This window comes from Pteropus medius, unplaced genomic scaffold (genome assembly GCF_902729225.1).
Source record: "Pteropus medius unplaced genomic scaffold, Ma_sr-lr_union100, whole genome shotgun sequence".
In the NCBI taxonomy this organism is placed as follows: Eukaryota; Metazoa; Chordata; class Mammalia; order Chiroptera; family Pteropodidae; genus Pteropus; species Pteropus medius.
The window spans coordinates 11,752,442-11,824,530 of NW_024344240.1; the positions used below are offsets into that span (position 1 = coordinate 11,752,442).

The window sequence follows — 72,089 nt, forward strand, 5'->3', positions numbered from 1 at the left end:
CTGATTATTATTTTGAACATTTCACATGTGTTATTTTCAAGGAAGAATATCTGGAGGCAAGTTGAAAGAATTTTTGAAGTATTTAAAGTGAGTTGGTAGATGGTCTTGTGGAAAGATAAATGGGTTCCAAGATGAAAATACATGGGCTCCAGTCCTGAGACTGTAGTAGACTTTGAATATCTCAACCTCCCTCTGAGGCTTTAGTTTTCTTTTCTATAAAAGGAGAGGATGGAACAAGATAATTTCCAGCTGAAGTTATAGCTTGAGCCTATGGTTAAATCTGAAGCATGTTTGAATATATCTAGTGAAGAGGGTCATACAAGCCCATCAAGAATACAGCTCATGAATCAATGTAATTAAAATGACCTTATTACCTAAAATATGATACAGATTTAATGCATTCTCCATCAAAATCTCATCAGCGTTTTTTAAAGAAATAGAACAAAAATCATCAGATTTGTATGGAAGCACAAAAGACCCTAAATTGCAAAAGTCATCCTGAGAAAAAAGAACAAGGCGGGAGGCATCACTCTGCCTGACTTCAAATTATACTACAAAGCGATAGTAATCAAAACAGCATGGTATTGGCAGCAAAACAGACACACGGACCAGTGGAACAGAATTGAGAGTCCAGAAGTAAACCCATATTTATATGGGCAAATAATTTTCAACAAAAAGCCAAAAACATATAGTGGAGAAAGGAAAGCCTCTTCAATAAATGGTGCTGGGAAAATTGGACGGCCACCCGCAAAAGAATGAAACTAGACTGTTGTCTATCACCACACACCAAAATTAACTCAAAATGGATTAAGGACCTGAATATAAGACTTGAAATAATGAAATGCATAGAAGAAAACATAGGAACTAAACTCAAGGAACTTGGGCTTAAAGAGGATTTTATGAATTTGACTTCAAAGGCAAGGGAAGTAAAAGCAAAAATAAATGAATGGGACTATATCAAACTAAAAAGCTTCTCGGCAAAGGAAACCATCAACAAGGTAAAGAGACAACCATCTGAATGGGAAAATATATTTGCAAGCAACACCTCTGATAAGAGCCTAAAACCCAAAATATATAAAGAATTCATATGACTCAATAACAACAAAAAAACAAACGATCCAATCAAAAATGGGCAGAGGACCTGAACAGACTCTTCTTCCTAGAGAGCATACAAATGGCTTACAAACATGAAAAGATGCCCAATATCGCTAGCTATTAGGGAAACGAAATCAAAACCACAATGAGATACCATCTCACACCTATTAGAATAGCTATAATCAACAAGACAAGTAATAACGAATGGTGGAGAGGATGCAGAGGAAAAGGAATCCTCATACACTGCTGGTGGGACTGCAAATTGGTACAACCACTATGGAAAACAGTATGGAGTTTCCTCAAAAAGCTAAGAATTGATCTACCATATGATCCAGCAATCCCATAACTGGGTATTTACCCCAAAGACTTGAAAACCCATATCCAAAAAAATATTTTCACACCGATGTTCATAGCAGCATTATTCACAGTGGCCAGGACATGGAAGAAATCAGTGTCCTATGATAGATGATTGGCTAAAGAAGCTGTGGTACATATATACAATGGAATATTACTCAGCTATAAGAAGAGATGAAATACTGCCTTTTGTGACAACATGGATGGACCTTGAGATAATCATCATAAGCAAAATAAGTCAGACTAAAAAAGTAGAAAATCACATAATATCACTTATATGGGATATAAACCTATAAGCCACAAATGAACAGAACAAACTGAGACTCAAGGACATGGACAATGGACTAGTGGTTACCAGAGGGTAGGAGGTGGGGGAGGAGGGGAGAGAGATAGATGGGATAAAGGGGGTCAGGATATAGGGGGCTATAGGGAGGGTGAAGTGGGTAAAGGGGATCAAATATATGGTAGCTGAAGGAAACTGGACTTTGGGTGGTAAACATTCATTAGAATATATAGATGTCAAATTATAATGTACACCTGAAAATTATATAATTGTATTAACCAATGTTACCCCAATAAATTTAATTTAAATAAATAAATAAATACAAAGAATATATCTCATGAGCGGATTAAAAGGGATATGGCAGGGTTTTTATGGAGAATGTTAGAATACAGGACCTCAGGGGAAAGACATTTGATGGACAGTGCCTTTCTACTTAGCTCAGTTAAATGAACTGCTTTTTAATTAGCCATGAGAGGTGCAGCAAGCAAAACTTAAAAGTGGTGTTTTCAGAGGGTATTGCAATATTTCCTTTATCCTAAGAAACCATTCTTTATCACACCCACTATCAATAACAAGTTATTACAGAAAGCAACATAAAAGGGTAAACTACATTAAATTTACATATCAATGTAGCATCGATTTTAGAAGCCTTAAAATATGAAGGAAACTTGTGACTCAGATTGAAAGGAATAAAGCATTTGAGATATGGAGTACAGCCTGTGCTTTTATCACTATCTAAAATCATAAATTTGTCAAGTATCATCTCAACTCGCACTTAAATACAAATTTGCTATAACAAGTATCTTTGCTATTTTGTTCATTGTTGCCTTTACTGTGTTGTTCATTATTTGAAGCCCAGTGCCTTGACCAGTGCTTAGCATACAAAAGACATTCAATACATATTTCTTAATTGAATAAATGAATTAATTATGACCATGTCTGTCACATATTTGGAGATAACACAGTACCTATTTTTACATGGAAAATAATATAGCACCTAAACAGTATGGACTAAAGGAAACACAGTACTGCTTTGGCAACTCAAGTCATTGCTTTGGAAAATTATCACCGATACAAGACTGTCATTGTGAATGGTGCCCACAGTATACTAGTGTGCGGTTTCTATCTCAAATAGTTTTATAGAGAAAGCAAGAACAACTTTGTTTATGAGCTCATATAAGTCACCACTATATATAACCACACACCACAATAGGGAACTGAAATTCTTATAATATGCAAGTAAATAGAGCAAGCCAATGACATTGAGTTATGACTGTGAATGCGATCTCTCTGGGGGAAATCTGGGTTAAAATTCTATCATTTCATTTATTCAACAAACATTTATTGAACGCTTATGTAAAATAACTTGCTAAGTACTGAGAAAGCAAAATGAACAAGAAATAATTTTTGTTCATTCTACCCTACCTGCCTCTGCCCAAACTCCCAGTTTTATTGAAGGGAAAATAAAGTTTAAAATAAATATAAATATGTTACAGTGTTTAATAGAACCATAGAAAGATGAAGGCTTTATTTCATATCTTTTGGAACAAAAGGCAAAAAAACTGGCCATTTTGTTTCTCCAAGAATGTGTGCACTGTATTATTTTACAAAGTTAAGCTTCAGTCCATTATCTACAAGAAAACTAACTAGTGAAGCTGACAACCTCCAGGGAAAGCAAAGTATTGATATTACATGTAAATGAAGCTATTTTTTTTTTCTGAAAAGAGAACTACATTGACATGATTACAAAAAAGAGTCTGCAACTGCAGAGGCAAACTCTCTTCAGTAGGGGACCTGTGAGCCAAAGCTTCTGTCTAATCATCTGGAGCACAGAGGAGCATATTGAAATAATATTTGAAGGATTCCATAGGTGTGCAATTACTGAAAACAACCTGATATGTATAAATAAAAGAAAAGTTTGAAAGGACAAGGTATATGCAAGTGTTAATCATTTCCACTAATAATTACCTCATTTTGATAGAAAAAAATTTGATACTTGCTTCAGGGAACTACTAAATTTAAAAACAAAAAATATGGTTTTATTCCTGTTTCTAAATGTGGTAGAAATGGCAATACTCTGTATCCTTTCCTTAGATGAGAGAATTTAAAAGTTGTTCTAGGTTCTAAAAGCATTTATTTCCATCTGCACTGAGTAAAGGAAACAGGTGTCAAAACAAATAAATCAGATTAGGTTAAATGTTGAGCAATGAAAATGTGATGAATGAAGGATGACATGATTGAGTGAACTCTGGGAAATGTCTACATGATGAATGCTTGTTATAGAAAGCCATTAAATGATACACAATCGCTTATAGTAAGTATCCTTACCTGGGCAAACTTGAAACCAGCCAATAGTTATATTGACAAAACAGAGAATTATCTACTGTTTTCTATGTGCCACCTACTCCTATCATTGTATTTCTCCTACGTATTAGAATATAATGTTAAATAGTGGATTTCTTTAGAAAAGTTTAGATTTCAAATAGTATAATTAATCACTCATTTTACTCTCAAAAGTGGGAGTGAGGATTGGGTAGGGAACAGAAAACTACTGCTCTGTAACACACATTTGTTCTCTCTAAATTGGCAACTTTTGGGCACATATGTTAAACTGTGACCTCTTAGGGCTGGCATGCTCTGCTTATTCAGTCATAAATGTAACACAATTACATTGTGACCTTGTGTTCACTTTGAGTCTTGTGGAACTCCCACAAATTCTGTGCCCACCAGAACTCTGTGCTTGCGGAGTATTGCAAATGCTATATGCTAATAGGATGATAAGGAACAGTGATGGACATATTTTGTATGTCCATCTGCTAACATATATGCTCCATGGTCCCATAAGTCTTCACTAGCAAAACATGTTCAAAACTAAAATTATTAGTGATTTGAAGAAGGCAACAACAGAGCATCAAACCAAGCTGGGGTCCTTCAGACAATGTGACGTTATTGCTCAGGTCACACACTATAAAGCTAGCCCTGTGGTTGTGTATATTGTTTTTACTTTGGGAAAATGAGAGATTCTGTATATGTCTTGTACCAGAATCAGCCATACCTTATCTTGTCATTTTTAACATATGTAATCTTAGCATTGTATTATGTGCATCTTTAAGGAAGAGAGGTGACTTACATCCATTGTTCCCCAAACCATATACCATATAATAATATCAAACCTATACCATTAGTACCAGTACATAAATAACTCCAATAACTTACTAAGATATTAACACCAGAATAATGATCACAAGAGACCACAGTGCATATGAGAAATGTACCAGCATATGCCAAAGTTTCCCAACAGGTAAACTCAAGAACACAGAAAGAGCCTAATAGGATCTATTCAATCTTTGACTATTTGAATATAGCCAGCTTTCCTACATATGAGACAGAGATTTTTATATTCATCCAGATTTCTCTCCTGTTGAACTGTGTTTTCTGCAATTTGTTGGTCACGTTGTCCTGGTTCTTCTCTATCACAGTGTTTTATTTGGCTACTGTTATTTGTGTCCATCTTTCCTTATTTTATAATCCAGTTATTTCAGCCCTATGCACTGAGGCTTTATATTTTCTCTTTCCATGTTTTAGCTGATTCTCAAGAGATGTATGGTGAGAATATGATTGAAAGGTATCCATGGTAGAGAGGTTAAAATAATAAAGAGTTTAGGATAACAGAAATAAGTAGAAGGATCAGGGATCATGATGAAGATAATGATCAGATTCCGTACCATTGGAGAATTCGTAAAGGGGAAAGACAAGAAGTTGTGCTTAAAAGGGGAAACCCAGAAATTAATAATGAAGATGAGATGAAGATGTGACAGTGTGGGTGGGTTGACTGACCTAGACTGAAGGGTTGAAGGTGAGTAGGACAAAGAATTTTTATTTTGTTTGATTATGAGAGCATGGAGAATGCTTGTCAGAGGTTTTAATAATCACTGCAGGGTTTTTCAAATCTTAAAATGTTTTCCTTCAAGCATTCAAAAGGTAATTTTGTGCTTAAAAGCTGCCCCATTAACGAAGCTATTAGCTTACCTTTTCAATGCCCTAATCACCCATAAATTGAATTAAAAGCACTGGTTGCCAGATTTTCTTTTTGATTAATCATAATTACCCAGCAAATAGTTTTCAAAAAATTATTAGTTTGCAAAAATAATATTCGCTTGGCACAGTTTGCCTTAATCTCATACACATTTATCATTCAGTTGTATCCCCCTTTGACCCCTTTTTGGAATGAGAGCAACTCTGTATAATTAAACTAAGAGAGCAAGAACATCTTGCAGCATTCACTCTACCCCTATCTTTGTGACATAATAGTGGTTTGGAAGTATAAAAAATTAATCGATCTTCTGTTTAAACTTTAGTATTTTAAAGAATCATTTTTATTGATCTAATCAGTTCTTTAATTATGGTTTACCCTAGAAATTTTCTGCAAAGAAAAATTAGAAAGTAAATATTATAAATGAAGTAGTTAATCTTTCTGGGTTGGGCTGGTGCTATTTTATTGGTAACATGTCCATTTCTTTTGAGGACACAACTTTTTACCCTGAAGGATCAATTCAGGAGAAGAGCTTGCCAGACACCTTTGAAAAGTTAACATATAATTTTCTTCTAGTGAGTCCCATGGAAAATGCATATTCTTATGAGATATATTCATTATATATTGAATACAAAAATATCACTTTGAAAAGTAGCACTATTTGTGTCACTAAAAATTTTACTATTTGGGCATATTTGAGAAGTAACACTAAGGCTGTTTTCTAATTTTTAATCTTATTTGTTAGCACTTTAAAATTAAATAAAGTGTGTTTACTAAGGCAATTTATTTCAACTTTGCAACAACCCTAAAATGTAGATATTGTTTTCAATCTAGGTGGATAAACTACTTAGAGTAGTGAAATAATTTCACTTAAAATAGATTAAAACAAGCTTTAAAAAGTTTATTTAATTAAAAGGATCATGGAGGAGGAATCTGGGACTATATATATAAATTTAGGAATTGGTAGAATACAGATGACATAAAATTATGAGACAGGAAGAGCCCAAAAATTACACTCAGGGTGATTCCAAAATTTAGGATTTGTCAAGATAAGGAGAATCTAGCCGATTTACCTGTTTACATGGGAAAATGTAGTGTAGCAGGCAGGAACATCACAATTCCCTGTAGACTATCTTTACTGTTATAAATAGATCACAGCCATATTCTGGAGTGACATTTTACCACAGATAAGCATGAGGGAGCAGCACTTCCTGGTATACTAAGCATCTATATCTGCAGTACTCTTCCTCCTGGACCTCTCCTGGGTGACACTGAAGCTCAGGAGCCTTTATATGCAAGCATTGTTCTCTGTCTGTGCCAGATCAATGTATAAATTTAGCTAATTCTAAGTTGAAGTAAAACACTTTGCCAAAGGGTTTTCTCAAATTCTTATAATACTCTATATTTTGGGATATACGTTTTTCTTGTTATTTTCTAGCACACAGGATATAGATAAGTAAAATGCCTGAAAAAGATGGCCTTTTTGCTTCATACAAAGCTGCCAGTGAGATTTTTGTCTCATTACTTCAGCCAAGATCTGAAATTCTTTGTCATAGGAGCTTACATAGCCTTGAATTAATGCCCCAGGCCCTAAAGATGACATAGACAAGGAGTTCTATGTCTAGATGTGTGATTTTATGTACATTGAGATCAACTTCATGGAAAAGTAATTTCCAAACCGGAGATTATATGGGATATTAGGGTCAATGGGATGGTGGTATGGGAGGCAGTGGTATCACATTGTGCTTTAGGTCTTGTTTTGTTTTGTCCATAATTTGCCAAGCAGGGTAAGGAATGGGGGATAGAAGAGAAAAACAAGTAGCCGAAATAATACAAATCAGTAATCCCTGATAAGTATAGATCAGTGCCTCACCTCTAATCCTCCTCTTTACATGAAGAATTTAACTGAAGGCAGTTGGTGGTTGAGAAGCTCAAAATAGATAAATATGGAATGAATTATTGATATTATTCTATACTATAATTTATTATACTATAATGAATTATTGATGAATTATTACTAATGGCTTATTAGAAAATGAAAATTGTTATATGTTGGAGCTTCTCCAGAACTCCTAATATTTTATTGAGCCTCAGATGTCTGCATGATCTTAGAGTCCTCAAGTCCACACTTTACCCACATTGAGGTGGAAGAAGATCTAGAGCAGGCAGTCAAGGTCTGCTTGGAGAGCGGTTGTGGAAATGTTTCATCTCAGATACCTATCATCCTTAAGTGTAATGAGATGAGTTTGCTCATTTAACTCCCTAAATTAAAGATATGAGAATTCCTCCCCATCATCTTGCTATTTTACAGGAGTAACTTTGAGGATTACAGTTTCTTTAGAGGTATTGTAGAAAGGCTTGAAAATGACATAAAGGAACAAAAAGTTTCTTACCACGGCACAGCATTTCCCCTGTTGGACAGGCATAGAAAGATCTGTGAGGAAGGGGCTGATTTCCTTCCTCCACAAACACCAAAGGGACTACCTGACCTCAATATAGCTGGTGGCAGAATCTCACTCAAGTAAAGCTAAATTTGTCATCTAAGAACTTTGATGTAGTGTGGTGTCTAGCACTCAAACATTGTTTTGTATGTTGGAGCTTCTCTGGGTCAATGCCTTCATATTTAGGCTCAAACTCCTTTCCTCCATTATAAACACGTTTGCACGCACACGCACACACACACATCCCCCTCTGAATAACACCTCTGAGATTCTTTCTCATTGCTCCTGCATATTTGTAATTTCATCTAGTAATCATCCTGCCTTTCCTCCTACCTCTAATATTTCCTAAATTCCCTTTTATCCCTCTACATGGACTCATAGCCTCAATTTCTCTTTTATTAGAGGTCTTAATGATTCAGGAAGACCAGAATTCAACATGTTAGCAACCAAAAACAAGTTTTTTTTCTTTTTCCTTGAGGAAAGGAAGCAAATCTTCAAATGTTCAAATATTCACTAGAAATGTGGCAAAATATTTTCATGTTATTCTAAGACAAGTTATGTCTTTCTTCCTCTAAGAGTTTAATCATCCTAAGGCAGTCAAACAGAACAGAAAAACACAAAGAGCTAAATTCTATTTATCCAATCAGTCTGAATATTCATACCTTACTCTATTTTAATGTCATCTATCTAGAATAGGAGATTCTAGGTGCTGTTCTGGGTGACTGAGTATTGATTAAGCCAAATGCACCTTGAGGTATCCAAACATATTCAAGATCATCTGAAAAAAAAAAAAACAACATTATTCACCCATTCAGGTCATATAAAAAGGAAGAAAGGGGAAAGAGATAAAAGAAGGAGGGGTAGAGAGCAAGAGTGAGGAAAGAGCAGGAAGAGGAAGAGAGGAGGAAGGGTGGGAGAATGAGGGGAATAATAAGGAAAGGACACAAAGTCAACACAATCACTTGTACTCCAAGAAGCCAGTGGTAAGAAATCAAAGGGAGCACTTTCAGTATACATGTTGAGATTGTGATATCTATGGCAACAGAGAAACTCTCTTTCTTTGTTTAGGTTTTTTTCTTTACAATAAGTATCAAAGCTTCTATGGGGGAAGGTGTGGTGAATCCCTAATGAAAGGTAGTGACGGAGGTTAAATGCCTTAGGTCAGAGAGTAACCTTGCTCAGAAGGAACAAAAGACTCTGCTTACCAGATAGGTAGTTTTCCAGGCTTCTCCATCTGAAAACATTTTAGGCTAGATAGGCTATCAGCCTGTGAGTTCATGTACCTGGGTGTCACATTCAAGTAGGCTTGGCAGGAGGAAAGGGACAGGTTGTACTTAGAGCAGAAACCAGGTGTACAAAACATAAATATTCACTGCTCTAAAACATTAATTTTGTTTCATTTTTGTTTATGAGGAGGATAGAACATGGATCGGCAACCAAGAAAAGTAGAACTCTAGGAAATATGGAGTTAGAGACATTAGGACATGAGGATCAAAAGGCTCAGTGACAGAATGAACATGAATAAGAAAGAAAATATAGTAATGTTGAGAAAGGATGGATAATCAAAGTAATAATACCAGCTCATGTAATGAATGCTTACTATATTCAGGTTCCATGTATTATTGTTAGTGAGGAAGATAGTATGGTCCCTATTGTACAGAGAAGGGAACTGAGGCTGAGAGAGATCAAGTATTTACCTCAAAGTTAAATAGCTGATGATAGAGCTGGGTCAGATGATTTTTTAATTCCAAACCAGTGATCTGAACAGCTGCTTTCAACTTCACAAGCCAGGAAAATAATGATACCATTAACAAAAACAGGAAAATGAAGAACTACTGTTTGTGGGAGGGTGGAAGGATAAATGAGGTGGAGATTTACTGTTTTTGTTGTCACCATAGTGATGCATACACATTTCATAGGTCGTTACTGCCTTCTTATCACCAATAAAATGCTTCGAGTATGTGTTTGCAAGTATCCTTTACGCATACAAAATAGCCAGTGATCCTTCCAAGAAAGTTTAAACATAAAACCTAAAAATTCTCCAACTAAAACTGTTCATTCTTATTTATTTCTCTAAACATAAATTAGTGATTCGCCACAGCTGACTCTGTAGAAAATCACTATGAAGAAATGTCTCTTCTTCAGTGTGATTTAGTATTTGTTACTTTTCATAACACATCGGGGAAATATGTTTTTCCACATGGAATATTTTTATTTTTCTTCTTTGATGCTTATTTTTATAGTAGATTGTTTTGCTCTAAACCTAAACCATTGTTATTTTCTTCAATTTTTCTTTTAAATAAACAGTATTTTTCAAATCCAAAATTAACTTCTCATGCCTCAGGGTACCTTTCAAAAATATACCTTCTTTGAGATATTTTCAGTGGATACTTTGGCCGTCTAGTTCTTTATTTATCTTCTGACTCTGTCAGAAAATGGACAAGAGAACTGTACTAAGTGTAGTCATATGTTTAGTAGACTTAAGAAAAAAACCAAAATGAAAATAACAACAGCATCTGGAAAAGTTAAATGGTGATTAGTATAATAGCCTGGATGAACTACTGTGAGATAAATGTCCATCTTTCCTTAGCAGAGTTTCTATGATACCACATAAAATGAAAAACAAAATATTTCTTTTGAACTTTTGCTTTGAAATATAACAGAGCCACCTGATTTAAAATAATGCAAAATGACTTGAAATCATTCATTTAGTCCTATGTATACATTTTATTTTTGTCGGTACCACAATTATGTTTTGATTGGTATTTTAAGAGCATAGTGAATCTGTTTCAGTGACCACATTTTTTATTGGGCACAAAAGTAATGAGCAATCTTTTCCCTTCCCTTACTGCCCATTAGGACTACACATCACTCCTTGAAGCTTCCTACTATTTTAGGCTTCCTATTATTTTGTGACATGTCATACTTATTAATTTTTCAGTGCTTCCTGAGAGCAGTGAATATTTATGTCTCATTCACTATTGTTTACCTACCTTGGCTAGAACAAGGTCTGAAATGTAGGTAGGTATTCAGAATATGTGTAGAATGAAATAATAAATGTGAGACATTATTTGAGAAGATTACATACATAAACCCAGTGGCTCTGAGTGCAGGTAAATATAAGATGAAAATCCTCTAAGTCATTCAAGCTGTGGGCTTGAAATATGTGGTTATACTTCTCATAGAAGTTTATAGCTTCACAGGAAATGAAGTTTCCACTCTGAATTACCTTATGTTTATTTTATGATACAAAGCCTTACTAAATCTTCTAAAAGACATATTTTAAAAATATGACTCATGGCCAATATTTTATGATAATTTCATATTGAAGATAGTTTATATTTAAATCTGCAATTTCTAATTGCAAAAATTTCTACCTCTAATCTCAATTTTTGTTTTCTAAAATAATTTTAATGCTGCATTTCTGCATGTTACTATTCCATTTATGGAAATTGTATTGTATGTTCTTCTGATTCTTTCTGCACAGGAGAATATAATTTAGGAAAATATCAAATTTTACCTCCATATTCATAGGAAAATATCAAATTTTACCTACATATTCATCTAATTATCCCATGATAGGTTCATTATATTTTATTTCTTGTCTAATATCTATAAACCAGTATGTTTGATGCAATCAGACGTCATATAATGAATTGTTTCTGCCTTCTTCCATTCCTGTAAACTTTTTCCAGTGTACTAATCTTCTCTTCCTTTTTTTTTTTAAATTAAATTTATTGGCGTGACATTGGTTAATACAATTATATAATTTTCAGGTGTACATTATAATTTGACATCTGTATATTCTATTGTATCATTACCACCCAGAGTTCAGTTTCCTTTAGCTACCATTTATTTGATCCCCTTTACTCACTTCACCTTCCCCCAGACCCCCTATATTTGACCCCCTTTACCCTGTCTACCTCTTCCCTCCTCCCCCAACCCCTACCCTCTGGTAATCACTAGTCCATTGTCCATGTCCATGAGTCTCTGTTTATTTGTCCTGTTCATTTGTTGCTTTTAGGTTTATATCCCACATATGTGATATCATGTGATTTCCAACTTTTTCAGACTGGCTTATTTCACTTAGAATGATTATCTCGAGGTCCATCCAGGTTGTTGCAAATGGCAGTATTTCACGTCTTCTAATGGCTGAGTAATATTCCATTGTATATATGTACCACAGCTTCTTTAGCCAATCATGTTCTGGCCACTGTGAATAGTGCTGCTATGAACATTGGTGTGAAAATATCTTTTTGGATATGGGTTTTCAAGTCTTTGGGGTAAATACCCAGTCATGGGATTGCTGGATTATATGGTAGATCAATTCTTAGCTTTTTGAGGAAACTCCACACTGTTTTCCATAGTGACTGAACCAATTTGCAGTCCCACCAGCAGTGTATGAGGGTTCCTTTTTCTCTGCATCCTCTCCATTTGTTATCACTTGTCCTGTTGATTATAGCTATTCTAACAGTTGTGAGATGATATCTCATTATGGTTTTGATTTGCATTTCCCTAATAGCTAGCGATGTTGAGCATCTTTTTATATGTTTGTAGGTCATTTGTATGTCCTCTAAGGAGAAGTGTCTGTTCAGGTCCTCTGCCCATTTTTTTGATTGAATTGTTTTTTTTTTGTTGTTATTGAGTCATATGAGTTCTTTGTATATTTTAGATATTAGGCCCTTATCGGAGGTGTTGCTTACAATATATTTTCCCATTCAGATGGTTGTCTCTTTACCTGTTGATGATTCTTCTTTTTCTTTTGATGAAAACTTTATTAAATCTGTGAGTTTTCTGCTCAGACCTTAGTCTTTCTGAATTGCATATAATCTCAATTCATAAATTAGAATATTTGATATCTGTAATTGGAAGTTATTACATTTACATATATTAAATCGTCTTTTCCTTCTACTATAATCCTACCTCTGCTTGTAGGGATCTGTTTCAGATTGGAAATGAATAGGATAAAGAGGAGAGGGATAGACAGTGAGATTGGCTTTTCCTTCTCCTTCTCGTAACAATTGCTTTTCTGACCTCAACAAGGGGAAGGAAGGTTTGGTCAGAGGTTAGGACAAAATAGACCTTCATTTGGTGTGATCTGGCAATGAGCTCCATCATTCACTATGGCCTGGAAGATGATATACACTTTTGGAATTTTCCTAGGTTTGCTTCTGGTCCTGCTCTTCTGGGCAGCAGACATCCTTCTTGAGAGAGGTCCACTGGCTTTTTCATTCGCTGAGCATCTGCTGCTACAACTCTGGCCTCTGTCTCTAGATGTTTCTTTGACTGCTCTCTCTCTCATCCTGGTGTGGCATTCACTAGTCTTCAGGAAATACTTCTTTGGATTATGTAGCCTACCAAATTCTGAAACGCAAGCTGATCCTTCAACAGTAGTACTCTTCTGGTTTCATTATCTAAGGAAAGACTATGACCGTCTTTCATAGGCAGGAGCCAGATCCCATTCTGGTTTAGATTTCTCAGGCTTAAACCAAGCACCAGCCCTCTGTATCTAACAATTTCAGCAAACATATTTCAAAAAGAGTTTTCCTAGGGGTGTGTGTGTGTGTGTGTGTTTGGGGGAGGGGAATAGAGGATTTGAAGGCCCTGTCCCCTCTAGGAGTTGAAAGTAGGATTTCTGAAGACTGCAACAATAAATCTTTTCAGCAGCCTTCCCTTCTCTTTTCTTTGATCTCTATTAATACATTTGATTTGGATCAGGGGCCTAAGGATTATGGAACAGATTCTCTTGCATACCTATTCTAAATTCCCTTTGGATGGGAGGCACAGGGAGTCTGATCCATAAATCACAAATTGCCATTTTTTTTATAGTCTGTGTTCCAAATGTTCTATCATATCCTAAATATATCTTAATTTACTCTATTTTAACCTGAAAAATTTATGTAGTGTAAAACTATATATAGTTATTGAAAATGAATAATCAGTAACATTTGCCATAAGTGAGAGGTGTTCATAAAATTCCCATGCAGAACAAAATCAAAACTAAGTCATTGTCATTAAATTCAAGCAAGAGAATCTAGCTAAAAATCTGAGCCTGAGGTTTGCTCTTTTTTCTTGTTAAAAAGAGATATTAACAAGCCATAGAAAGAGTTGAAGACATACTAAAATCAAACTAAGAACTTTTCTTAATGTAATCAAAGGTTTTGAAAGAGGATAATTTTCTCATTATGCCATTGTTATTGAAGACAATATCTATGTGCCACTTGAAATCATTTTGTGTGCCAGCAGTGTTTATATGTCTCATGTTCTAAAGAACACTGCACTACATCTCATCTAGCATGGCCACTCTCAGAGTTATAGTGAATTTCAGATAATACATATGAAAGCACTTCAACAACAATAGCAATCAGTGCCACTACATGTTGGATCCTGTGCTAAGCTATTCACATATATTATTTTGTTGTATAATATTTATAATCTTAAAATGTGGGTATTAATATATACATTTTACTGCTAAAAAACTAAAGCTTACCAAGATTAATTTACTAGAGGTTAAATACTTAGTAAATGGTAGTGCTGGGAATTGAACCCTGGCTTGGCTTATTCCAGAAAGTATGCAAATGAATACAATGCCATGTATATGAGTCACTTTTAGTATTACATGAAAACTAATAAAAAAAATTATGCTTATTCCATTTTATGTTTTTGGTCATTTTGACATTAGGAGAGCTATAGGATTTCTTTATCCATTCTAATTGTGTTCTATAATTTATGCCACCGTATTTCCTTTACACAATTTTGTATGTAGATATTGTGCATACGTGATACAAACATATGGAGGAGCACAAGAGAAAAGTACTCAAATCATGAGGATACACAGGTGGATAGATTTTTTACTAACTTAACAGTACCAGGATCAAGAAACAGGCCACCAGGAGCACCCTAGGAACTTCCTCCTGGTCCGTGCCTGTCCCTACTTTCCCTAGAGTATAAGAATATTTTGACTTCTATCAGAGGTGAGATTGACTTGTTTTCAGTTTGATAATAGAATTATGAACAGGGTCATACATTAGGTACTCCCTATAACTGGATTCTTCCCCTCAACAGTATACAAGTAAGATTCATCTATATTATTATATGTAGTGTTTATCTATTTTACTGTTAATAGACATTTGGGTGATTTCTAGTTTTTGCCTACTATCAAGAAAATTTTCTGCATATTCTTGAGCATTATATTTTTGGAATCTATGAATGCATTTATGTTTTGGCAGATATCCAGAAATGGTATTGTTGAGTCACAGGAGATGCATGTGTACACTTTAGGGGAAAAACTGTTTTACTTTGTTTTCTTCTGCCAACCAACATTGATTCGTCCTTTGGAACTGCATCCTGATTTCCTTATGGGAAAAGATCCTCCATTAGTATGAAGTCATTTTAATGCAATAAATCAAGTTTTTTTACTCCAGAAGTAGAAGTGGTCTTTGGAGCCTATGTTTGCTAGAACTTTACTGGAATCCTCCTTTATACAGGAAAAATAGAGAGCCCTGTGATCTTAGCATATTCAGTCAGAGTCTCTTTTTTAGGAGGATTTGAAACTTGAGCAGAGTAATTCAAAATAGAACAAATGATTGACATTTTATCCTAGTAGCAACACTGACTTGAAGAGTCTGGTAAGATTCATAGTTACCTGTTTCTTGTCAGTTTAAAGTCTGAGTGTTTGCCTTACCCCAATCCTGCAAGCTCCTGTATCTAATACATTCCTTTTTTGTTTAAATATTCGTGTTGGTTTCTGTTGCTTACTACCAAAGTAACCTGTGTTATATGTGAGCTCACATACTACAACTTTTCTCTATAAATAATGTTCCATTTTTTTTACTATATTCTGTCGAGTGTGATGGGTTGCAAAACAACCTGGGCAGCTACATATAGATGAAGATGTCCATAAAAAATATTTATTTATAATTTCTGGACAGAGTGAAAATGCTTCCTAGAAATGAAACCTGGGAGAAATGATCAAGATCATGCCTCTCTTTCTGAGCCACATGGGAGTGGTGGGTACTCAGAGAGGGAATACGGTGGCACAGGAAATTTTATCATTTATAGTTGATATTTACTGACTAAAATCATCATTATATTTTATTTCTCAATGTTATTTTACATTTCAGATTAAGTCCATTCAATAGTAGTATTCATAATATCACTTTTTATGAGGCATGTTTGAAGGGAAGAGGTAAATAAAAGTCATTTGCCATGAAATTAACAGTTTAAGAAGAATTCTTATCAGGTGTATTGGAAAGTATTTCACCCTTTCCAATTAAATCTTCTGAAGGAGTTAACATTGTGTGTTTTACTTAACTTTTAATCTTTGCCTGTCTACTAAAATTTAGAGTTGGCTTTTTATTTCCATTTCGCATGTACACAAACAAGTGTGTAAGACTCTAATGTCCCTTTACATTTATTTGTAAGCTTTAGTTTTATTTTAAGTATGCATTTACGGAGTTCAATAAAGTTTGCTTCAGCTCATGTGTTGTATTTCAGGTATCAGTCCTAAACTAAAAGGGAACTTCAGATCACATGTCACAGGATTGTGTGGAAAGAATGATGGCTACTTGAGACTCCTTAGCTTCAGTTGTTTCTTGGCTGACTGACCATGATAGCATGGTCAGCATTTTCCTGCCCCACTTTTCTCAATGCCATTTCAGCTTACAAAGAAAAGGATTTGGTTGAAAAATCTCAGGGATAATTTTAGAAGAGTTTCATCCTAGGGCTGTTGATATTTGTCCATGCAAGACAAATCAGAGTTGAGCTACAGGAGGCAACATATATAATGGCTGAAAATGTAGATTCTGAAGGGAGAAACTGCTGGAGTACAAATTCTGATATCATTTACTAGTTTTATCACCTCTCAGCCTTTTGACTAAAATCAAGTGCATTTACTAATTTTATGTTTTTAAGCAAGTGACTTAACCCATTAAGATTCAGTTTCTGATCAGTAAAATGGGGACTAGAATAGTGTCTGTCCTGCTGTTATAATTAAATGGATAATATCTATAAAGCACTTAGTCTAAATTACATTGGATATTAACCATTATCATAGCCCCCTCTATTCTCTAGTCTTGAGATGCTTCAAAGAATTTGGACTCCTGATTACAAAATGTGAACCCTCAAAAATCAGACATGATCTCCCTGGTCTACTCTTTCAAAGGCCTCTGGACCTGTTTTTTAATGCACATTTCACAATACTTATATTTACAATATTGTGAGAGTTGTTTGTTTTGATGTCTGTTTCTCTGACTCAGATTTAAACTTCATTAGGGCAAGAATTATGTTTCCTTTGATAATGAATGTATTTTCAATACCTAGGTATAAAGTGCCAAATAAATATTAGCAGAATAAATGGATGGATTAAAAATAGTTATCCAGGGAGGCTATAGAGATACTAAAAGGCCATTAAAACTGAAGAGGATTAATTTACTTACACATCAGACTCTAATTTCATTCCTATTGTCTATAACTGGTCCTCAAATACAGAAGTAATTGAATAAAATAATAGTCAGACAATATGAAACTGACAATATTCAGCCACTTCTGACTTATAAAAATGGCAATTTCATATAGCTTAAAATGATATTTGTTAAACAGATTAATAATATTTTGATCCTAGAGTAATTGCCCATTGTGGCTTTAATTTTATATAAATATTTATGTATATTTTATCTTTCTTGTGTATCACAAAAAATTTGGAGCTATACAATACACATTAAAGAGCTCCATCCCATATTTATAACCTTCAAATGTCTAAAACACTTAAAACCTGGTTTTAAAGTAAGCTATCTAAGAACTCTTTAGATACTTACAAGATATCTTGATTTTGTCATTTGTAGATTATCAAAGCCAAATTTATCCTCCTTAAGATAGTCTTAAAGGGTATTACTTTTTGTTTTTTTCACTTCAAGCTATAATATTTGGGAACAGGTAATTTAGCTCATGGAGGTTTGTATAGCAACACCTTGACAGTATATTCTTTTTAAACTTAGGATTTATTGAAGATAACAAAAAGATTTATTGACAGTAACTGAACCCATTAAGGAATGAGAAATATACACATTTTCTACTCTGTCATAATGATAAGCAACTATGCATTTGCAGATTGAGTTTGTTATCAACTTCTAGTTTCTTCTCACCTGGAAAATACTTATAATTATTAACCTTGGAAATAAGGGACTGATTTCTCTTTGGGTGTGATAGAGATTCTTCTAAATTCTGCTTTTCTTCTGAGTCTTGTAATTATGATTTTCTGAACTGGGATATCTGCTTTTAAATTTTGCCCATTATCAATGATCATATTTAGATTTTTTTAAAATCATTCTTATGTATTTGGTGAAAGCACATTTGTAAAAAGGAAGACATTATTTGTTATTTTAAGTCCCTTCTATTAATGTGCATGTCATGAAGCCTAGGATCTTCTTTTTAGAAGGTTTAATTTAATATATATTTATTTTTAATTAATGGAAATTGCTGTGCCTTCTTGGGTGTGTGTCTCTCTCTTAACATGAGTACAGGTCTGAGTTATTTCTTTTCATTAACAAACAACCTTATTTCCTTATACCTTGGTCATGGTGACTGAAAAGAAAAACTGGTTTTGCTGGAATTCAGAATCAGGTTCTCTGATTCTAAATCTTAATTTTTATTTTTTTGGAATTCCAAAGACCATTAAAAACAGCCAAGTACAATGTGAAATGGATGTCAGGAAAAAGAGTTTTTATTAAATGCTAAGTGAAGTGCCTAGTTTGTTTTTTTTTGATAATCATATGTTTGGAAGGTAACTAGTGAACTTCTTAGCATTTTTGGAAGACCTATGTTACAGTTATGTCATCAATGAAAACCTAGTCTATGTTAAACATCTCTCTGGGCAAATGGCTCCACAGTTTCACTTAAAGTCAGTCTGGTTTTTACCTATGCTTATTGTCAGAATATTTCACTATATGACTAAGCATCTTGTGCTGTTCCTTAATACTGCATCTTGTTCAATCTGCAGTATACTTTGGAGACTATTACTCATGATTCTCTGATGTATTATTAAATCTTTCCAATGGTCAAACTCTTATTCTAGACCTTTCTTTTGAGTCCTCCCTAACCCTTGTATGTTTTTCTTAGATAAATCAGAAAGCTCCGCTGCCCATCTGTGCTGCTATTCTAGTATAAAGGCATCTCAGTACCTCATTAGCTTTAAAGGCAGAATCACACCACCGGTTTATATTTATTTAGCATGTTAATCGGCAAGACCTTCAGGACTTCAGTTTTATTTTGAGAGACTTACAGCATAGTGTTCTCCTTAATTATTTGTTTGAATATTGCATTTACTATCTATTCAGCTTCACTTATGTTGTCTCTCTGTAGCTCATTCGTTAATCCAGTTAAAGTACAAAATGCCTGCACTTTCACACTATAATTTAACACTATGAAGTCATTAACTTTAGTGGAAAATATATGGCTAATTATTTCTTATTCTTTACTGTTAAAGTTTATATTAACTTTTTTTGGCCTTTAAATTTATAAATATGCAAACAAATTTAAAATTTAGTGATGATCATCAGTGGACAGTGTATACATTAAAGTGAATATACTAAAATAAAGTATTTAATTTTTTTTCAAGTAATATAGTCACTTATACATGAAAAACAATTGAGCATATTTATTCCTCCTTTGTTACCTTGTTCTAACTGAATGTTTCAAATCAATCCACTAACAGAGTTGTTAAACTTTAAGAGAAGCAATAGAAATATATTTTGAAGATTGCATTTTTAATTTAGTAAATAATCTATAACTTATAGTTCAAATAAAGCAGTATAAAACAATGTAATAGTTCTTACTAGTTAGGTCCTAGAGAGTAATTGCCCTTTAATAAAATATTTTTTAAAAACAAATGAAACCCATTTTAATAGAAAAATTCTCTTGATTTAACCATGTAAAGTATTCAATAAAGACCATTTGTTTTAGAAACAGGTACAGGAATAAAATATATGTAGAAGAGAAAAATTCTCTGAAAAATAAAAATAAATTAGATGAAGAAAACAAATAAATTAATGTAGATGTTGACATGAGTTTGAATTTAGTAATTTAATCTCTGACTAAATCCCCCAGAGAATATAATATGAAATTATGCTAAGAAGTATGCCATAGTAAGCTATCAGAATGAATATCCACACTTGTAATGAAACAGAAATGGGTCAGATTCAGACAACAGCGACCAGAAATATGATTTACAAAGTTTGTGGCAAAGAGATAAAGATGCTAGATTTAAAATATATGAAGATCCCGCAAACGGCAAGAAGTATTGTTTGACTATCACATAATCAGTTAGAAAATGAAGGAAAGTGGTCAAGTCCTGGGAGGGTCCTTGATTAGAGAAAGGTGAGCAGATCTCTGAAGTCTAGGAAGATAAGCAGAATTCAGAATCTGAGTGTCAAATATCTGGACCTAGTACTATGACCAAGTAGGGCTGGCACGTACTAATCTTAGACATCTGTGTGTGTGTGTGTGTGTGTGTGTGTGTGTATGTGTGTGTGTGTGTGTTTAATCTTTGCCTACCATATATGTTACAAAATAATTTATAGTAAGAAGAATCAGTGTCCCTGGAAATATTTTAGTTTTTTGTTAAGTCAGAGACAAAACAGAACTTTCTGAAATTTATAGGTAATAATAATTTCTGACATTTTTTTAGTGCAAATTGGGGACCAGATAATATATGCAAGTACCTTCTACACATTATTTCTCTTAATTCTTAATTTATATTATGGATATTATTTCCACTATACAAAAAAAGAAGCAGAGGCACAGAGTGTTTAAATCATTTGTTCAAGATTATATAACCAGTAATGAGTGAAATTTGAATTGGAACTCAGACAATGTGATTCTAAAACTAAGATATACTTCTAGAACAAGAGCAGGTGAGATCCTTTGGTGAACATAATGAGATTTGAATGGAATTCATTTTTGAATATCATGCTAAAGTAGTGTAGACTAATATAACTATCTACAACTCCTATATTTGAAATTCATAGTTAATAACAAATCCTAAAGAACATTTTTCTTAACTCAAGCCACCATGGATGCCTATTAATAACATGTGAGAATAGGTAATAGCATCTTCAAAAGAATGAGAAGTTTGCATTGTTGAATTTTGTCTTGGATTTATCTAAATTTATTATTACTCATTAAACATGCAAGTATTTTGTTCTCACTACATGCTAGGTACTGTGGTAGCAAGCATGACCTCAATGGAATTTATACTCCATTGGTGGAGATGGTCAATAAATAAGCAAATAAATAAATATATACACTATTATATTTCTTGGAGATAAGTTCTATGGAGAAAAATGAAACAGACTAAATGTACAGAGTGAAAGGCAAGGGTTATTTTTAAAATTTTTTTCCACATAAGGAAACATTTATTTGAGGTTTAACATGAAATCATGCAAATAAAATTTGTATAAACACAAATCCACATTGAGTCATAATACAAATAGCAAAAGACAAAGTGAAAACAAAGAAAATTAATTGGCAGCTATATACAGCTGGACACAGTTTTATTTTATACACTAGGAAGTCTTTTAAAAAATAGTCATCATAGATCTACAGAAGACCAATCTTCAATGTTGTCCTGTAAGATGGACTACTTTGGCAATCTCCTGTTTTCTCCAATGTCCTTCTTTAGGTTGGCTGATTGTTTTGGTGATGGCCATCCTTTTAGACATCTTGCTGTAAGTGCTCTGTTGGCCACTGTAATCTCCACAGCCCTGCCCAAATCCACAGTTTCCATAGTTATGCCCAGTATAATCACAGCCGCCACAGCCACTATAGTTCTGATCACCACCATAGGCACTATTATAATTTCCATATCCTTTATCGCAATAGATATTAGATCTTCGGTTCCAGTTTTGGCCCTGACATTGGCCTCTACTTTGTCCACCTGTTGCAGCACCTCTTCCTCCTTTTTGTTGTTGCTGTTACTGCTTATATACCTCTTTGCGTTGTGCAACTTTGATTTCACACTTCCCAGAACCAATTTGATATCTGCTTTCTAACAATTTATTTACTGGCTCTATCCCATACGTAGACATTCAAAAAAAAAAAAAACAGCCCTCTCCTTCATTTTTTTTTTTTTTTTTTTTGTATCCATGGGAAGTTCAATATTTTTTTAATTTGTTCTTTGAAAGTATCTGGGCCCAATCCATCCAGATAAAACTTTGGCCTCTTTGGAGTCTATCAGTTGACCATCCAGTTTCTTTAGTTTCAAAACCTTATCAACACTAACAGCATCTTTGAAAAGCACAAATCTAAATCCTCTTCATCTTCTGGTGACTAAATCTGTTTGAACTGTGCAGTCTACAATTGTTATGCTGCTGATTCTTGCTTGCATTGATTGTGGACCCCTTTACAAATTCTTCTATGTTGCTGTACTCATTTATGTTTTCTGAAGTGGAATAATTGTTGGCTGGGGGTACTGGAGGGAGCAATCTGAGTCCCAGAGGAGGAATGGTTTTAAAATAGCAGCGGAAGGGTAAGGGGAGGGTTATTTTAGAAAGGGTGTTCATAAAAGGATTCTCTGGGGTGATAAGTTTGGGGGGGAAAAAAGACTTGAATGAAGTGAATGAACAAGGCTTTTCAATATATGGAGGAAATGAAAACAATAAGTATAAATACACTGAGTTCAGAAGACAATGGGAGGAGCATTAGGAAATGAGGCTCAACAAACAGGTAGGAGTGAGAGCCCAGAGGACATACTAGACCATGGTGTAAGGTTCCCATGGTGAACCAGATGTAAAACCATTGGGGATTTTTTTTTAATGCCTACAGCATCTGCTCTTCCTAGGGGGGTCTCCCATCCAGATACTAACCAGGCCGGATCCTGCTTAGCTTCTGAGATCAGACGGGATCGGGTGTGTTCAGGGTAGCATGGCTATAGACCCATTGGGGATTTTTGACATAAGAAGTGTTATAATCAGAGTTAAAAAAAATTAAAATCACTTCAGCTACTATGGAGGTAATACCTTAGACTAAGAGCCTAGAACTGGAGGTAGTCAGGTTCAGGTATATTCTAAAGGCAGAGCATTATGTAATTGCTCATGATTTAGGATTTGGCTTTTGGATGTAGAAAAAAGAATACTCCAAAATTTTTGGCCTGAGCAATTGGCTAAATGGTGGTGCCAAGTGGTGGTGGAAATAATTATGTTTCTATTTTAGAAACATTAAGTGTGAGATTCTATTAAAGATCCAAGTGAAGGCAGAGATTTAGCAGTCAGATGAACAGTCAAGAGATAGTGAGGATGTTTTGGGAAAAGATACAACTATAGGAGTTATCAAATTATATAGATGATTTCCAAAGCTCTAAGACTGGCTGGCATTACTAAGAAGAAAGAGTAGATAGAGAACTCAGGGAAGCTAAGATTTATTCAGGCTCATTCCAGTACTTAATAGAAGGAAGAAGAAAATGCAGAAGACAAGTCCGAAAAGAAAACAGGAGAGTAAAATAGAAACTGGGAATGTGTAGTGTCTTGAAACTGAAGAGAATAAAATGTTTCAAGAAGGAAGGAATGTCTATGCCAAATCTGCTAAGAAGTTGAGTAAAATTAGGATTAAATATAGACCATATAACCATGGAATTTATCAACATGGAAATGTTCATTATTCTTGAATAAAGCAATTTCAGTGGAATGGTTGTGATCAAAGCCCTAAGAGATCAAGTGGAGGCAGTAAATGTAAACAAACCCTTTGAGAAATTATGCCAAACTTCAAACAAAGACATTGGGCTGTGACTAGATGGACAAATAAGATATAAAGAGTTTTCTTTTTTTTTAAGTGAGAGTTACTATAGAATATTTGTGTGCAAATAGAAATCCAATAATCAGGTAGGAAATGAAATTTGTGTTCGAAAGAAAGAATTGAATAAAGTCCTTGAGATGGGAGGATGAAATGCATATAAATGAATGGTTGACCTTAGGTTGATATAAGGATTTTGTATTCATTGTAACAGGAAGGAAATTCAGGACATATAAGTACACATGAAGGCATGATGGCAGATGAGGTGGGAAGAGAAGAAAATTCTATTTTGATAGTTTCTGTTGTCTCAATGAACTAAGAATGTGGGCATTACCCACAAGTGGAGGTGAGGTGGGTGCTAGAAATTAAAAGAGATCCAAGATGGTGTGAAATAATCTTCTTGGGATTGGCAGTGAACTCACTGGGGATATTTATTAGAATCAGAGTACTGCTGAAGTCCCAATTGAGGTAAATTTTCTCAAATATAAAATGAGACTAGCCAGCATGGCTGTGTATGCTTTCTGCATTCATGTTGAGCATAGTAGATGCAGTCATAGATGTTGAATTAGGATTTTTGTTTGTTTTTTAACTAACCAGGTAAGAGAGCACATACAAGGGAGTTCAAGTTTTATTCAAATAATAGATTAGATTTGTGGACCAGGAATCTAAACTGGATAAAGAGAAAGTAAGAAAATGAAGGGCTGATTGCCAGTGAAGAAGCGATAGATCAACGGATTAGTGGTCTGAAGGGGTTGAAGAGTTATTGGAGTGGGATAAATGATTAGAGTCAGTGAGCTGGAAAGATAGAAATTGGTGTTCAGAAGTCTGAACCTGTCTAAAGTATCAGACCTTTGAAATAAAAAGAGAGTACTATAAGTTAAGAGTTACAAGTTATTGAAGTTATTAACAGATAGATCTGCCACTTTAGCTGCCTATACTGAGGGGCAACGTTCTTCTTTCCCATATTAGTAATTTAAACACATGGATGTGGAATGCGCATGTTATGTGATTTGATGAGTAAAAGAAACATTGAACCCTGGTTTTGAGATAGCATTTGTTTGTATTCCCCAAAAATAAAAAGAGTACAATTTATACTCTTGTGTAAATGTTTTTTCATTGAGATACTCTGCATTAATGTACACTTTTTTTTAAAAAAACTAGTCCATCAGTTAATTCTCAATATTATTTGAGGTATTAAAGTTTTGGAGGATTAATAAGCAATGCAGCAAAATTGTCTTTATGTATAGGACCCCAAGAAACATTGCTATACATCTGAAGTCAATATAGTAATAAACGATTTAACATGTTTCTATAATTTTGAGACAATGATTTAGTCAATATCTTATCAGTGCAAAATGATTTTTGAAATTAATTTTATTCTATTCAATTTTATCTTAGTGATCTGCATACATTATTCATTGGCTTTTTATAGTTTTTATGCATTTGTAAACTCAAAAATCAGTACATCTAAAAAATATATATATTTATGTTGTAACTCTTGATTTTTGTTCCAAAATCCATTCTTATTATATGGGAATACTAAGTTATTAATAAAATATTAAGAACTTATGAGAGTTTAATGAAAATGATATGGTGTTATCCTTTATTTTACCATGTGTGTATATGTATGTGAGCATATAAATTATTCTTTTGCAGAAATTAAATGTCAGATTCATTGAACTTAGTTATTTTGGAAAAAGATTCTGTATACTTTTCCTCTTGATACTAAACAAAATAGCTTAATTTTATTTCAGAGACTTAAAAAACAAACATTTAAAGTAAATGCATGTTTATTGTAATTTCCTAAAAGGCATGCACTTTCATCAAAATAATTTTAAATATATGGGAATCATAACAAGTTCTTTGCACTAGTTTGTTCTTGTGATTTAAAGCATATTTTAATACAAATAACATATTAGATGTTTGTATATGATTGTTTTCCATATAATCATAGAGTTAGATATAGTTTACCAAGTAAGTAAATCTTAACATTGCCAAGTAGTATTTTTTTGTTTCAATGACCTATAAGATGGTTTCTAGAATACATACACACACGCATATATATGTGTATCTATACATGCATGTGTGTATATATACATATATGTATATATGCATGTATATATGCATATATAATGTGTACATCTGCACATAGTCACACACATACATACATCTTTTCTTTTTGTCTCACTCACATGAAAATTTAAACCCCCAATAGGAAATCTGGGGAATTTGGTGGAAAAGTATTAGTACAGAAGCCTAGGTTCTTCTTTTATGAGGGTTTTGGCATCCTTTGTGATTCTAATTTAGTTATTCATGATAGCTGCTTCTTTGTGTTTCTTAATAGTAAGGGGTTATGTGTTTGAATCTCAGAATGTTAGAGATCGAAGGATGAGATTCTTTGAATCTTTCTGTTTTCCAGAGGAGGAAGCTATAGTCCAGATAGAGACTTGCTGAAGAGATACAACGTAAGTAGCAAAGGGCAAATTCTGAACTCAAATTCAAGTTTTCTGACTTTGAATCTTATGCCCTTTTCATGTTAGGCTGGAGCAGTCCTAGAAGGATTGGAAGGGTATTAGGAGCCTGATCCACAGGAAATTCATCTGGGGGAGGAAAACAAGACCTTTATGACATGCTGCTAAGGAAAAAAAAGCAAAACAAAAATGCAATGTTATTTCAAGTTTGGCGGGAAAAGAGTGAATGAAATATGGATAACTTTAAAAGAACATCATATAAGGCTGCTAGTACATCAATCCACAATGTTTATTATGAGCAGTTGGTGACATTTAGAAAGAAGTAAGGGTTCCAGCCATTTTCAGTAGGTGGTCAGTTTGACATTTCTGTATAATGCCTCTCTGGGCTAATAAAACTTTTCTATTCCTGCTGGTTCCATTTTCATTTTATTCTTTCTGTTCATTTAAAGTAACAATTCAGTAAATCACAATACATAGGCAAATGCTGGAAGTCAAGTGTTTACATATACTAAAATCTTTTAAGCCTGGACTTTTTTTGCATAACAGATGGGAGAAGTGTGAATAATTTCACTGGAATTCAGTAGCCTTATTTTTTTTGGAAAAAAAAATTCTTTAGTGACATTTAAATATTCAGTTTATGTCTAATAAAACAAATCACATTTTTAAATAAGCCTCACAATTATTATCAACATAGATTCATGTGGCTTAGCAACTAGCAAAATAACAAGGACATCTGTTACTGGGAAACTAAGTTAAACCAAAATAAATTGAACCATAGTGAATGTTGTTATAATTTAGAAGTTAACTGATATTTTAAACTTTAAATTTATACAATCTAACATCAGCTGGACCTTTGTAATGATGTCCTGTTTACAACATATCATGTCAGCCGCAGATCTGTTTTAAAGATTCTCCAAATTTCTCAACCCCCAAAACAAAGACCCACCACTCTACTCAGCACCATCTTGTTGAAAATTATCTAGTCTCATATAAGTGAATATTTTTGATATCCAGTTAGTTCCCTCATTTTTCTTATTTTCTTCTCTGTATCTTAATTTTTTTTAATTCTCTCCCTCCTCCCACCTCTAAAGAACTGTTTCTGATTTCTCATATGTGACTTGGCATGTATCTTTTGCTCTGATTACATTGACCCTCCTAAGACCTTTTTTATATCAATTGTCTTCTTGTTAAAAAATAATTGAAATAGACCTCGACACTGCCCCTGTTGAGGTCTATGGGGGTGCTTATAGAGCTTTGTCCTTCCCTTTACCTTTAAGAGTCTTTCTGATGATCTAGGATCTTATCCAATTGTCAGAGCATCTCATTATCTTAGGACATTAAAGAAAAGATTGTCCAATGGGAGTAGTCATGAAGGAAATTTACCCTGTGGAAGATTGGCAAGTATCACACAGATATCTGCAGAAACTACCTTCACCTTACCATTTGCAGTGTGAAGGACTGCAAAAGCCCCTCAGTAGAGGCAATGTCTCCCTCCTACTGGTGCTGGTATGGATAGGTCTTGCTCTTGGAAGAAGTGGAATATTACTGATGTTTCCATTTCCTAACAAGAATGGTCCACTTAGGGTTCAAAGGCCCTTCCTTATCTGCCTTATGGGTTCTCCTGATTTTTCATCCAGAACTAACACAATCAAAGAATAACTGTAAAGTATTACTCTTCATCTGCCTCTTAAAACTATGTCTATGAATATTCTTATCTGTGTTCCTTCAGGACTTTGAGTTTTGATAATTGATCCTTCTCCTGTTTTTGTTCTTGATAACCTCTGTTCTTGCAAATTAAAAGTTTTTGCTAATACAGGGCTATCAGTGAAATGAACTTCACAAGCTAAGTTTAAAAGGCAAAACTGTTCATTAACTCTTTCCTTCTCATCCCAGCATTGGTCATCTTAATTCCCTCCATATATATACCTCTATTCTTTTTATTGAAATCTGTATCTTTTCATGCTCTAAACTATTCTTCTGAAATGTTCCAACAACAATAACGATGATGACAAATAATGAAGAAAAGTCTTTGAACTTCTTAACCAATAAAGACATCAACCTATTTCTCTTTTCTATTTTGAATCTATTTATTTTGTCTAAATGTCTTGAAAAGTTTATCGACTTGAATCTTCAGTGCTCTTATATTTTGCATGTTTTTAGAAAACTCATTTTTATTTACTATAGGTATTTTAAATATATATCAGTTTAAATATCACCAATATGCTACTTTGTGAGACTTTTCTCTGAATTTTTCTACTGCCATTCCTACAAGAAAACATTCTCATTCATATTGAAATGTTCTTTATGCAGGTGAAGTGTTTCTCCCTCTGGTGAAGATTAATTTCTACACTTGTTTTCTGGCTCCCGTGACTAATACCCATTTTTTTCTTCCTTTCTAAGATATTCCTGCATCAACTGAATGCTTTTTTCCTATATATTCAAACTCTCTTTCCCTCTAATGTCCTAGTAGCTTTGTCTCCTTTTCTATGTTTGATCCCCAAATAGTCTTCCCCCAATTTTTCCTTTCGCCTCTTGTGTTATCTCCCTTTTTAGTCTGTCTAAGGGTTTACATTTACTTTCAGGGCTTTAATGACCATATGCTTAGTTGGTCACTCCCAAATCTAAATCTAAAGTAACAATACTTTAGAAATATTATTTTAGCATTACTTTAGTAATAGTACTAAAGTCATTAAAATGTTGAGATTGAAAAGGAAGCAAAAATAAAATCCACATATTGCCAAATTTTATTTTTCTCCCTTAGTGCAAAACAATTTGTTAACTGAGGCATTCAGTAACATAATATTTTTATTTTGCATTCATATATTTCTAGTTTGAAAACAAAGCATATATTAACTTTCTATTTCAGTCTGACCTATCGAAGTGATACGTTGTATAAAATGCTTTTTGAGTTTTTTGAACACAGCATGGAATTTGTTATTAACTTTTGCTCACTATGAATGAGATAGACCTTTGTAAGTTATTAAAGTATAAGTGATTTCTCCAAGGTACCATTTTAGATTTGGGGCTATTTTTTGACCCTTTTCCATTTAATGTTAAATATCTTGTTAGAGTTCAGGAATGTTCTTACTTGTGGAATTGTCTTAAGGAATCTCAACACTTTTGATTTGGGCATTGGAATATGAAAAATGAGCTTCATATCTTTACTCGGGTAGGAGAAATAAATTTTATCCTTGCTACTACTGAATAAATGTTGTCTTTTCCAATCCATGAGTAAAAGACCTATTTCTGATTTCCAAAATGTTATCTAGGGCCTGAATTTATTACAATTTCAGCAATATCAAAACTATTTAGTTAATCTTTTGATTAGGTGAAAATACTAAAATTAATGGATGTAAACAGATATAAACTGACACACTTTAATCATAGTGGAATTTGTAAGCCTCAAGTCTTCCATATGTAGGAATATGACATATTATAGAAGATGTCATATTCTTATATTATAGAAGATGAGAGAATATGACATAATGGTTGACTTTGAAAAGGCTACCAACTTGCCCAAAGTCACATTAAAATTTTTCATTTAATTCTCTTAAAAATAATGATAACTCGGCAACTATTTCAAGAAGAAATAATTAATGAGCAATATAGTATAGATATGGTATTATAGAATATCTTATCTTTAGGCTAGACTCAATTTGCTTAATTTCCTCTAGGGGAAAGAAAAGTTACTCAAATTTATATCTATAAATGTGCTAGGAGTTAACTAATGTCATAAGTTTTACCACACAAAATAACAATTTTATCAATAGAATTGTGCATTGTACTATATGCTCTTCAAAATAGGAATAAGAATTAAAATGTTTCAGAGTTCGTTTCTTTGTCTTCCTAGCAATATTTACTTAGTTTAAAAAATCTATAGTGTTTTTTAACCTCATTTTCTTTTATGTATTATTCCCAAAAGAAAAAAAAAAAACTAAACCATACATCCAAAAAAATTATAAAACCATATTTGATTTTTGGAGAAGCAGGGAGGTAAAATCAAAACAATGAAATAAACACTGGCTTCACATGAAAACTTTCTGGTGCTGTTACAAACAACAGCATTCACTTCTCAAGAAAAAACAACAGGACATTTGACAGGACTTGAATGGCAGGAAGTTTGAGACAAAACTGGTAAATTGAGAGTTTAAATGTTTGAAAGTACATGTTTTAAACTATAGTAATTTTTCAAAATAAAAACATTCAGAATTCTCTTTGGATTTTAAATGTAAAATCAGGCTGTTTCATATCCTAGAAATAAATTATTTAAATTGATGGAGAAATTTCAGGATTTCAAATTTCAGTAATAATAGGAAACGATGCATTCTGATTCCTGCAGACTAAGTGAAGAATCTATAGTTGACACCAGGGGGTGCTCAAAAATTAAACCACAATGTTTGGTGCTTGGATACCACCTCAGTATCTGCAGATCAGAGATGCTTGTATATCTATGGGGTTATGTTTCAGGAAAGGGTTTCTAGAAGATCACACCCTTAGTTAAATCATAGGTTCTGAATTAGGAACAGCAATGTACACATAAAAATTCCTCAGGAAAGACTATTCCCCAGTATAAATAGGTAATAAATAGTTTCTCATGGGGCCAATATGGTATATATGTATAAAATCATTTAGAATTTAGACTATAAGATATAAAAACATAGTTTACTTTTTGTTCAGTCTAATATCATTCAGCACTGACAAGTGGGCTTACTATGATTTAGATGAATTACTAGGTGTTACAGGTACTAAAGTATTGTATAGGCCATAAGAGGTTGTTTTTTTTTTTTTAATATAAGAAAAATTGGACAGAGACAATATATCTACAGGAGGAACACGAAGTTGAGCCATTTTTGTTAAATATTTTTTCACTATTGCCTGAAACAATGCTTATCACATAATAGTACTCATTATATATTTGTTGGATGAATGGATATGGTAATTATAAGAGAATAAAAGTGTTCCAAGTGTTCAAAGAGTGGGTAGTCATGTATGGTATTTGTGGACTGTTTTGTGAGTTACATTTCTGGTTATTGCTCACAGCTATGTTCGGTGGTGGTCAACATAAAACCCTGTGATGCATTGTAAGAAGGATGTGAGGCATTACATTTCTTTTTCCTTCCATTTATTTGTTTATTCATCACTCATTAGTTTACTGAACACCTCTAATATGACAGGACTAAAATAAAAGATAAAATCTGCTACTAATGAGGTCATAGATTGGCGGATACAGGAAAATAAATAAGCAATTAAAATAGACTCTGGTAAATGCTGTTATATTTATTTTGCTTGATATTTCTTTCAGTTGTTCCCTTTTCACTTGTCAGGCTCACCTTAAAGTTTCCCTTTATGTGTTGTGTGAGCTGCCTCAATGGTATATGGCAGACTCCCATACTGACCTCATAGACCTAACTGTCTTTCACTTTAAGCAAGGAATTTTCCACAATCTTTATCAACTCTCACACTCGCTGTTCTTATTTGACAGTTTCTCAAACTAAAGACCTATGTATTTTCAACTTCAAGAATAACCTAAGAGGCTGAACTGCAGAGATTCCTAACATGCCCTGTAGTCAAACTGTTGTATGTTTGTATATATGTATGTATGTATGTATGCATGTACTTATGCATGCATGTATGTATTTTTTATTATGGTGACATTGGTTAACAAAATCCAGTAAGTTTCAAGTGTACAATTCAACAGTAAGGCCTACATATATTGCATTGTGTGTTTAGAACACATCTACATTGGCCATTTACTCTGTGTGTGAATGAAGGTCATTGACCTCTGTGAGAGTCACTTTCCACATTTGAGAGATGGTGATGATAATAATATTTACACAATAAGTTTCTTTAGAGGCTTAAATGCATTAAAATCTATAAAATTCTTAGAATGGCATTTACATATCAGTTACTTATCCAAGTGTTCTAACCTGATTACTACCTTCTACTGAAAATATAGAGATTCTACTGATAGTAATGGCTAATCTTCAGAGGTTGATTTGCTATGGATGACCTAAAGCTTATTCTTTGGGATCCCTATGGACAAGTATCTTAAGAGTCATATATTTTAGGTAAAATTTTTGAAATTGGTGTAATAACTGCAATCAGTTGAGACCACTATCTTTCCTGTATGACTTTCCTCTCTATCACATTTTCCCTAAGATAATGCTTTTAGATTCGCCTCAGGTGTTACTGGAATCCAGTTAAGGAAGAGTTGAATTGGGGATATATGTAATTTGTTTTTAGTAGGAAGTAACTGAATGGTTCATAGCACCTTTGGTGTACAGTTAAATAATTGCTAAATAATTGCTAGTTATGAATAGCTTTCAGGAATACATCTACTGCCCATGGTGCAAATATCTCAGGGCATTTGGATAGGGCTAGACGTTTCAATAAAAAGTAAACTCATTCTACGGCTCTGAGCACCAAAAATATGTTTGCGATAGTAGAGATATAGTTTGAAATGTGTAAAGCCAGAAGCTAATTTGCAGAAAATCCTGTAATCATAGAACATATAAAATTGTATGTGAAAATTTGTGTCTTTTCAATATCTTGTTAAAACTATCAATAATAATGATATATTAAAACATACTTTATCTTTCTATTCTTTATAAAAAATACTAAAATAATTTTCATGTTAATGGACAAAGAGAATTCAGCCAAAAATATAGAAAAGTATTTGACTGTGTTAAGCCATAATAAACAATTTTTTTTCTAGATTTTGTGACGTTGATATTTGTCAGCTTTTTAAATTTTGTAGTTCTTTCTAACTTTTTAAATGTTCTAAACAAATGACAGAAATGTATTTAATTTTGAATTTGCAATATTTTATTATTTTGTTTTTGAATATAGTCCGCCAAAGTTTATAAACATTAGTTCCCACAAAAACTGAGTCCAACCTGGATAACATGTAATGGGTGATTTTATGTGCTGGGTAATATTTTTTTAGTGTTATTGAGATATAATTGACATACGGCACTGTATAAGTTTAAGGTGTACCACCTAATGACTTGATTTACAGATATTGTAAAATGATTACCACAATAAATTTAGTTAACATCTATCATGTCATATTAACACACACACAAAAATATATTTATTTTCCTTGTACTGAAAACTTTTAGGATCTATTCTCTTAGAAACTTTTAAATATAGCATATAGTGGTGTTAGCCAACATCATCATGTTGTACATTACATACCTGTGTTTATTTATCTAATAGCTTGTACCTTTGGACCACCTTCATCCAATTCCTCCATCTACGTATCTCTCACCTCTGGTGACCACAAATCTGATCTCTTTTTCTATGAGTTTATTTTTTTTAGGATTCCACATATAAGTGAGATCATCCAGTATTCATCTTTCTCTGTTTGATTTATTTCACTTAGTATAATGCCCTTACCGTCCATCCATGTTTTTTCAAATGTCAGGATTCCCATCTTTTTTTATGATTAAATAATGTTCCATTATGTATGTGTGTATATCACAAATTATATATCCATTCATCTTTTGATGGACATTTAGGTTGCTTCTACGGCTTGGCTATTGGAAATAATAATGCAGTGAACATGAAGGTGAAGATATCTCTTCCATATAGTGTCTCAATACAGACAACTTTTATCTCCTGAATTCCTCCTCCCTCCCTGATAGCCAGCCTTTAATTCATCTTTTTTTTCTTTCCTCTAGCATAACTGTAGATTGTAAATATCTATGAAACATTGCTTTTTTTTTTTTCTGTTTTATACTCTCTCTTCAAAGTATCAGATACTGGAGAAATTATAACTTAATCTCTTGAATTTAAATCTCTAATCCCTGTCTTAAGCACTACCTAAGAATTCATTTATATCTTAGTTCATTGGTTCTAAACCTCCATGGTATGTTAAAATCACCTAAAGAGCTATAAATTTTAATATTCAGCTAATATTCCAGACCAATTAAATCAGAATTTCTAGTAGTTGGTTCAAGGCGTAATATTTTAAGGGCAAATTCAATAGGCAAGTTTGTGAACCAATGGCTTGATTGAAGAATAGGTTTTGATTTGGGGTAAAAATAGAGAATGTTTCCTGACAGAGAAGAAAGCACTCAGGAGGAAAAAAAAAATGTACATAGTACATAATGTAGGGATTTCTTAAAATGGAATTTTGCTTCTTAATAGCTAGCGAAGTGAGTAAGGGAAGAAATGTGAATTCTGGCCCTGTCACTTTACTGGTTGTGTGAGCTCAGAGGCACTATTAAATTATGTACAATCTCGAGATTCTTATTTATAATATGGGTATAATGTATACCCTATGGTTTGTTGTGAAGAAAGAGAAAGTAAATGTACAATAACTGTCGATTAAAATTAAAATGTACTATTACTATTGTTATTAATTACAAAGGCTCATAGTACTTAGCAGGTGATTCAAGACAGTTGTTAACTCTTAATTGCATATTTTTGTATAGTACTTTCTAATGGTAAAATTCTCTGGGCTCTCAGGGTTTGGTCACGTCTGTCTCATTCACTGCTATAATCACAGCCTCTAACAAATAGCCTGATAGAGACTATAACTTAAAAATATGACTAAATGGATGAGTAAATGAATGTGTTATATAGCTTACTCTCATTGGTCTAAAACAGAAGTATGACATCAGGTTATATTTTTCTTTTGTGCTCTCCTATGATCTTTTTCTCTTACTTGATAAACAAAAAATTAAAGACAATAATAGTTTATTGTGTGTCAGGCACTGTTCTAAGCACTTTACAAAATTAATATTTACAATCTTATGAATTAGGTAGTATCACTGTTTCCATTTTACAGATTAAAAAAAAACCATTAAGAATAGAGAGTTTAAGTTATTTGTCTGAATACAGCTAGAAAGCTCTTGAGTTGGGGTTTGAATTTAGGTAAAAAGACATGACAACAAATTCTAATAATTGACCTTCCTGCTGCAGTCATCACTTCATCCGTGTAAAAGCAGCCATTGTTATGAACTATTTGAAGTCCTTGAACCAATTGCTAATCTCTTTTCCAAAAAGTTCCAAACAACTTTTATCCTCTAGGCTTCTTGGGAACTAGTCATAACTCTCAAGAGTGGGGCAGGGGAAACAACATTGCGTAAAGAGATATAATCATATTTACTTTGCTTGGAAAAACAATTTTTACTTTGCAAAAATTATGTTATTAATTTTTATTTGGCTTCGACAAAAACACCTGGACCGAAATCAATACAGCTATTATTTGTGTTATGTTCAGATATTCTGCTGGAAGCAATAATAAATTTAGATTTTTCTTCTTTAGTATTATGACATAGCTCATTAGAGTGTTAGCAGTCATATTTAAGAGTCCTTACATTGCAACATTAGGTTTTTACTTATTAAAAAATGCTCATTATTTATAAGGTATTCACTGAATAAGAGTTCACCTAGTTTGATTTTCTCCTAAAAAGTGGTGATAGGAAGGTATACGCCATGGATTACACAATTTCATTTCCTTTAAAACTCTTTAGAAGATAAAAATCAGGTCAAGATAAAACTCTGTACAACCGCAGAACTCAAGAAAATACCAGATGTATTTCTAACATTTATAATGAGAAAGATCTCTTTCAGTCTGAAGTTATTTTTAGATGGATGAGTAAAAGGATAGATTGCCTTTTAAATTGTAAGTATTCTTTTTCCACTATTATATTTTTAATAATTTTAAACGAGTTATGTCTTCTATCTCAGCTTTCTTAGTTTCGGATTACATGGATACAGGCAAATAAAAACATTATAGAAATTGCAAGAAAATTTTCATGTATCTCAGAAGAACACAATTAGAATTCCAGGTAATATTAAGAAAATGGTTGTCCATTCCTAATATAAATATGTTTGCCCAAGATGGATGGTAGACATTGTGGGCGATGAGCCACCGGCCTATGTAAAATTTCAAGAAATAAAATCACAAATTTCTTTCTTTCCAACAGCAGACATTTCACTGCTGTTAATATTGAAATAAACATTTCCCTTGGAAACATCTGTTAGAGTGACATGTCAATAATTAAAATGAATATTGAGGATACTAGAATATGCCAATTAAAAAATCATTTAATGAAAAACGCTATTAAAAAAAAACTTGGAGATAAATTTCAACTATAAATTCCAGTCAACAATGTTTACTGTAAAATGTGTAGAGTATTGTATCACGTTATATGCAAACAGCCACTTTTTAAATGATATTTAATTTGAAATACTAACTGTATCTACTTAGAGATTCCATTTGTATGCCTTGCCAAAAAATATGGCTAATCTCTTATTTTGCATAGTTTCATTCAATTCAACAAAGAATTAAAACAATACCTATGAATAAAGTACAGGAGAGATATTTAATACTGTGGAAAGTGATTTAAAGGGAATAGTCCTTTTATACAGGTATAAAATGGGGCTCCATCGTCACAGAGGCAAAAACTAGAATATATCAATTTAACTTACAAAAACAAAGATGTTTTCTTAAAAGTGGAATTAAATGATGGATAAAACTAAAGAAGAGAAAACTTGGATCTCTTCAATCAGTTCAATGTGTTGATTTTATTCCTCCTATTGACAAAATACTTAACGTTAATACAATTCATATTTATAAAGGTTAATTTAATACTAATATACTGGAAAAAATTACATCTTCTCTTGTTACATAAGTACCGCAGCTTCTTAAGATGCAGCATTAAACTTTGGCTTTTTCATGTACACCCACTTTTTCAAAATACTCACCTATCATCAAGTTTTTGTGGTCACTTCTATGCTGCTGCCCAAGTTCATATCACAATTCCTCACCTCTTAACCAAACAAAGTGTGACAGAGATTTGTGTGTTCACCTTTTACTTCTGGGCACACAAATATACTATATTTCCCAGCCTCCTTACAGTTTTACACAATAAAATGTGGACAACGGTGATTAGTATATGTCACTTCAAGGCCCAGCTTCCAACAATCTTCCACACAGAAGTCTTGACTCTTTTGATCTTTATTCACCAAATGAATGGAGATACTGGACTAGGTCTGAGCAACAAGATGTAAACAACCTGCCCCCTGAATAATCAGAAGTGCTTGCCAACAAAAATGTCTTAATTGGAGCAAAGAATTCACTTGTTATATGAAGCTAGTAAGATTTTCAGATTTGTTATTACAGCAGCTAGCATTATTTACTCTATTTCAAATACACCAGTAAAATATTTACAAATGATCACCTCCATCTTCATCTGCATAATGCAATGTCATTTTAAATTCTCAAGTCTCAAAACAGACTCTTAATATCCCCTTCCAATTAGTTTTCCTGTGCAACATTTCTGTTTTTCTGTTAATGGTATCATCATTCTAGAAGCGGTTGTCAAAAAAGAAAATATGATGCAATCTAATTTGGGATTTTGGTGATTGAGAACAGGCATTTTGAAGTCTTACCATAGGAGAATTAACTTTACTAGAGATGTTTGATACATTCAATTGTTGTATTTTAGCAGATACGATTTGGCAGCAAAATTTGATTGTATATTATAATATTTATACTACAATATATTCCTTTAGAACTTGGAAAGGCACTAAGGCTATATAACGAGCTATTCTATGCTCCAGCATAATGTAATTTGAAATCTTGCAGATTATTGTATTAATTCACGTTCATCAGAATTCATTAGAATAATTTATTAGTTTCATCATGAAAAGTATCCAATACTCATTTCCTGAGTTCATAGCAGATTACTCATATGGATACCACTGGGTAGTAAGATATAAGAGAAGCCTCAAATCACATATGAGTCATGCCATCTCTGCAAATGTAGACGATGTGTGTAATTCTTTTTTTTTTTTCCTTTCTCACTTGAAAGTAATCAAAGGAATAACTCCAGACATGCTTATTACAAAGGACTGGTAAGTTTCTACCACTGTGGCAGGGCTGGCAGCTAGGCTACAGTTGTTAGAATGCCAAATCCCAGACGTGGCATGATTAAATACAGTGTCTAATCATTTTGCTATAGTAAATTCACAAAGCAGTCTGATTACAGCTTGCCCCTGTCTTCATGGTGGTACACGTGTTATACATTTGCTATGAAATTACTAGTGTAAATTTGTAACCAAATCATATTGTTTATAAAGAATTTTTTTTTACAATTAAGAAGAAAACTTATTTGCGTGTTTCACTAGTTCTGTTTTAAAAGCTGATATTAATTGTGCCTCTCACTATTTTAGTATTAGTTTTTTTTTTGCATTCTTATTTAGCTATAATTTTATTTTTTCTGGGTTTTTCATTATGCTGAAAAAATTTCTGTCTATATATACATATATAGATATATAGATATAGATATATAAAACCTAAGATTATATATATATATATAACCTAAGGTGCAAAAGTCAGTTATTTAAAGTTCTAATGTTCAAATAATATTTGACAAATATTTATTGATGTTCTCAAATACAAATATTAGAGGTGTTTAATATATATTAACAAGTTTACAAAAATAGATTTTGTGTCTTTAGGCTATAATAATAAATGAAATATTTAGAGTTACAACTTATTTTAATATCTTGGCTAAGAAGATATGCAGGAATATTTGAAGAAAATATATTAAATCAGTTTGTTTCTGTATACCACATTAATTCGCAACAGAATACATTTATTAAACTCTCTTGATAATATGCAATACATTAAATAAATCGTTAAAGTTTGGCTGTGAACCTACTGTTATTATAGTGCTTTTTGTTAGTGTATTTCCTATAAATATTTTCTTCTAGCCCTTTTCTACATAAGGAAACATCTAAAATTTGACTTTTATTTTTTATTTGAGGTTTTTGTCTTTGTATTAAAACATCACCAACTGTGATTAATTGATAGGAAATCTCTGTAAATTTTTGTTGTTCACTGACAGGTGGATCCTGAAGAGAAAATTCGAGGTCCTATTGAACTAGTAATCTATCAAAGTAGCCAGACACACATCTGTGAATAGAGTCTGTTTCAAGTTGTCAATAAATATTACTGAATGCTTATCCCAAATCTTGACATTTAGTTTCTAGGTGTACATTCCATGTCGCACCAAGGAAGTTCAGTGTCTCCTTTCTTACCTGCGAACACTTTTCTTCCTCTCTTATGGGTTGTGTTGTCTTCAGAACTTTTCTCTCTTAAGAGTCATGAATTCCTCCTGATTTTTCTCACCAGGCTTGCATATCCCCTCAGCACCAATATTATATATGGCACTTTACTCAATAAATTTATTTAGATGGGCAAATTTAACATGCCCAAACTGACTTCAATATCCTGCTTCAAGCCTGCTGCTGCCACAGTGACCCCTATCTCACTAAGGCACTATCCAGTACTCTTTTTTTTAGCCCCCAAATCTAGAAGTCATCCATGTCTAATCATTTTGCTATAGTAAATTCACAAAGTTGTCTCACACTTCATATCCAATGCACCCATAAATTCTGTTAGCTGTACATTTAAAAATAGCTGTACATTTAAAAAGTCATGGTCATGACTTTTATCTCATCTGTTACCACTCTAATCCAAATTACCATGACTCTTGTTTTGACCTCTACCACTAGACTCCTCAATGGTCTTACCTTTTTCTACCCTTGCCCTACCTATAGTCTCTTCTCACAGCAGCTGAGAAATCATGTCAATCTTCTTACTGAAACAAATTTCCAGTGAGTTCACATAACATTTAGGAAAAAATCTGATGTCCTGAAGACGTTTTCAAGTCCTACATGATTTGGCCTCTACTTTTATCTCCTACCCTCCTCTCCTTTTGCTAATTCTGCTGTAGCGACACTCAACTTCTTGCTGTTCTTTGAAAAGTTCAAGTTCAGTCCACCCCAAGGTTTTTGCATTTTCCTGTTCTCCCTGCCAGAATATATTATTCCCAAATTGAAGATGCCTTCTCAAACTTCATTTTTTATTTTGTTTAAGTGTTCCTTTTTTCTGCTCATCCCATCATTCAGTCTCGTTTATTACCCAATTTCTTACAAAGCTTTTCTTAATAGCTCTTAACACTACCTACAATTTTACAGTATTTACTTTTTATTGTCTGTCTTCACTATGAAGGAGTTCAGAGCATGTCATCCCCAAATATGTCACTTTGGCATATTGATTATTTTAATTTTAAGACACTTGAGAAACAGCAGGTAAAAGAAGGGTACTCTGACCCTCATTTTCTCTTCCTAAAAGCAAGAGATAAAACTTTCATTTGAAAGGTGCCCTTCCTGTACTGAGGAAGAAAGGTATTCTTATTACCAGAGATAGGAAGTTGAGGCTGAGAAATCTGTAGAAATTTTGTTACACGAACCCTATCTTTTTGGTCACTTCTCCACAATTTACTGTCCCTAGCCCAAACCCCTCTGTCTTGTCAATTCTTCACAAATGTATTGCTTCTTGTCTAAAAGATATAAAAGCTTTGTGTTTTGGGTCACTTCTTCAATCTTTATTCTCCTGTGAAGGCTCTCATATACATGCAAAAAATCAATAAAACTTGTATACTTTCTCCTGTTCAATCTACCTTATGTCAACTTAACTTTTAGTCCCAGCCAGAGACCAAAATGGATAAAGGATTTTCCTTCTCTTACATCTACCAGAATTTAACTCTATGAACAAGATCTCTGTCTTACTGACTATAGTATCCTCATTGTCTGAAACAGTTTCAATAAATGTTTGCTGAAATAAATGACCAAGGAAATAAATGACCAAATCATAAATTAAAATTCACATCTTTTTACCATAACTCATTAATAATGATTTTACTTATTCCAATTAAAATACAATTTCTCCTACCTCTGTGAGCCCCTTGAATAAGCAACAGAAAAGGAACCACAGTACACAGCTCTAGCCTTTTCACTTTAATTAACCCTGTTGATCTGCTTCTAGCTCATCCCTCTGACTTAACTACTAACTACATTTCTCACAGGGTCAGTTACTTTGCTGAGAATCATCTATAACAGTTAATTCTTAAACTTTAGCATGCATCAGAATCACCTGAAAAGCTTATTAAAACAAAAATGGCAGGACCCCAACCCCAGAACTTCTCATTAAGTAGGTCTGGGTATGGCTAGAAAATTTGCATTTTTAACTAGTACTCAAATATTGCTGATTCTGCTAGTCTGGGGACAACATTTTGAGAACCACATATCTTAGAATGTCTGGATGATGGCTATCTCCCTTTGTTATGTCTTCCTTACAGATGGACCTGAGGAAACTGAGGTGGAAGTTTTCCACAGAATAGGATAAGCAATGGGACTAAGGGCCTGCAAGCTATGTAGGCCCAGCTGTGGAAGTGAGCAGTTGTCAGAGGAAGTGTACTGAAGAGTTTTTGAAGCAATATTTCAAACTTAAAATTTGACAAAATGAAAAAGAGAAACTAATAAAAGAGATAGAGATAGAGACAAAGATAAAGATAGAGAATAGAGAAGATAAAAAGGAGAGAAGGGAAAGGAAGAAGAAGGGAGAAGAGACTTGGAACAATTAAGATGCTGACATCTGTAGAAATTCAGAAAGTATAGGGAACGCCAGAAATGCCTGAAGGAACCAGCTGAAGCTGATTTGGAGAATCTGGTGTTTGCAGTAAATTTTCCTATGGTATTTATGGATTCAGATTTAGAGAGAATTATATGGGGCTGTGAGAGAGGCAATAAAGAAACTAACACAAAGCAGAGAGCTTCCATCCCCATCATGTTTAGAGACTTTCATATAATAGGCAGATTCCTTCAGCTAAAATCTGTATTAGTTTTCTAGGGGTGTATTAATAAAGTACAATGAAATTGGTGGCTAAAACAAAATAAATTTATTCTATTACAGTCCTGGAGGCTAAAAGTCCAAAATCAAGGTGAGTACAAGGCTGTGCTCTCTCCAGAGGCTCTAGGGGAGGATCCCTCTTGGCTTTTTCCTAGCTTCTAGAGGTTGCCTAAAATCCTTGGCATTTCTTGGCTTACAGTTGCATCACTCTAGTCTTTGCCTGTGTCATCACATGGCATTCTCCCAGTGTCACCCATTTTTCATGTTGTTCTGTGTCTTCTACTGCTGTTATTATGAAAGTGAACTTTAAAAGAAAAACATTAGTAAAATATTTTAAGTGGAGGAACTAACTGAATCTTTACTTTTGGCTGTGATCCTCCAAAAAGTTGTTCTTTGCAAATCATCATTTGTAACCTACTTGTTAAATCCTCATGTTGTCTCACCTGCTTACTCTATACTCTTTACCCTTTCATTAAGCTAAAATTGAGAGTTTCCAATTCTCTACCTCAACTCTTTAGTCAGGTATAAAGTCTACCAAAACTAATGAACTAATGAACTTTGATAGGAACATGTAAACTCCTCACATCTCAGGAATTAATAATAATAACCAAAAGTTTACATATATTTAATGCTTATTACATATATTTAATCTTTGTTACTGTGTTTTATACATTAACAAACTGATTTAATATCTATTTTTGAAATAATGCACCCTCCCACCCTGCATGATCATTCTAATGCCAGTGAAAGGTGAGATAGCTATCCTGAAAGATGATATAGTCAATAAATGGAATGGGCAAAATATAATTCTGCATCTGATAGGTGTTTTGTTTGCATTTTTCAAACAACACTGAGTAGGTGATTATCCACTCTTTATTGCCTGCCTTATTTATCATTTTTGTTTGTATCTGCCTTATATAATCTGATTCATGTGAAAATTTGAAATAAGGGGAATAATTAATATAATTTTTGTTTTGCTAGAATATGACAATATCCCAAATTTTGAGTTGTATGTATATGTCTGTGTTTGTGTAAAGGCACATCTGTCTGTAGAAATTCCTGAGTTTAATGAAATTATTTATATTGGGTAAAAGTGATTTTTAATATTAGACTTTTATCATTATGGCAATAAAATTAGTTATAGTATAAGCCATTTTAAATAACTCCTGGTTTCTATCAAATGTTATTGATTTTTTTATTTGATGAAAATATTTTAAATTTTGCAGAAGTTTATCCAACCAGAGCCATTTTAGTGCCATAGCCTGCCTCTCATGTCAAAGTTCTTTTTATAGCTATATATTTTATAACAGGTTTATGGGAGAGTCTGATCTTTGTTGGGTACACACTTGAAAAGGATTTTCTTTCTTTAATAAATATCCTCAACTGTGCAATGCCAAATCTTCCTTCCCACAGGTAGCAGATTTCTTAATGACTTCTTGGGTAGATTTTATAACTTATTTCTTCTTTGTTATTAAAAAGTCTAGTCTAGTTTACAACTCAATCTCATATCCTTCCTCATTACAACTCAGGCCTGATTTGGGGCTAAGGACTGGAGTAAGAAGGAAGTGCCACTTGCTCTCTCATTTCCTTATTATCACGTAGAGTCAAATGGAAGTTTATTGTATGTCTCTCTGGGACATTTCCCCATCATCTTTCTTACTCTTTTATTTCTGTAGCTACTATAAGAAGAGATAAAGAGTAAAAGGACAAGAATCCCTTTATTGGGTTTTCAAGAACAATGCTTTGTTTCTCTTACTGTCAACTGCTTTATTCTCCTGGATCATGCTCATAGACTATCAAAGTCCTTAATGACAGAAGTTTAACTATTGGCTTTCTAACGAAGCACCTAGATAAGTTCCTTGGAGGTTCTATGTGGAACACACTCACTGTAAATTTTCCTCATTTATTACTTATATTCATTTAACACTAACATAGTTCTTACTTTGTGCTAAGTCCTGTTCTACAAGCTTTGTAAATATAATAATCTGAAAATCATATGAATTAGGTACTTTTATTATTTAGATGGGGAAACTGAAGCACAGTGAAACTGAACTACTTGTGTAGGATCACATTGCTAGTAATTGGTTGACCTGGTATTTGAAACCACATAATCTGGCTCCAGTATCTTTGCTCTTTACTGTGTTTGTCTGCCTACATGTGGTTGTCTCTTGCTTGAGACAATTTAACAGGAAGTTGGTAGTAATTGTCTGGAGCCAAAGGTTTTCTAGACTAAAGATATAATTTTATAGTTTTGGAGTCATCAGTATATATTTTTGATTTTTGAATTCTGTGTGGATGAGATCTCTTGAAGGGAGGACCCAACTGAGGACAATGATAATATTTAAGAAGCACAGAAAGATTTTAGAGATGAAGACTTTAAAGAACCAGAGAGGTCAGAAAGTTTAGTGTCTACAACACATAGAGACATGGACATACCCAGCAAGCCAATTGCTTGTTGCTCATTCCAATCTCACTCTCTAACTATTTCTCATTCATTCAGAGAAGAGGCTAAACACTTACTTGGGGGCATGTTGGAAAAAGACATAACCTCAGTTTGCATAACTCTCAGCAAAACAAAAGACTTAGAGTTAACAAAACCTACCTCCTTAAAACATCGTTGTCATTAGAGAAGGAGTCAAAGGCAGTTTCCCTCAGACTTGAGCAGTTTAATCAATAATGTATCTAGGAGAAGTCTTGGAAATTCATTTTTCTTCTTACCACATATTCAGTGATATTTTAGTGTTCTTTATATATTGGCATACTGAATGAGCAACTGTCTGCCTGGCCTGAGTCTGCATTGAACCCTGAAGTCACTGGAGCCAAAGATTTGAGCGGTTTCAAATGGAAATGAACAGCTGCAAAATGTTCAAATATGTCCAGTGGATAAAGAATTGGGAAATTAGATTCTGTAATTAGAAGGCCATTCTGGTTTTGCAAGAGGAAATTGAGGTCATTCATTTCCCAGCTGCACCTCATGCCATTGTTAAAATTTGACGTTTCAATATTTAATTCATTTTGAATTTTTTCATATGATGTGAAATGCAGTTTCAAATTCATTTTTGTTTTGATGGTTACCCAGGTTTTCTAAAACCTTTTATAGAATGAGCTATTTTTTCCTTCCTGAGAGCTAAACATTTTTGTATATTAAAGTATCATAAATATATGCATATATTTCTGGCTTTTTCTAATTTGATAGTCTATTAATGTGCTATCTTATTTTACTTATGGAAGTTTTATAGTATATTTCAATATTAGGAGGCTAAGGCTACTCATTACACTTATTTTAAAGAATTTTCTTGGCTATTCATGTTTATTTCCTATATGGTATTTAGATTGTTTAATTCAAAAAAACTTTTTAATTGATACCACATTACATTATAAATCTAGTCTTCTTCCTTCATTAGTGTTTTAAAGTTTCTAGTCAAAGTCCTTATTTATTTCTAGTTAAGTTTATTTGTAGGCACTGTATATTTTTTTGTACTCTTGTAAGTGGGGTCTCCATTATAATTTTATTTTACTAAATCTTTTTATCGGTTGTTGTTGGTTAATTGAATTGCTTATATTTTTATGTATTTTGACCAATGAAAATCTTCAATATGGTTCAAACTATTTTATTTGAAAGCTATTTATTTATGCATATTAATCTATATGCTGAGTTATTTCTTATAATTTTAATTTTTTTCTCTCTTATTCCCTATGTTGTACTGTACATCCCTGTGACCGTGTACTTCTTCATCCCTCACCTGTTATTGATAACATATTGCTCTTATAACTCTGAATTCTGTCTGCAGACATTTTACAATGGATCATCTTATTATGAATCATAAATAATATTGATCTGTAGTATTTTTATGCAGTATTTAACATGTTTTGGTATCTGTTGTGCTTTGAAAAATATAATTTAGTTATTTTTTAAATTATGATCTAAAGGAGTTTAAATATCTTTGAAATGACCTATTTGTTAAGGATTTTTATAAATTTCCTATGTAAAACCAAGGCCTAGAATTTTTGGTAGGAAGTCTTATTTTAACAACATAATTTTTTATGTGGAAATTGACATGTTTGGGATATTATTCCAAATGCAATGTTTCCATTTTTCTAGAAAAACATTTATTTTATTCAGGTTTTCAAATTCATTTTATTATTGAGCAAAGAAACTTTTATAGTGCTCCTAATTTTCTAATTTTTGTTTTTTATTCCATATTTTAAAATTTTTTGTATTTATTTATCCTTTTTTTATGACTAGTTTGGTTAGTAGTTTCTTGACTATACGATTATTTTGAGAACTAGTTTTAAATTTTATTGGTTATACTTTTTTCAGGTTTATAGTTTCTTTTATCATTAATAATTCCTCTGTTTTTCTTTGGCTTAGTTTGTGATTTGTTTTCTAACTTATTAAATCTAGTAGCTTAATTATTTCTTTTAATTGACATAAAATTTATAGCTATGGATTATGTTTATATGGCTTTAGCTATATCCTATAGGTTTCAATATAGAACATCTTCATTTAAATATTTTCTAGATTTTGTAACATATTGATTTGATTCTCTTTAGTGAAAAATTGTTTATGAAAAGTATCATTATTTATTTTTGGTGGGGTATTTTGGTTTTCTGATTTTTTATGTTAAAGATTTCTAGTTTTACTTCTCTTTAATCAGATAATATCTTTATAATATTTACATTTTGGGATTATAGAAGCTTTTTTAATAGTGGAGATTCTGATCATGCTTATTGTTTTGTGAACATGTAGGTAGTAATTTTTCACATGTAGAGTTAAATAGATTTCATTGAGACCTATCACATTCACAATGTTTGTTAGATCATCTGTCTTTACTTTTGATTATTATTTTCATATTATTTATCCACTTATCAGTCTGGACTAAAGAAATGAATTAAATTTTCTCACACTAGGGATTTTTAAAAATATTCCTTTGCGTCTATAGTTTTGCTTTATAATATTGACTTTGTTATTCTTAGTAAATAAATATTGTAAACTATTAAAACTTTAATGTTAACAGTCATCTTGAGCATCAAAGTAACTTTCTAATCTCTTTTAATGATTTTATGACATGAATTTAGCTTCTCCCCTCCACCAAATTTAATGAGGAATAATTGACGAATATAATTGTATATATTTAAAGTATACAATGTGATGATTTGATGTTCATATACATTCTGGAACAATTACTAAGATTAAGATAATTGTCTATGGCCATACCACCCTGAACCAGCCCGATCCCGTCTGATCTCGGAAGCCAAACAGGGTCGGGCCTGGTTAGTACTTGGATGGGAGACCACCTAGGAAGACCAGGTGCGGTAGGCATAAAAAATAAAATTAAAAAATAAGAGATTGGAAACTGACAAGGTCCTTGCAATCTGTGAGGCAACCAACCAGGGTTGCCTCGCCTAAAATAAAAAAAAAGGTAATTAACACATCCATCCCTTTATATAGTTAACTCTTTCATCTGTGTGTGTATGAGTGTGAGTTTGTGTGTATGTGTGTGTGAATGAATGCTTAAGAAGTTCTACTTAGATCCACAGAACTTACCTTTTATATTTGAAAGTTTGTATCCTTTGACCTCTATCTCCCCATTTCTCCCTCCCCTCAATCCCTGGTAACCACCTTTCTATTTGTTCCCATGATAATAGATTTTTTTTTTTTTAAGATTCCACATATAAGTGATACCATACAGTATTTGTTTGCCTTAGTTGACTTACCATGTTGTCACAAATGTCAGGATATCTTTCTTTTTTATTGCTGAATAATATTCCTGTGTGTGTGTGTGTGTGTGTGTATACTTCACAACTTCTTTATTCATTTTTCCATTGAAGAACATTAAGGTTGTTTCCAGATCTTGGGTATTGTGAATAATGCTGCAATAAACATGGGAATGCAGACATTTCTTTGAAATACTGATTTCATTCCCTTTAGATATATTCACAGGAGTGGAATTATTGGATCATATGGTTTTTCTATTCTTAATTTTTTGAGGAACCTTCATAATTTTTTTATAACAACTATATCTATTATTATTCCCACCTACAGTGTATAAGGATTCCTTTTTCTTCATATCTTTGGCAACATTTGTTCTCTCTCATCTTTTTTAATAAAAGCCATCCTAACAGGTATGAAGTCATATCTAATCGTGTTTTTGACTTACATTTTCTGATATTAGTAATGCTGAACACCTTTTCATGTAATTGTTGGCCCTTTAAATAGTCTTTGGAACAATGTCTATTTGGGTCCTTTGACCATTTTTAAATTGGATAATCTACTTTTTTTGCTACTGAGATGTGTGAGTTCTTCATATAATTTGCATAGTAACCCTTATTGGATATATGATTATAAATATTGTCTCCCATTTTGTAGGTTGTTTTTTTTATTTTGTTTATGGCTTGTTGTGTTGAAGCTCCTTAATTTGATGTACTCTCACTTATTTATTTTAGCTTATTTTTGCCTGTGCTTTTGATATCCTATCCAAGAAATTATTGGCAAGACCAATATTAAGGCTCTTTCTTCCTATGATTTCTTCTAAAAGTATTATGGTTTTAGGTAGTACATTTAACTATTTAATGCGTTTTTAGTTCATTTTTTGCCAGTGGTATAAGATACAAATTTAGTTTCATTCTTTTGCATATGGATATTTGGGTTTTCCCAACACTATTTATTGAACAGACAATTCTTTATCCATTGTGTGTTCTTGGGACCCCTGTCAAAAATTAGGTGACTCTATATATGTAGGTTTATTTCTGGGCTATGTGCTGCTTTTCTGCCAGTGCCAAACTGTTTTGATCACTATGCTTTGTAATATATTTTGAAATCAGAAAGTTGTGATGTCTCCAGCTTTGTTCTTTCTCAAGCTTGTTTTAGATATTGAGGGTCTTTAATGGTTCTATACAAATTCTAGAAGTGCTTTTCCATTTTTGTGTAAAGTGTAATTGGAATTTAGATAGGGATTGCAATGAATCTGTAAATCACTTTGGGTAGTATAGACGTTTTAATAATATTAATTATTCTAATCCAAGAACATGGGATATCTATCCATTTATTTGTGTCTTCTTCAAGTTTTTTCATCAAATTTTTATAGTTTTACTATACAGGTCTTTCTCCTTCTTGGTTAAATTTATTCCCAAGTATTTTTATTATTTTGATGCTTTTGTAAATTAGATAGCTTTTTAAATTTCTCTTTTAGATGGTTTGTTGTTAGTGTATAGAAATGCAACTGATATTTGTAGGTTGATTTTGCATCATGCAACTTTACTGAATTTATTTATTAGTTCTTAATAGTTTTTTGATGTCTTCAGGGATCTATATATAAGATCATGTCATCTATGAACAGATAATTTTACTTCTTTCTTTCTGATTTGGGTGCCTTTTATTTCATTTCTTTGCCTAATTTCAGGGATAGACTTCAGTATTATGTTTAATAGAAGGGCTGGGAGTGGATATTTTTGTTTTATTGATCTCAGAAGAAAGGCTCTTAACTTTCACCATTGAATATGGTGTTAACTATGCAGTTGTCATATATAGCCTTTAAGTTGAGATACATTCTTTCCATATTTAATTTGTTGAGAGTTTTTATCATGAAAGGATATAGAATTTTGTCAAATTACTTTTCTATGTTTATTGAGATGATCATACAATTTTTATCCTTAAGTCTGTTAATGTAGTGTAGCATATTAGGTGATTTGTGCGTGTTGAACTATGTTTGTGCCCCAAGGTTATTTCCTACATGATCATTTTGTAAGATCCTTTTAATGTGCTCTTGAATTCAATTTACTAGTATTTTGAGGGGCTTTTTGCATCTGTGTTCATCAGGGATATTGGCCTATAATGTTCTTTCCTCATAGTGTACTTATCTAGCTTTGGTATCAGGGTAATGCTGGCCTGGTAAATTAATTTGGAAGTGTCCATTTCTCTTCCATTTCTTGGAAGATTTTGAAATAAACTGGTATTTTTTTCTTAAAATATGTTACATATAATTCACCAGTGAAGGTCGTCTGGTCCTGAATTTTTGTTCTTTGGGAGATTTTTAATTACTGATTCAATCTCCTTACTAATAATTGGTTGGTTCTGATCTTTTTTTTCCTTCATGATTCAGTTTTGATAGGTTGTATGTTTTTAGAAATTCATCCATTTCTTCTAGGTTTATGTATAATTGTCCATAGTAATCTCTTCTGATCCTTTGTATTTCTGTGGTATTCATTATAACATCTCTTTCATTTCTATTTATTTTAGTCCTTTTTTTTCCCTTGGTGAGTCTAGATAAAGCTTTACCTATTTCGTTTATCTTAAAAAAAAAAAAAGCTTTTAATTTCATTGATCTTTTCTACTGTCTTTAGTCTCTATTTTCTTTATTCCTACTTTGATCTTTCTTGCCTTCTACTAACTGTGGGCTTATTTTGTTCTTTTCTAGTTCCTTGAAGTATAATATTATGTTGTTTATTTGAGATCTTTCTTGTTTTTTACTATAAGCTATTATAGCTATGAGTTTTCTCTCTTAGAACTGTTTTTGCTGTATCCCATAAATTTTGGTATGCTATATTTACATTTTCATTTGTCTCAAAACATTTTTTGATTTTTGATGTCTTCTTTGATCCATTGGTTGTTCATTAGAATATTTAATTAATCTGCACATATTTATAAATTTTCTAGTTTTCTTCTTATAATTGATTTCTAATTTCATGTCATTGTAGTTGGAAAAGATGCTTGATATAATTTCAATCTTAAACTGTCAAGATTTGTTTTGAGGCTTAACATACAATCTATCCTGGAAAATTTCTTTGTGTGCTTGAAAACTATGTATATTCTGTTGCTTTTGGATGGAATGTTTTGTAGTATTTGTTAGGTTCATCTGATCTAACATGTAGTATAAATCAAATGTTTCCTTATTGATTTTCTGTCTGGAAGATCTATTCATTGATGAAATTTGGGTATAAAAGTTCCCCACTATTATTGTATTGACCTCTATTTCTCTCTTTAGATCTGTTAATATTTGCTTTTTATATTTAGGTGCTCCTATGTTGGTTGCATAAATATTTTCAGATATTACATCTTCTTGTTGTATTGACCCCTTTATCATTAATGACATTCTTTGTTTCTTATTACAGTGTTTGTCTTTAAGTATATTTGTTTGATATAAGTATGGCTATCCTAGTTTTCTTTTGGTTTCTATTTGCATGGAATATTCTTTTTTGGAGAATTTAGTTCATTTATGTTTAAAGCAATTATTGTTAATTAACTTACTGACGTATTGTTATTTCTTATAATTCCTTTCTTTCTTTCTTGTGCTCCCATTATCTTCCTTTATGACTGATAATATTCTGCAGTGGTATGCTTAGATTTTTCTGTCTTTTGTGTATCTACTATAGGTTTTTGCTTTGTGGTTACAAGAGGCTTATATAAACATTCTTAGAATTATAACAATCTATTTTGAGCTGATAACAACTTATGTTTGAACACATTCTAAAGGTACATTTTAATCTCTCTGAACACATTTATATTTTTGTTGTGTAATCCCTGACTTTTGTATTTTGTTTTTCATTTTTGTAATTCAAGTGCCTGACTTAAGCTTTGATTGCTGAGGCATCCATTTCAAAGAGGCATCTACTTCAAAGATGACAATCTTCAAAAAACACTATGCCAGCCACAAGAATAAATAAAAAGCCAGGTTACCTCCATGCACTAAGGCTCCTGTGTTTTAGAGATCTCGGTTAATTTCAATAACTGACCACTTAAGCTACTTATTTTTCTTCCCTGATTTAAATTCCTGCTTTTATAAACTCACGAAAAAAGAGTGAGCCTACAGAATCTTAAACCCCTGTTCTCAACCTTAATAAAAGCAACCCCTCGGATCCATGCTTGTATCTTCTCTCTCTGCCTCTCACTCTTCTCCCTCCACCACTTTCTATTCCTCTCTTTTTACTTCTCCTTCTCCCCACAAGTTTGCTGTGCGGCCCCAGGTATACTGTGTAATATCCAAGTCTGTGAATAATATACCTGTATTTTTTCAAAAAGTTTCCTGATGGTATTTGCTGAAGGGCATCTTGTAATCATAATAAGAACCACGACAGCCAGTCCAACAACAACATTGATTTTTGATAGGCTGAGACCAGCATAAAACAGTTTTTGATATCACAATATACATATTTTACATGTGTATCCATTAATAACATTGTATTTATTGGATTATTACTACTTTTGTCTTAACTTTCTTACAGATTTATAAGTAATTAACCCACCACCATCACATCATTAAATAATTCTGAATTTAAAAAAATATTTACCTTTGCTAGTGAGATTTATACTTTCATATGTTTTCCTGTTACTGATCAGTGTCCTTTTGTGTCAGCTTAAAGAAATCCCTTTAGCATTTCTTGTAAGGCCACTCTAGTGGTGGTGATAAATCTCTTTAGCTTTTGCTTGTCTTGAAATCTTTTTTCTCTCCAATTCTGAAGGATAGCCTTTCCTGGTAGAGTATTCTGGGTTGGCAGCAGTTTGTCTATATCAGGCTACTCTCTTCTGGCCTGCAAACTTCTGCTGAAAAATCTACTGATAGTCTTATGGGTGTTCCCTTGTACTCGATAAGTTGTTTTTCTATTGCTGCTTTTAAGATTCTCTCCTTGTCTTTAACATTTGTCAATTAAATTATAGTGTGTCTTGGTGTGGGGATTTTGAAGTCATCTTTTTCGAAATTTTTAAAGCTTTCTGGATCTGGATGTCTGTTTCCTTCCCTAGGTTAGAAAAGTTTTCAAACATTATTTCTACAAATAAGTATTCTTCCTTCTCTCTTCTCTCTTCTCTTTCTCAGATATCTATAATATGAACATCTGCTTGATGTTTGCTTTTAAATCCTTTAAGCTGTCTTCACTCTTTTTTTCTTTTTCTTTTTTGCTCCTCTGATTGGATGAATTTCGATTTCCTGTCTTTGAATTCACTGATCCTTCAACTTCTTCTAGTCTACTGTTGAACTCCTTTATTGAATATTTCAGGTTAGTTATTATATTTCAACTCTGATTTTTTTTGGGGGGGGGCATATTTTCTATTTCTTCAAATCTTTTTTTTTTTTTTTCGTGTATTGTACTCTTGATCTCAGTGAGCATCTTTATAACCATTTAAAAAAATTCTTTATCAGGTAAATCACTTATCTCCATTTCATTAATGTCTTTTACTGGGTTTTATTGTTTTCCTTCATTTGGGGCATAGTCCTCTCTCTACTTTCCTTGACTCTTTGTGCATTAGATCAAACAGTCATCTCTCCCAGTCTTAAATGAGTTGTGCTGAATAGGAGAGGAACTTTATCCTTGAACCTTACCCTAGCTCTTGGTTGTGTCTCAAAACATTGTCCAAGTAGCCTTCTTTTTTTTTAGTTGTTCCCACAGTCAAGGGTGTGCAAAGATCGTTCAGTGTTCTAAAAGGGGAGGATCTCAGTCAGCACCTACATAAAGGCTGACTGGAAGCTCTAGCCTGAGGCAACATCATTTAAAGTATTCAAATATGCCTCTTTCAGGGGATGACTGGGAGATTAGGTTTTTTGTCTCCCTCTGCACTCAGTCCTGGGGGAAAGCTAGTTAAGAATCATTTTTTTGTTGTTGTTTGCTATTGTCTCATGGAACCAATAAACATAGACCTATTGGCCATCAGAGCGAGGCAATCAAAGGCTGTGTCCTCTGGGCAGCAGCCATAAAAAATGGCACCAGATGTGTGCATAAGCTTCTTTCACAGGGACGCCAGTAACCTGGGGTAGGGCAGAAGGAGAACATGAAGATGGCACCTGCTGGCTTCTCTAGTCTCTGGGGAGGATTGCATGTTAAATTAGAATCTTCCCCCTGAGGATGTAGTTTTTAAGACCTACATAAATAGTCCTCTTTCAGGGAAATGTCTGGGTGTTTGAGTCTGCTGCTCTTCGCTGTGATCTGGAACGATAGCCAGTTAACAATTTTTCTGTTTGTTAAAGTCTTGTTGAACTTGTGAATGTATTCCTATTTGCCACCAGAGCTGGGCAATCAAGGGCTGTATCCCGTGGCAGCAGCCACCAAAGCCAATGCATCAGACATATGCACAAACTCCTATCTGGGAGATATGAGTGACCTGGAGAGTGGCAGAAGAAGAAAGCAATGTTGGTGACCTCTTGTTTCTCCTATCTCTAGAGAATGTTGCAATTGGCTTCTAGATATGCATTAAAAGTCTACGCCTCAGACTGCAGCTTTTAAGATAAATAGGCCTTTCCAAGGAAATACTGGGTGTTTCAGCGGGCTGCCTTACACTGATCTTTTGGGGTAAAGCCATGGTGAGTCCTTGCAAGCTCATTAAGAACTGTTTCTTAGTTTGTTGTATAGCTTTATGATCTCATGGACAGAAGCCCCATTGGCTTACAGAACTAGATGTTTTGGGGGCCTATCTCTCAGGTGAAAGTCTTAAAAGTTGGGATATCACATCTAGGATCCAAACCTTTCACTCTTTAGGGAGAAGCAGGAGTTGTGGTGGACATTTACTAGAAAATTATTGTGTTCCTTGATGGTGTATTATATCCTTGCTTATTCTTGTTTTGAATGGTTTTCCATTGATTATGTGCATTTGAAGGAGAGTCACTCTTCCAGCCTTCTGTGACTGGCTTCAGTGGGGAAAGACTTTCACCTGAAAGTGGTTCTGAGCATGTGGCTCAGTGGAGCAGCCTCTCTGCCTTCTGGAAGAGCACAGTGATGAAGTCTCTGTGCTGCAACCTCAGCCAAAGTCAACATCAGCAAAGACTATGGGGATGTTGTGAAGACTATGGAAGTTGGAGGTCCTGTAGATGGCACTCATGACTAGGGCTATTGGGGTCTTTGCAGGTGAAGGCTCCTGGTATGCTTCTATTCTCCTTTTTTGCCCATGGGAGGAAGTTCTCACTGAGAAGATCCCTCTTGTTGCCAGATCTGGCACACTGGCACTCAGAGCAGCAGTGAAACTGGGGTCCTAAGATTAGACACACACAGCTACCAAGGCATCTTGGTCCATGAGTACAGAGGCACTACTGCCAGCATCTGAGGTACACAGGTGCTCAGGTTTCCTGTGGAACTGGGGTCTGGATCCCAGGGGCTTGCTCCAGTGACTTGGGCCCTGGGGTGATGCGGCACAGCAGTGATTTAGACTCGGTGTGCCCTGAAGATGGTGAGTTAAAGTCCCAACTCTGGCCCTTGTAGGCAGTTGCAGAATACCAGCAGCTCAGCCCAGATGATGGCAGGTCAAAGCCATGACTTAAAACCTTGGGGCAGGTGCACATAGGTGTACCAGTGCAGCCCAGTGATGGTAATTTAAAGCCTCAACTTTGGAGCTGGGGTTAGGGCACAAAGCAGCAGGAGTGCAGCCAGCCCTGGTAATTTCATATCAAAGTTATAACTTAGAATCCTGGAACTAGGGCACATAGCTGCAGCAGTGCAGCCTGATGGGGGTGGGTCAAAGCCCTAACTTAGGATTTAAGGGTGGGTGCAGAACAAAGGATGCTCTGCTCTGGTAATGGCGGATCAAAACTACAATTTGGGACCTGAGGGCTGGGTGTAGAGCAGTGGCAGCAATGGCAGCTCTAGCATGGTGACATGCTGTGGCATTTCAGTACAAGAAAGCAGGGCACACCAGTGACTGGGGCGCGTGGTGGCAGGTGTCACCACAGTGACACCTCCAGTCATGGGGAGGAGACATACTAGCTGAGACTCCAGGCAGCTCCATCAGTAGGTTCAGCATTGGTGAAGACTGTGGGGTCCCTTAATAGCAAAGTCTGCAAATGTCCATGGTAATGAGGCTTGCTTGCGCTCTTCTTTTCCCTATGGGGTGAAATGCATTCTGTACATTTCTGTGTGGCTATTCTTGATTTTTCAGCTTTGTAAAGTTACTGTTGCTGCTTCATTTTAGTCCAGAGCTTTCCCAGTACTATTTTCTATGGTTTGTGGTACTTTATTTGTTATTGTTTTTGTGGGAAATATGAATTTTTGTACCTCCTCACAATCCATCTTGTTCAAATTTGACTTTTTCTTATAACTCCCTGACCATTTTTGTCTTAAATAACATGAAATATTACGTTTCTTTTTTTTAATCTCTGAATTATTTAGTTTTAAAGGTTTTCTTTTTACAGATTTAGACTTTGCTTTTTCTTTTTATCTCCAAGCTGAAATCTTAATCAATCTTTCTCTCCCCCACTTTCTCCCTCCCTTCCCTACTTCTTTCTCTCTGATTTTAAAGAGTTCAGTTGAGCTCATTTATATTTTTAAGACACATATATTTGTGTTTTGTCATACTCTTTTCCAAAATGTACTTTATTTTAAGGTTTTCTTTTACTTTTATTTTTAATTTCAAAGGCTGTCTTTTTTATCTTTGTCATTTCTAGAATTTCCACTTGGTTCTTTATGAAATATGCCTGATCTTTATTTATTTTTTAATTTTTTAATGTCACCACATATTTGACCTCTTTTACTCCATCTACCTCCCTCCTCCTCCCACCCCCCTGCCTTCTGGTAACCATTAGTCTATTGTCCATGTCCATGAGTCTCTCTTTGTTTTTCCTGTTCGTTTGTTGCTTTTAGGTTTATATCTCATAAGTGATATCATGTGGTTTTCAATTTTTTCTGTCTGGCTTATTTTGCTGGCTTATTTATCTGGCTTATTTACCATGATTATCTCAAGGTTTAATCTTTTTTAAAATACTGTCTTGTCAATCTTTTAAAACAATTTTATTCAATTTATTTCAACTAAAAAAAAAGTTTGACAACCCTTGTCACCTCTTGCAACCACCAGTGTGTTCTCTGTATCTATGAGTTTTGTTTTGTTTTGTTTTTTAGATTGCACACGTAAGAGATCATACAGTCTGTAAGATTTTTATAAAAGTTTTTAAGATATTTTTTCTTCAAGGTTAGAAAAAAGATTGCTTAGAAAAAAAGATAGCTAAAAGAAAGGCATGCACTCATTTATCCAGTAAATTTTATGGATTATATACTGTGTGTCTTGTATGCTTTGCTGAACAAATGTGGAAGAATTCCTGTTCTATGAAAGAGCTCATTTTTTTTCTCAGAAGTACTAGATTAACATTAGAGCAATCAAATAAGTAAACTACATAGTTGGCTGTAGATAATGTTGGGCATGGAACAAAAATATAGTATGATAAAAGCATGAAACTATAAATGAACTTGTGGTTTTGATTTTAAACAGGGGGGTCCAGGAAGACCTCATTGAGAAGATAATACTTGAGCAATGATTTGAATGACATTAGGGGATAAGTTGTATGGCTATAAGGGGAAGGGTATTCTAGGCAGAGGGAATCTAGTAGAGCCAATTACTCTTCTAACTGATGAAAGAGGATAAAATGGGTGATAATATAGATGGAATTTTGAGATAGACTGTGTTCATGCCTAATTTTATTAGAGAAATAGGATATAAACACATCATTTAAAGATAAGCTGAAGATATATGGGAATGTTTTGTGTCAGTCTCAGCCTATGAATAGTGATGCTATCAGCTAGGAATGCCTAGGGGCACGCACTTATGCCTGTACTACTCGTGAGGAGCCCCACAGACATTCACGTCACCTGAGCCGATGTTGTGGTTGGACGGGCCCTTGTGGTTCTTATTATGATTGCAAGATGCACCTCAGCAACAACCATCGGGGCACTTTGAAAAGACAGGTTTATAACTCATGAGTCCTGGAGGGTACATGGCATTCCCAGGACTACATAAGGCGGTCATGAGTGTGTGTGTTTGTGGGAGGGAGAGAGAGTAAGAGCATGAGCATGGACCTGGAGTTTTGCCTTTACTGGGGTCAAGGGTGAGGTGCCACAAATTTTGCAAGTCTACTGTATTTGGTGAATTTAATACATAAGAATGGGAACCACAGCACAAGAAGGGAAAAGCAAGTGGTTGGTCAAATGGTCCATTATCTAGGTCACCCAGAACTTTCTTAAAGAGGGAACTTCATGGGCAGAGCAGCCTGGCTTTCTATCCAGCTGTGGAGCTGGTAATGTTTATTCATCTTTGAAATGAATGCCTTGACGATTGACGATCAAATGCTTAATGTCAGACACTTGCAATCAAAAAAGCTAATTGTCAGGCACATACGCTATAGGAATTCACAAAAGGTGGAAGAATCATTGTGGAAAGGAAAATGTACGAACTAGGAATAAGTAAAAATTACGCCCAGAAATGATTTGAATTTAGAGGAAAATGGATGTTATTCACTTTCAGTAGAGTCAGTACAATCAGACAATTTTCTGTGGAAGGCTCTTTGCACTAGATGTGAATGATAAAGGGGGCTGACATTTGATCATTCCACACTACATGCTAGCCTTTTATAGGCTGCTTTATAACACTAGGGCACAAGTGATTACATTTATAAGTGAAGTAACTTAGAGTCAAACAAGATAAATTATCTGATGTCAAAATATTAGTAAATGCAAGCCATGAAAACTTAATATTGCTTAGGGAAACAGGAACACTCTGGTTGACTTTAAGTGATATTTTTATTTTATAAGGTAAAAATGCCAAAGAGCCATGTTGATGAAAAATGATAATTTATAAAGGCTAGGCACAGAGGCTAGTGTGCCACCAAGTGATGAACTGGGAAAGAGAGGATAGACAAGAAGCTGAAAATCATGATGAAAGAAGAACAAGGCAAGTTACTTCTTCACACAACAAAAGATTTGTTTTATCATTAGGGTTTCAACTTTTTTAATGGTTAATGACAATATGTACTTTGTGAAATGAATCGAAATATTTAGAAACATTTCACTTGTTTTGGTATTATAGTATGGAAAAATTCATAGTTGTCAGTTGCATTTATGAGTAATTCTTTTTTTTACTCTTAATATATTTTCTCACTAAGATACAGGTTTTTAATGTGAAAATCCAAGATACTTTGTGAATTTTTTTAAGTCTTTTATTACACTTGCAGATGGAAACGTTTTCAAAATTATTTATGTTGTACGTTATCTCTGTGCTTTCTCATGTATTACTATGTTGTAAATTCCATTATGGATATCTTGCAGTGGCTAGAAAGCATTATTGAATGGACATTTTTAAAAAGTAATGTGGAATGTAAGTGATATGATTGGATAGAATTTAATGTTGTCAGAGTTTAGTATTTTCCAGTGGGAATAAGATAATATTCTAATTATTCACTCTTTTGTTGAAAGCAATTTTGATTGAGATCACAAATCACTTGGTCTACAATATTAATGACTCATCTTTGAATTTTTATATCATTATCAATAACCACTCCTACCATTTATGTAGTACAATGGTGGTTCAGTTAAGTTTTTAATATTTTTTTGTAGGTGTGGTGACATATTTTACAGATGCTTCAATAACTATTTAGCCATAATGTAAGGTTAATAAATATGAATTATCTTTAATTCATGTGTAATGAAACAGCTGATCAAGGGCTTAAGGTAAGAGAGGCAAGTGAATGTATTGTATAACATTTTTTATTGTTTCTAGGTTTGAGTTTTCTCTGTGATTTGTAATGAAGTAGATTGGGCCCATTTCTATTACTGATTGAATTTGACTTGGACCTTTAACAAGAAATTCACAACAATAGTCAGCTTCAAATCAAAAGCTTAAAAAAAATGGACTATTTTAGAAAGAAAAGGAACTAGGCAGTTATCTAGAGGGAGACATTTAAATTCAAATGGACCATTTGATTAAAACCAAGGATTGCACTATTCTATGCTGTTGATAAGCTGGCATGTATAAAGTAGGTACTTTTAAATTGTGAAAACACCTCAAGTACAGACCAACTTTTTATCTATTCTTTGAATTATTTTGAATACTTACTATATCAAGCATTATTAGTTGTTGTTATGAGCTGAATTGTGTCCCCTCAAAAAAGATATGTTGAAGTCTGAACCCATGGTACCTGTGGAATGTGATCTTATTTGGAAATAGGATCTTTGCAGATGCTGTCAAGATGAAGTCACTAGAATGGGGTAATTCAAAATGACTGGTGTCCTTTGGTTGCAGATATAGAAAAGGGAATGGCCATGTGAAGGCAGAAACAGTGGTGGAGGAGCAAAAAAAAATTTTTCTTCTACCTAAACTCTGGCTGCTCTAATAACAGAATTGACATGAGACAGATTAACAGGGAAAAATAACCAAATTTATTATGTATGTCCATAACAATATGGGGCCCAGGGACAAATCTGGCAGTTGAGGCTTATATGACATATGGAGCTAAGGGGAGAGGGATGTTGTGGTTTTGGACTTCAAAGGCTAAGAAGGCAATTCACATGGAGAATGAAAAGCAAATGTTTAATAAACAAATTTGTTGGGACATCTTTAACAATGAGACGCAGATTGGACTTTGATCAAATGGTCCTTGCTAGGTTCCTCCCTATCATACCTAATTCATATTAAACTATAGTTGTGTACGATGAAGCTCTCTTCCTGGTCTAAATTCTTATAGGTAGGGAGGGGGATGGCCAAAATTTCTTTGAGTCCGTTTTTTTTTTTTTTTTTAATAATCAGCTGAAAATATCAATATCCCAAAGAGGTATATTTTCAAGTGACAAACTCTGCTTTTCCTCACAGTCAAGGAGAAGGCTGTGTGACGACAGAGGCAAAGAATGGAGTAAAAAGCAGTTACAAGCACAGGAATGCTAAAGTTTGATGGGCTGCTACTGGAAGCTAGGAAGAGGCAAGGAAAATTTTTACCTTAATGGTTTTCTGAGGAAGCCCTACTGACACTTTGATTTTGGACATTTTGTCTTCAGAACTGTGAGAGAATAAATATCTGTTGTTTTAAGCAACTCAGTTTGTAGCACTTTGTCATAGCAGCCCTAGGAGACTAATACAGAATTATGTATTCTAATAGACTCTGGAAAAAGCTATATAGTTTGATTTGTTTATAAAGTAAACTATCGCAGTATCTCATTCAGATATAATCATGTGTGTTAAGTATATAAGTATACATATATAAATATATACTAAAGAAAGACACTTAACTAACCACTAGGGATAAATAAGGGACTTAGACATAGTAAATATATTTAGGGAACTGAAAATATTACTAAGGAAAATATACCAAAAAAATTTTAATATACATGAGAATTTTTCTAGTTTATGACAGTGGTACAGAAATGCTACAAAGATTTCTAGTGAAAAAGAAATCATTTTGACTGGAAAGACTTCACGGGAGAGGCAGCACTTGAGCTGAGCTTAGAATACAGTAGTTCCCTTGTATCTGCCAGGGAAACATTCCAAGATCTCCGCTGGATGCGGAAACCGCAGATAGTACCTAATTCTAATCAACTTCTTAAACTCTGCAGGAAATGTGGCAGCAGCTTCTTCATTAGCAGACACAGCCTCTCCAGTGATTTGTATTTGTCAGTCCAAAATAATTTCTAAATCTGTGTGACCATTCCTATTTGCAGTAAGTGGCTCGGTGTTACTCATTTCAGGGGATCTTTTGCTAAAGTCTTTGTATAGACTAAGTACTTGTCACATACTGCAGCTCTAAACTTTTGCAGTTTTAGGTGTGACAACAAAACTAGCATGAATTTTTTTTCTTCACGATTTCACAGAGAGAAGATTTACTCTTACCATAGATCTTAGCAACCATAGTATATGATTTTTTTTTTTTCTTATTGAGAACTTTCACCTTTTCACTTTAAGAAGGCACTTTATGATTTCTCTTTGGCATATCTCAATTGTCAGCATCACTACTCTTGTACTTTGGGGCCATTATTAAGTAAAATAAGGGTGACTTGAACACAAGCACTGCAATGCTGTGACAGTTGATCTGATAATCAGGGGGCCTACTAAGGGATGAATGGGCAGGGAGTGTTTATATACAGTGTGGAGACAGAAGACAGGGATGATTCACATACTGGGTAGGAGTGAGCTGGACAGGTGAGATTTTATTATGTTACTCAGAATGGCACAAAATTTATAACCATGAATTACTTATTTCTAGTATTTCCCATTTAATAATTTTGGACCATGGCTGACTGAACCCCTGAAAAGCGAAACTCAGATAAGGAGAGACAGCTGTAGTTTGGATCTGGCTATGCAAAGTTAGAAGGAAGAACTTGAAGAGGGAACTATGTGGACAGAAGCACAGAAGCACAAGTGAGTGGGGTATTAAACACCCATGCTCTCAAGTCTATGCTAAATTTCTTTGACAGTAGCCAGTGTGCTGGGAAAAGTTTTGACATCAAAACCATGTTTTCCTATTCTTTTCTTATGGTCTCAGCCTGTCAGGCAGCAGGGAGGGGTTTCTATAAACTGTATCCTAAGGACAGAGATAATAAGAGTAAAACAAAAGGGAAAACAAAGCAAAACAAAGAGTTCAATTCTTCATTTCTGAATGTCTATAAACCTATTGTAGAGACAATATTTTGAAAAGAATGGACTTTCAATTGCAAGAAACTTGTGCTTGAGAAAGAAAAGTATATTTACTTCCCTTTCACTGACAGAAGCTTCAATTAAATATGAAGAACCAGAGCTTGTTGGAATTTGAGCCAGGAATTGATATCTTAGAGGGAAAAGTGACATTTAGACTGATTAGCATATAAGAAGAGACATCACAAAGGAATGTGACCAGATCTTAGAAACAATGGTTTCTGGGAAGTGCCCATCCCTTGTTTTTTGGACCAAGTCCCAAAGAGTGGAAATGAAGTAAACCTCTAGATATGAGGAGAAAAGACTAATTGCTTGCCTTCCCACAGTACAATATAGAAAGTGGCAAGCCTTATGAGAAGGTCCACTGTCCAAAATGGCACCCAGGGTTAAAGTAACAGTGACTGAAGGAAATTCCTTAGATTGCTATGAGGTCAACCATACAAAGGCATGAACTCTATGAGTATTGTGAGAAGATAACCGGTATTCCTGAGCACTCAATCCCCACCAAGGGTTTTCAATTGTTGGAAAAAAAACAAAGTATCAGAAGAGGACTTATGGTAAGGATAAAGGGATGCAGATTGTATAGTTTTGACAATTAAAATCTGGCATGAGACCAGGAGAGTAGTGTGGGCCAGATAGATGGTGAACTACATTTCTGTGCAGACCAGAGAAGCCAGAAAGTGTCATGCAGACCAGATGCCTCTCTTCCAATGCTAGGATGATATATGACTCAGAGAAAAATTAAGAGGGGGAATAATGCCTGTGTATGTTTGTGTGTGCTTGGTTGACGGTAGTGGTGTGTGAGAGGTGGAATTCTAAGAGACTCGCTTTTAAAACAGAAGTAATTAAATTGCTATGAATTAGTAGAGTTAAGCATTTTTGAGATCTATGAAATTGGAATCTCAAGAACAGTAGTGGCAGTTGTAAACAAAGTTATTTTACACACCTGAATTTGTGGATTGTTTTATATCTAATGTGAAAGAGGTTGTCGTGGAGGGTGCAATAAGTAAAAATTTGCCCAAGATCCTGTATTTAATTAATGCAGGATGACTGCTAATAGAGTCACAGTTGTGAAATACCATATTTATTCCAGGTTTAGGCTAAATACTTTAATATTAATTTATACTTTCAGGCAATTTTATGTTTATTAGTCAGATGAAGTAACTTAAACTCGTTAATAGTTAATAATTTGTCTGTCATAATATAGTCAGAGTTTATACCAAATCCTGTGTTAGTCTAAAAGCTGAGTCCACCATATCCTGTTGCTTTCTAGTCAGACATGTTCCACATTGTCCAAACTAAATTATTTACATAAAAATGGCTACAGTTAGAGTTGTGTCTCCTCTTCTGTAGTCTACACTGTTTTTCAGTTGCTGTGATTACATATATTCTTTCTTTCTTTTTTTTTTTTTTGATTAAAGCATTTAATCTAAAACATTATGCTCAAGGACAGTGGAAAGGTGTGGTGAGTCTCTGCTTATGGAAGTCCCACTCTATTTTCATCAGCCAAAAGCATAGAGTTTCTCTCTAACAGAAGTTAAAAATCTGTGCCAGTCTATGACATTTTATTGAAGCAGTTTGGTTCACACATATATTCCAGTACCCAAATTTAAAGAACACATTGTTCATCCCTGAAAAAAAAATCTGTAAAATGAACAGATAATAAATCCATTTTGCTGTGGTGGTCTTGCTTACTACTATCTAAATTTAGCTAATTCTAAAAAATGACCAAAAGATTTTCATGATTCTGTCAACCACAGGTGATTTTGAGTGAGAAACAATGTTTAATATTGATAATTGTGATTAGCTCAGTCAGTATTCATTAGTATTAATTACAAAGATGGCTAAAATATCACATTCCTTAAACCATGTTTCCTATCTGCTCTTATCATCTTTTTACTACAATTATATGTGTCCATAGAATATTTAGAATGTTTTCCAAAATGCTTGAGTAATGTTCAAAATATTTTAATAAGATACTGTTGCTTTTTCTTGGGAGAAAAACATAAAAAATGATTAATCCTTTCTTTACTAACAATATAGTTTTAGAGATTGATATTTTTAAAAATGGAATTAGGGTTTCTCATATTATACTTATTACTTATGATAAAATATGGATAATTTTATATTTTATAGCACAATTATGTATATTATTGATATCTATGCTTTTAAACAGCTCCTGTTACTGCTTGGTAAAGAATTCATTTTGTATAAAGAAAATTCTAAAATTATGTAATTACTTTTTTCTATTAAAGAATATAACATATTTGGTGGTAATTATGGAAAATAATTTGAATAAATCACTTCAAAAAGACTAGGTCTAGCTTGCTCTGCTAACCATAGCTGAAACATTGATTTGAATGCTCTTTTTAAAACTTTTTTAAACTTAATAGTGGGATACCTTTTTTAATATTTATGTAGTTTTAGAGCATATCTATTAGAACAATTCCCAAGTTTTTAAACCCTTGCAGTTATTTTTTTTAAATATGCATTTTGCTTCTTAATGTGAATATTAAAATCAAAACTTTTAGTATTAATGCTTAAATAAGTATGCTTCAAACTGAGAGAAAAGAAATTAATAGATATCTCTATGTCTAGAAATACATACGAACTCAAACTCTCTGTTCCCTGTCCTTAACAATAGTTTGATCTTTATTCCCAGAGCTGGATTTCTGCCAGATATTGTTGCTGGGTAAATGGCCAGAGCAGCAATGTCCAAGGGAATAGGGTGAGTTAGATTTGGGAAAACAAGGTCAGGACTAGGGCATTAATATCTAACATCAGATTTGAAAGGTGGGTATAAGGCAATCAATAGTACATGAAGCAATTGATAAGAGATTTAACAGCTCAAAGGAAATGTAAGGGAAAACACCAGTAGTTGACTGTGAACAAGGTAAAGAGGTTAAGACCATTCTCAATGGATTCTGATTTTGAGACAAGGGTCCATGTCAATGAGGTTATAGGCAGGTTTGGGATAGAAAAAATCATTGGAGGAAAAAAAATCTTGAATAAGTAATGATTTTTTAAAAAATGTGTTACTATTTGGTTTTGTGGATCATGCTTGTTTTCTCAAATAACTAAAACTTTAGAACTGTATTTTTCCTTTGCAAATTTTTCTAGAATAACAACAACAAAAAGGTTGCAAAGGAGAAACTGAGAAGTATCTACTATGTTTTACACAAGTTATTGTTAGTAGGCCTACTTATTCTGTTCTCAGCTATTTGAAGCTACCAAGTCAGAAAATTAGTTCAGTCATGAATCAGTTTACTTGTTTGGAGAAAGAAAAATCTTCTAAGATGGGCACTTACAAATTATTTTTGCAATTTGTAAAACAAATATGTAATTCTAAGATTCCAAGGATTGATCTTAATGTGCAGTATGGCAGATTATTACAGTATTTGATTAACTGGAAATTTGAGACTACACTGAACTAGTGGGCCCACTTTAGATTATTTCAAATAAGTAAGCGTACCTAAACAATGTATTCTTTATTGCATTTATTTTTTATTCACTAAGCATGCTAACATTTTTAGTGACCACAATATACACAATATTTTGGGCTATTCATATATGCTTAATAGACATGAATATTTTGTGTAAGCACAACTAGAAAATACAATCTCTATTAAAAGTTAAAACTAATTTTCTTTATTGAATACATATCTCTAATGCTTTATTTACTGTTAGTAAAAGTAAATATTCAATTAAGATATTCAAATTTCCACAAACTAATTTATATCTCTTCCAGGACTGTTCAGTACTTGTATTTATAGTCATTCATTTCTTCACCACATGGTAAGTAATGAGATGTAAGCACACAGCCTTGCTAGAAAGATACTTTTTCTTCATTTATTAATAAACAGATTTTTCTCAGCATCCAAACTACTCCTTGTTTTATATTGGTGCTTTCAGATCTCAGATGCAATATGATGAAATTTGTACTTTAGCTCCATTTATTACCTAATATACATTGAGTACCAATAGGCATTGGAACAGTTTGGATATACTGATGCTATAAAATCAAATAATAAAAGATCTTTGGTTCCTAGGAGTTTATAATATGCTAAAGTGGTGAATTATCATTATTATTCTGTTAATGCTTAATAGCTGCCATTCTACCTTCATATCAACAGCCAACATTTACTGAGTGTCAAACGCTTTACATGTATTAACTCATTTATTTCTTACAATAATCCAAAATGTCTCCTTTTAATGTGATCCTCATTTTACAGAAGAGAAAAGTGAGTTACAGATAAAGTAATTTGCTTAAATGCACACAACTAATAAATAGCAGAGTCAATATTTGATCTAAGTCTGTCTCGCTACAACGTGCTTTACCCCACTACACAAGGAAGAAAAATGCTCAGGATGCTGGTGAAACATAGAGAAAATCCATATCAAGCAGGTTCAAAAAAGTCTTTACAGTGGAGGTTTAGTTTTGATGAAGAGATAGGATAAAGAATTATCTGAGTAGCGGGAACCGCTGTGGGATAGTGTGATGAATAAAGCCTGTATCTAAAGACAGCAAAATGTTCTGTGGGGTTGATTGGAAGTGTTCATGTGGGGAATGGCAGAAAATAAAGCTAGGGTTTTAGGGCAAGCATCAGGACATGATAGACATTGGACATTGAATGATGATATGAAAGACTTGAACATTATTCTGGAAGTTAGGGGGAACTACTGAACTTTTTTAAGCAAGGCAACAATATGATCACACTTGCCTTTTAGAAAGTTCATTCTGGCAACAGTCTGGAAGATGAGTTGAAGAGAGCCTAATTAGAAGACAATTGAAGTAAAACAGGCAAAGGTTGATGAAAACACAAACAGAAGTATTGATGTGAAGGAAAAGGAGACAAAGAGAAAGGTTGTCTATCATTTAATAAGCATTTTCTGTGTGCTAGGTATTTTACTCGACACTTTACATATGTAATTTCTCTAATTCCCAAACAGTTCCATGAGAGAGATGTTTTATAATGCAGTAATAAGGGCTTAGAGAGGTTAAGTAGCTTATTCAAGGTTTATAGCTAGTCAGTGATAGATGTGGGATTCAAATTCATGGCTCATATTCTTTCTAGTCTATGATGTTGCTTACTATGAAAATCTTTAAGGATAAAATTTTGTAGATTTCAAAGCAAACTGGTAGTATAATAGTAAATTAGAAGTATAGATCCAGATTAATGCTTATGTTTCTGGTATGGGTGTGAGTTTTGGTATCATTTCACCAACATGTAGAACGAGAAAATAATATAATTTTCTCAAAAGATATGTTTATAATTGCTGCCTTTATTTATTATCTCTAACTCTCATGCGGTGTCAGGTGCCTCATCTCTACCAAAACAGATCCTGGTAGGGTCAGTAGTTATCTTCCTGTCTCTAAATCCAAAGAATGATTTCTATACTTTTTCTAGTCTGCTTCTCAGTAATCTTTAGCACTTTTTCTACTCTCTTGTTTTGAAATAATCTCATTTGAATTTCTTTCAATGATGTCTTTTGATTTTCTTTCTACCCCTCTATATCCTTGTCAGGCTCATCACAATGGTCCATTAAATATCGAAATTGCTTAAGCTTAGTGTTAGAACCTCTCCTTTCTCATCTCTGATGTTTTCATCACTGTTATAACTTCAATTATTAGTAGCCGTACAAAGATAACAGATTCACTTACCCAGGACCCTTATCTATTCCTGAAAATTTCAAAAGCACCTCAAATATAGGATATCTAAAAAATAAGCTCATATTCTTATTTCTTATTTCTAGTTTCTGATATTATTTCTAGTTTTGCTTTTTTTTTTTTTTTAGCTTTTCTAATCTCTGCAAACATCACTGAAAATTTTATAAAGGTACTTATCGGTCATCTTGGACACAGCATTCTTCTTGACCTTCCACATCTAAACCATTGTCAATCATATTTCTCAGCTCATTTATTTTTGTGCATGTGCCTGGCAAGCACAACATTCCTTGATATACCTATTGCTATCATCGGATTCTTAATAGCCTACAAACTGACCTCCTTAGCCTTCTCCAAACTTTCCTTGAACCCATTCTTCCTTGCAGAATAATATATCAAAATACATTTCTGATCATGTTCCCCTTATGTTTAATGACCTTTAATGAAACATATTGCTTTTAGGAAAGAGGGAAGAATTCTTTCCATCGCCTTCAGGACCCTGCATCATGCAACCTCTACTCTTGATTCTTGTACCAATCTTCCCTGACTTTCTCTCATCCAGTGCCACTAGCCTTCTTCTAGTCTTCCATACTCATCATTTGCATACATTGCTCCTTTTTGTTGGAACACTCTTTTCTCCTTTAAAGTATTTTCCACTTATGCTACAGCTTTAATTTCACATATCACTTTCTCTAGGAAATTTTCTCTGACCTCCTTATGTCAAATTCCTCTATTTAGGATCTTAGAATGCCTTAAGGGAAAGTCAAAAAGTGTTCTTGATTTATTGAAATTTAGTTCTTCAATTGACATATTTAATATAAAATGCTGGTGGGTTAGTTTTACAGATCATAGTTGGATTTATAGATTACATTTTCTTGAACATGTTCTTTTAAAGCTTAAAAATATGATGGTTTTCTACAGTCTGCCTGCCCTTTTTGGATGGAATTCTGTGCCAGATTTACCAATGTTAAGGTGTGTGTGTTTATATAATAGTGTATACATATTTATGGTTAAAGGTAATGCATTCAGATTTAATTGTATCATTTTACAGGTTAAATCAGTGGCAAAAAAAAAAAAACATGAGAAATAATGCAGAGGTAGTAGATATGAGTGTCAAGGTAGTTTGAAGAGGGTGTATTCATGTACAAGGGACTTGGAAAAGATGAACTAGGACAACTGGAGTAGAAAAGGCACAGAAAGAAAAATCATTTTAAGCCTGTTGGACTAAGAGTATGATTTATTCCAAGTATATTTAGGCTTGATTTGGTGGAAGGCATTCTTAGGCAATGGTTCTTTGATATCTTGCCTTGTGACTTTGAATTGCCTACCTAGCTTCAAAGGAATGGCCTAAACTTGCTCTCATTCTCTTTTTATTAATTTAAATTTTTTCCTATGGTTTTTATAAGCAAAAATGCTTTTCTTTGTCCTGCCAAAAATTTTAGAAACAATAAACACAAGTAGACATCTCTCTCAAAACTCAGACAGAAACAAAATAAACTCCTTGTAGTTGAGAACCTTTTCTATCCAGGATGAGAGGGTTTTTTTTTTTGTATTCTTTTAAAGAATATAAAAGGGAGTATAAAAGACAAGTATGTAGAACTTGAAGCCCCACACAGAAAAGAGGTCAAAAAACAAATATCATAGAAATATTTCATTCAAACTTGAATTCAGTTGTTATAATCATGTTATCTAAATGGCATGAATAGATTTCAGGAGACTCTTTGTTTGCGTCTCAATTAAAACTACAATATAGCCCATACTCAGATGACAATGGTGGACTCTTCATCCCTATCAGATAAACTTTGCAAGGCTCTCTGACTGCTGCCCCAGCTGAGTTTCCTTCAAATTATGGAAAGTGTAACACTTGGGTTAAGATGGAGCATGCAAGGTATACGAGAAACCAAGGTAAAGCATAATATGTCTTGATGGAAAAGTTTAAGATGCCACAAATAAACAATCTACCGGTTTTCTTTTTAAAGTTTAGTATGTAATTTGTTTAAATATTTTTAATAGAAAAAGTTAAACGTAAGTGTAAACATGGCTGTGGTAAATCACAAACACTTTCTTAATTCAAGACTCCTTCCTGAGACATCCAACTGCATGCCATCTCTTCCTCTGAAAAAGCACAGATTCACATTGATTAAAGAGGGATATGGCATGATGAAAAAGCATGGGTTGGAATCAGATAGATATGATTCTTTGTATTATTACTTAATATCTCATATAGTTACTTAACATCTAGGCCCGTTTCTTTGTCTATTAAATTGGGACAGAAATCCTATATTTTATGCTGTGAAAATAGAGATATAATATACACACTGTAAAGCAAGTGGCTATTGCTACACATAAGGTGATCATCATAAGTATGTATTCTCTCTTTGCTAAGTGGATTGGAATTCTATTGATAATGGTTGACTGTTACCTTATTTATCTTGGTATTCTTAAGACATATGGTTTATAAATTTTTTTGTGTTCAACAATCTTTGAATTTGTCTCTATTAAGGCACTTATTTTTTCCACCTTGCATTGAAGATATTTTTATATGATAAATACATACCCTTGAGTTTTTATGAGAAGAAAAGTTATGCCTTAATTGTCTTTATGTGTCTTCATGCTTAGCATATTATCTTGGTCATCCTGGGTATGTGATGAATACTTGTTCAACCTCTCTTCAAATAATTCCACTTCTTATTTTAAATAGAAAAATTGGAAGTGGAGTTGTATGATGAGAAACAGTTGACAAGTTTTCATCATGTAACCAAGATGACCAAAATAGTATGCTAAGCATGAGGACACATAAAGACAATTAAGGCATAAATCTTATCCCTTTCTCTTTCTCGTATCCAAAATCCAATCCAAATTCAATCTGCATTAATTTTCTTTCTTACAGTGTTCTCACATCTGTTTCTCCCCTTTTCCAAGTGCTTATTGCCCAATAAGAATTTTGTAATTATTTTTAATACATTTTAACTTCTTACTTTTTCTATTATGCTGTTTTGCATTCCACTCACAATCAATCTTTACTTGCTTTATTTAAATATATCTAGTTCCCTAAGACATTGCAAAGAAAGACATTGCATAGAAGGTAAACAGTAGAGAACTTAAATATGCAGAATTTAAAAAAATACAGATAAAAGAGCAGTTTTTATAAGTGGAAGGCAGTTCATATGCAAATAAAATAGTGTAATCAAGAAGACAATAAGCTACTATTTTCAGAGCTACTTCAACATACATTTTCATATACTGCACACATATATGCTGCTGGGCTCGCTTCTTATTTATTTGAATTACATGTCATTGTTCTCTCCAAAAATTTCATGGTCTCCTCCCTCTCATATTCTTCAGAAGGTCTGCCTCTTTTGATAAGCCCTGGAGCAGACTTATTTCTTAGGGACACTATGAATTGCATACCATTAACGCTCCTTATTCTTTCTGTTAATAACAGCAATATATTGGTTTGTAGTAGCAATGTGCTGAGGTCAAAATACTTGCTTTCCTGAATCTCTTTCAGTTAAGTATAGTCATATGACTATTTTGGTCAATGAAGTGTATCTTAGGGTTTTTTTTTAAAAAATGCTTTTTTTATATTGACACTGCCTCTTTCTACTTTGTTCTTTCTGCCTAGAATGTGAATATGAGACAGGGGGCAATGCAGTTTTATAACCATGAAGCAGCAAGTGTGAACATGAAAGCCAACACAGTACTAGACTCAGTAGAAATACAAAAACAAGCTAAGTCCTTGAAGGAAATATTAAACAGTGGCAAAACTGGAGTGATCACATGGATTTTTAGGGATATGAGAAAAATAAGCCTTTTTAGATGCTACTGTTTATTGGGTATTATGTTATTTGTTGCTAACCACATTCTTAATATTTTCTCAGTTCCCTTCCTAT

The 72,089-nt window shown here is 33.5% G+C and overlaps 1 non-coding gene and 2 pseudogenes across 1 annotated transcript; 1 reads left to right on the forward strand and 2 right to left on the reverse strand.

The window, feature by feature from the left end:
* Positions 1-21,877: 21,877 nt before the first annotated feature.
* Positions 21,878-22,761, reverse strand: LOC120607407 (heterogeneous nuclear ribonucleoprotein D-like; annotated as a pseudogene).
* Positions 22,762-23,014: 253 nt separating this feature from the next.
* LOC120607552 (uncharacterized) lies at positions 23,015-23,134 on the reverse strand (annotated as a pseudogene).
* A 24,242-nt stretch (positions 23,135-47,376) lies between these two features.
* Positions 47,377-47,495, forward strand: LOC120607509 (5S ribosomal RNA). Its single transcript, XR_005654165.1, has one exon. It is a non-coding gene; the product is annotated as a 5S ribosomal RNA (ribosomal RNA).
* Positions 47,496-72,089: the final 24,594 nt, after the last annotated feature.